At 34.0% G+C, this 71,862-nt stretch overlaps 5 protein-coding genes across 11 annotated transcripts; 1 reads left to right on the top strand and 4 right to left on the bottom strand.

Annotated features, from left to right (window-relative positions):
• The first annotated feature begins 1,267 nt into the window (after positions 1 to 1,267).
• Positions 1,268 to 16,083, top strand: LOC147407402 (protein CHROMATIN REMODELING 35-like). Of its 5 annotated transcripts, none has more exons than XM_086435953.1 (8): positions 1,268 to 1,466; positions 1,568 to 1,679; positions 4,007 to 4,863; positions 7,634 to 8,005; positions 11,210 to 11,371; positions 12,313 to 14,087; positions 14,178 to 14,892; positions 14,981 to 16,083. In XM_086435953.1, exons 2-7 carry the CDS (start codon positions 1,574 to 1,576, stop codon positions 14,179 to 14,181), a joined length of 3,276 nt encoding a protein of 1,091 aa, XP_086292079.1. In that variant the 5' UTR covers positions 1,268 to 1,466; positions 1,568 to 1,573; the 3' UTR covers positions 14,182 to 14,892; positions 14,981 to 16,083. The 5 variants fall into 5 exon arrangements, with proteins under 5 accessions (XP_086292079.1, XP_086292078.1, XP_086292080.1 ...); XM_086435952.1 differs by having other exon boundaries at positions 1,269 to 1,429; XM_086435954.1 differs by having other exon boundaries at positions 1,269 to 1,426; positions 1,566 to 1,679.
• Positions 16,084 to 16,490: 407 nt separating this feature from the next.
• Positions 16,491 to 23,116, bottom strand: LOC147407403 (BEL1-like homeodomain protein 7). Of its 2 annotated transcripts, XM_086435957.1 has the most exons (6): positions 22,792 to 23,116; positions 22,511 to 22,643; positions 20,617 to 21,789; positions 17,884 to 18,263; positions 17,735 to 17,795; positions 16,491 to 17,524 (listed from the first exon to the last, which is right to left on the bottom strand). In XM_086435957.1, the coding sequence occupies exons 3-6, from the start codon at positions 21,688 to 21,690 to the stop codon at positions 16,817 to 16,819; spliced, it is 2,223 nt and encodes a 740-aa protein (XP_086292083.1). In that variant the 5' UTR covers positions 21,691 to 21,789; positions 22,511 to 22,643; positions 22,792 to 23,116; the 3' UTR covers positions 16,491 to 16,816. The 2 variants fall into 2 exon arrangements, with proteins under 2 accessions (XP_086292083.1, XP_086292082.1); XM_086435956.1 differs by having other exon boundaries at positions 22,511 to 23,116.
• A 10,105-nt stretch (positions 23,117 to 33,221) lies between these two features.
• Positions 33,222 to 38,169, bottom strand: LOC147407404 (ubiquitin-conjugating enzyme 15-like). 2 transcript variants are annotated; one of them, XM_086435959.1, is made up of 6 exons: positions 38,008 to 38,168; positions 37,775 to 37,878; positions 37,576 to 37,678; positions 37,392 to 37,455; positions 33,734 to 33,822; positions 33,222 to 33,583 (listed from the first exon to the last, which is right to left on the bottom strand). In XM_086435959.1, the coding sequence occupies exons 1-6, from the start codon at positions 38,035 to 38,037 to the stop codon at positions 33,488 to 33,490; spliced, it is 486 nt and encodes a 161-aa protein (XP_086292085.1). In that variant the 5' UTR covers positions 38,038 to 38,168; the 3' UTR covers positions 33,222 to 33,487. The 2 variants fall into 2 exon arrangements, with proteins under 2 accessions (XP_086292085.1, XP_086292084.1); XM_086435958.1 differs by having other exon boundaries at positions 37,576 to 37,878; positions 38,008 to 38,169.
• Positions 38,170 to 44,522: 6,353 nt separating this feature from the next.
• Positions 44,523 to 45,908, bottom strand: DIM1B (Ribosomal RNA adenine dimethylase family protein). Its single transcript, XM_086432838.1, has 2 exons — positions 45,424 to 45,908; positions 44,523 to 45,346 (listed from the first exon to the last, which is right to left on the bottom strand). Exons 1-2 carry the CDS (start codon positions 45,832 to 45,834, stop codon positions 44,600 to 44,602), a joined length of 1,158 nt encoding a protein of 385 aa, XP_086288964.1. The 5' UTR covers positions 45,835 to 45,908; the 3' UTR covers positions 44,523 to 44,599.
• Positions 45,909 to 60,270: 14,362 nt separating this feature from the next.
• LOC147407406 (cytokinin dehydrogenase 5-like) lies at positions 60,271 to 66,613 on the bottom strand. Its single transcript, XM_086435961.1, has 5 exons — positions 65,735 to 66,613; positions 65,054 to 65,181; positions 64,165 to 64,440; positions 62,432 to 62,694; positions 60,271 to 60,820 (listed from the first exon to the last, which is right to left on the bottom strand). The coding sequence occupies exons 1-5, from the start codon at positions 66,330 to 66,332 to the stop codon at positions 60,496 to 60,498; spliced, it is 1,590 nt and encodes a 529-aa protein (XP_086292087.1). The 5' UTR covers positions 66,333 to 66,613; the 3' UTR covers positions 60,271 to 60,495.
• Positions 66,614 to 71,862: the final 5,249 nt, after the last annotated feature.

Consider the following 71,862-nt stretch of genomic DNA (forward strand, 5'->3'; position numbering starts at 1 on the left):
ATTGTGTATTGCACTCCACATTATTAAAATTATAGTACCATCGCATTATATCTCTGTCCATATCAATCTTTTAATTAAAATATACACCTTTGTAGGATCACATTCAGCGACCAATGTTGGGAGTCAAAATTTTTTTTTATATGGGTTAAAAGTTTTAGATTGGGATAATTTTTTGTGAGATCACAAAAATTCAATCCAATCTAAAACTTCTAACCCCATCAAAATTGATTTACAAATTAATAATAAAAATCGATGATCCACAATTCTTGTATCTAATTATTATTATTATTTTATAATTGTTTTTTTCATCATACAAATCATTGGGGAAGAGCAAACCATCAGGAACAACATTTTATAAAGCTTTGAGTTTGGCTAAATTTTAACATTTGTGTGAGCTTTTGAATTTCGATATTGTTGAATCTAATACATTTTATAGATATTAGAGTACATCGAAAAAAAAAAAACACTTTTTTGAACTTTTATTTCAAGATTAGATTAATTACATAAATTTTTTAATGAGTCGTGATAATTTGACTTACCTATGTGACATACTTAATCGACACCTCTGACTTGACATTTTTGGGAACTGTAGATTTGCACTCCTTGAGATACATAATTACACCTTTTTTTTATATGGGAAAATGCAATAATGTATCCTAAGGAATGCAGATCTACGGTTGTCGAACATATCACTCATGTCAGGGTGTCGATATAGTATTCCACGTGGGTAAGTCAGATTATCACAATTTTTTTTAATTGCTCATGATCAATACATCCTATATTTTGGGCCGTCATGGGTCCTAGTTGTTGATATTTTTTAATGAATTATGATAATTTGACTAATCGACGAGACAAACTCAATCGACTACCTTGACCTAACAAGTTTCAAAATTGTAAATTTGTGCTGCTCGGGATACATGACTGCATTTCCCCATTTAAAAAAGTGTATCTGGAGATAAATGTGTATCTCGAGGAGCACAGATCTATGATTCTCGACCTTCTCACGTCAAGTAGTCGTTTGAGTATGCCACGTGGGGTAGTCAGATTATTACGATCCAATCTGGCCCAGTCATGCAATTCAAATTCGGACCAAAGGGCTCCGCATTGACACGTAAAAACGAAGTGTTTCAGTCACTTGTATTTAATAGATAGGATGGACATATTTCTATTCTTCATTGGACAATGATGCCACATCATCAAGAAAGTAAATAAGAAGTCTGGATCGACACTCCAGAAAGTCCTATGAGAGCCCTGGACAAGGGACACTAGTCTCTCTCTCTCTGGCTCATGCTCTCTGCATGAAAAAAAAAAAAAAAAACGTTTGAGATGAAAGCAGAGAGAAGAAGAACAAAACTCGCCTCATCTCAACATACGTACATTAGGGTTTTCTCTGCTCCGATTCCTTCATTGATTCTAAACTTTTTCTAGGGTTTACTACTTAACCTCCTTTCGATTTATGTGCAAATGCAAGTGTTCATGAAGGCTCTCTAATTGATTGTTAAACAAGTTTCTAGTGTTAATGGTCCTTTTAAAATCTTAACCATTTAGGTTTTTCTTCCTGTTTCAGTGTTTGATGGAGAGTGATGGAGCTTGTTCTCACATGAGTGAGTTTCGGTCGATTGATCAAACTCCCAAGGCCAACCCATTTCTTGGGAAGTTCGAGCAACACAGTCACGATGGTACATTTAACTAATAAACTTCTTAATTTCTTACAAATTTCCTACATATTATTTTATATCCAATAATTTGTAACTAGGACAGCATTCTCATAGTGATTTGGTTGGAACTTGTTTAGAAATTTGAGCTCAGGTTCTTCTCTTGATGAATTAAATCATTTTCTACTATTCTTGAAGGTTCATCAAGTAGAGAATATAAGTTTAATTTAATTGGAGCATTAATGAGACATTATTGTTTGATTTGCAACAATACCCAAGTATGCTAATTGTGATTGGGCAATAGTGGAGGAATATAATATATGATTCTTAACAAGGGACATAATTTTTGTGGTGATCATGCCCAGGGCCGTGTCATTTTTGGGATGAGGATTTGATTGTGAAGATGCCCCAAGTCTGTGATCTTGCCTTTGGGATAGGGCTTTGATGCTGATGATATCCGTGGTTGATTTTTGGGTTAGAGGTTGAATCCTACCCTTATGAGGCCTAATGATTTCGTCTATGCTACCTAAGTTTTGTAGGTTGACTCGGCTTATGAAAAACAAGAAAAAATCCCATTTAGTTTGCTTTTGTAAAGCCTTTTAAGGGGCATTTTTTTCCGGATAGGTTGTTTATTTGTTTGTTCATGATTCATCCCTTTAATACAATTATACAATTACTTATACGAAAAATAGTCAGGTGTGAGTGTGACAAAGGTACTTATTGGTAGTTTCACTCTCAGGTCATTAATTTTTATTATGGTGATTGAACTAACCAGCACCAAATCAAAACTTAAGTCTTTGTTTTGATTTTCAACTAATCATCTTATCTTTGTGCCTATGTAGATTGGTTGGCATGCTTTGCTTCAAAAGTAAATACTACCTCTTCAATTCATGATGTTGGCCTTGATTTTATGACTTGTGGAAACATAAACTGAATAAATTTAGTAGAAGGGAGATGAGAAACAATTACAAATTTAAGGTTCCTTGGAAATTTTAATGTTCAATGGTTGCAAAAGTTAGGAAATTTAGCTAGTTCGATAGGCATATAAATTTAGTAGAAGGGAGATAAATATATTTTTTAAGAAGTGCCACATAGCTAAGTGGTAAGACTTGTGGAGGTTGTTCCCAAGTCCTATATTCAAACCCCTTGAACCCATACTACTTATGCTAACTATTAACAGTTGACAACATTCCTGTACTAACCAAGCATTTAACTATCAATATATATATAGCGTCCTATTCAGCAACAAACATTTTGACAAACATTTTGGCAAAACATTTTTCAAAACATGGGTTAGAGGTTTTGGAATGGCCTGATTTTTGGTGAGGATGATCTCTACGGTGAGGAGATCATCTTCACCAAAAATCAGCCCATTTCAAAACCTCTAACCCATGTTTTGAAAAATGTTTGTCAAAATGTTTGTTGCTGAACATTTCCCATATATATATATATTATAAACAACGAAAAGATTGAGTTCAGTAACTATAACATGTGCTTTCTTTGCAAAGCATGTGGAAAATCGTTGATCATTTACTTCCTTTATGTGATGACAAAGTATGGCTGAGCTCTTTCTTGTTTTCAATGATGCCTTTAAGGGTGATTGACCTTCAACCGCGTTTGAGGACTAATACTTTTGGTACCCATGGCCGGTTTTGTTAAGAAATCTTGTATTTGCCATTTGTTGGGTGATTAGAAGAGAAGGAAGGATTGGTTCTCTTGATATGGTCTAGGGGCCTTTTTTGTTACTTTGATGATCCATCCTAAAACAGTTTAGGAGGTTGCACTTTTAGGATTTTTGGTCCCCGGGCTTCCTTAATCTTGTTTTACTGGCCACAATCTTCTCTTTCTCCTTCATTTCTCTTTTGGGTCTAAATTATGATGAGTGTGCCACAATTGCTTTTTCTTTGCCTTTTGTCCTGTGTTCTTGGTTTGTTTCCTCCTAAATCAATTGTCACCTATCAAAAAGGGGAAAAAGGATAGGGAAAGTTCAGAAATGCACGAGAATGTCTAAACACAAATCTAAGTTGGAAAGAGATTCATATTGAATGCAAGGAATATATTCAAAAAAGATATATTTTTCTCTAAAATGAAACGTGGTACTTACATTATTTAGATGCACTGCAAACAAATAACTAGCAACTTAAAAATTAACTGCATAATTTTATTTTTTTAAATTGTTAATTGTGAATCGTGCTTTTGAAGGACTGGGCAATTTTTCAGCAATTTTGCGACTGCTTTGACTCCTTCAAATTTTAATGTTCTGTGATTTGTGTTTAGTTTACTAAGCACAAAATGTGGGTGCATCATGCATGTACTCATATGTGTATATGACCATTTCTGTTGGAAAACAGAGTTGTACTCTTGGAGGCACAAAAGGATGAAAATAAACAATGAAGGAAAAGACACTATTGGCACGTCATATGTTGCAAGTTTGTATGCTGGACCCAAATATAACGAAGACAAGACTACTCCAAAGGTTGTGGATAATTCTGATCCATTTTCTGTACCGAATCTCAAGGAAGAACTGGATCATGGTATATATGGTAGTGTGACGAAAGATATTGAAGCCCTTCGCATTAGAAAGATGCAAATGCTTACTTCCTTATCTGCCATGTACCCATCATTTTCTAGTCCCATTGTACCATCCACACCTCAGTCTTCTAGAGCTGGTTTTGATGCTTTTGATCTGCTTAATGGACAGAGTAAAGAGTCTCAAAATATTGTTGATTTGGATGATGACTGTTTTGTAATCGAGGATCCTTCGATAGAGGACTCAGGTTCACTTCACAAATCATGTATTAAAGAAATGCAACTACATGCTGGTCAACGTCATCTATGTGTACCTGGCAGAGATAGCCCCACAGGGAACAAGAAAACACAAGTTAGTGTGTCAGTCATAATTCTTGATTCAGATGAAGAAGATGGTAAAGATAGGACTGGGACCGGACAAACTTTGAGTTCTAATCTTGAGGCTTCTAATTCTGATGTGCCATTAGGACCTCAAATACAAAACTTTTATAACTTGAGGAAGCGAACAAACCTTACTAGTCATTCTAAAGCATTATTTCATGAAGTTCGTTATAGTCAGGAAGGAACTGAAGAGCATGGGTTTACTAAAGAGGTAAAAAGTACAGCTGTTGAAGAAAATCAGAATGCATCTGACCAGTATCAGGAGGACATATCGAAGAACCCAATCAAGGGCTTAGCTGTAAGTTTTCTGTGCCTTTATATTTCTGAAGTACTTGTACATTGAATGACTCAGACCACATCTAAATGGGTACAAGAGGGCACCAACTGAATTTTGGGGCCTTTTGTTGGTGAGAGTTCTTCAAAGGCATGAAATCCCAAATGCACATTGGCAACGACATACCTTCAAAAATAGCAGAATCTGTTTTTTAGGTAGTAACTTACTAGGTTTTAAAACTCAGTAAAGCTGGCTAGTGAATCGTCAGTTCAGTTCAACATAGTGCAGAAAACTGTTTACTTAGCTCACTGATCTATGCAACGATGCATGGGAAAAAAGAAAGACCCTTTAAGTATTCAGCTACTAATCGGTTGAACGTGGACCATCTTGCTTTATTTTTCTTAAAAGACTCTTGAAAATGATGCCAAGTTAAACAAGTTAGCTATCTGTGTGGGAGTAATCAATGCAAAGGAACCTCTCTTTTTCTTTGTTTCAGGACATCTATGCTTCTTACAAATTGCTGGGAGCATAGATCTTGGTTGTAGATGCCCTTCCTGAGCAGATAATGAAATCAAAGTTCTTATTTTTAAAGGGGGGGTTCAATTTAATTTAATTTTGAAAGGTGCAAATGACATTTTTACCTTTATTGGGATAAAAGCTAAGGAAATTGATGTCTTCAAACTCCGCTACCCATGATTTTTTTTGGGAAGGGCCTACAAATGAAAAGTTAGAAACAAGAATTGTGCAAGTAAAACAGTAGAAGTAGATTTAAAGTATAAATTTGCAGATTTTAGGAGAATATGTGATTGACTATTAGTTGTAAAACTAGTAACAAAAAAAGAAACAATTAATACAATTAGTTCTTAGGCATTCCAAGTTGGATTAGGAGAAAACATTGAGGAAAAATTCTAGGAAGGTAGGGGTAAACGTTTGCAAAGAATTCTCAATGGAAAGAAGAAAAATTATAGGAGTCTTAAATAGTCATGTAGGGATGAGGGTTTTGCATTTGGTTAATTTAAAGTGGGATTTATAAAAGCTAGATAGCATTTTTTTTCTATTTAGGAGAATGATCGATCGATATGCAAAGATTATAAGTTGAAAGGTTATTCCAAGGGAAGTCTAGCTACACAACAATAGGTTAATAATTTTAGATGTTTACATCAAAAGATGGAAGAAATCAGGTCAAAATAAATGATACCGAAGAATAAGGTATTGGCCTTTTTTAAAAAGGAGAAAAAACATTTGTATTTTAAAAATAATTTGTTAATTTGTTAATTGGAGAAATGTTGAACTTAGAGGCGAAAACTACATTTAGGTAGTGGCAAAATATGTTACAAGCGTGGTGGGAAAGATTCCAAGGGAATCTACCAAAAACAGTTAAACACAAGAAAACTTGATGGAGGAATGAGGATGTTTAGAAGATTATTAGAGCAAAAATGTTTTGTAACAATGCTTGACAAATGACTTGAAACAAAAGAAAACTTGAAAAAATATAAAATTATTAAAAGAAAATAGTAAAGAGTGCAGTAAAAAGTTGGGGGGAAAACTCCTTTTTAAAAACCCTTAGGGGCCTTTTTCGGAGAAGACAATACTACGAGATCTAAAATAGAGTAAAAAAGGTTCCTTTCCCGAATTTCCAATAAGTGAAACTAAATGTAAGAGATATGTATTACGAATTGACAACTAGAGAGGTTGAGAAAGATGTCGACAATCGAATCAATCAAAAAAAATAAAAAATAAAAGAAGAAGAAGAAGAAGTAAGATGTCTTCAAACTTGAATGAAATAGAGAAATGAAAACTATAGACTTAGATCATTAGATGCATTATGAGAAATTCTTGGTTGGAAGTGAAGGGTTTCAGCAAAGATGGTATGGTTATTTCTAAATATTTTGAATGAAAACAACATGGAAGACTTTGATTAGGAGGCACATCGAAGACCCAAGCACAACATGCTTCTGTAAAATTATAACATAAAAAAAAATGAAAACAATGCTAGAAAATATTAGAACATGTAGGACTTTGGAACCAAATGCTATTTCAATCGAAGGAAATACATGAGAATTATTTGATTGCTTGGCTAACCAACTTGTTCAATAATATTTTGAGGACTAAAAATATGTTGGATGAATGGAGAATAAGTAACCATAGTACTTGTATATAAGAACAAAGGGGATGGGAGGAAGAAGATGATGAGGAAGATGGGGGGAGAACATGGTGATGGTGATGGTGGTGGTGGCGAAGAAGGTGAGAGAGAGAAAGAAGGTGGCCGGAGATGACGATGACGGAGACGGAGACGACGACGGCGAGGTTAGTGTAATGGTGGTGGTGGTGGTGGTGGTAGGGAAGAAGAAGATATGAGTGGAGAAGAATTGGGGATAGAAATATGGGTGGATTTTTTGATTGGGGTGGAAAATGAATTTCCATTTCCATGTGCAATCAAACACTTGAAAAATGTCATTTTCCATGGAAATTAATTTTCCACCCTATTTTCCATGTGCAATCAAACATACCCTAAGATATTTTTATCCTTTTTTTGAAAAATGAATATAATGCATTGCTGATTTCCATTAAAACTTTTGGTGTTTCACCGGTTCTTATTTTAATTCATTTTTTTTATGATTTCTGTTTTTCTCCCTTTCTCATAAGTTGGTGGTTTTCCAGAAATTTCTGACTATTTCCTCATTAACGGAACAAAACTAATGCTTTCTTTTTTGTGTTAATTTATCCATCGAAAAAGAAAGGATTTATCAATTTGATTTATTGTGAAAATAATGTACACCATCATCATATTCAGGCTGGAAACTGTTGGAAGAGCAAATTAGCAAGCCAAGAAAAGATAAGTCTTGATGGTGAAACAACATCTAGAAAAGAAAAAAGTTTATACGTTGGTGTACAAGATGGTCTTGTGAGTAAGGAAAAAAACCTTCAAAGTGATGATGGTCTGGTACACTGTCATCATATTCAGGCCGGAAACTGTGGGAAGAGCAAATTCACTCATCAAGAAAAGATAAGTCTTGATGGTGAAACAACAACTAGAAAAGAAAAAGGGTTATATGTTGGTGTACAGGATCTTGTGAGTGAGGAAAAAAACCTTCAAAGTGGTAGCGGAGATGATGGTCTGGCAAACATTTGGGGGGAAATGGCACTAGCATTAGAATTATCCAAGGTATTTCATTTGATAGCGTTATCCATGGCTGAGTTTGGTGTTTCATTTATTCATTCCACATTTCTGACTGGAAACAATAAATATGATCTGAAACATGGACTTTCTTGGTATGGTGGTTTTTTGTTCATGATATAATATATTTTGTAGCCATATTCAGAGCATGGTAGAGATGCTCATGTACAATTGGATTTTCTTGCTAAAGAAGGCTCTTAAAGCCTCATAGGTAATTGGTATACATAGCCAAAACTTTCCCATGAATGGTTTTCTTGTCCTCTTAATAAGCTTTTTTTTATCAGTGCCATTCTTCTCTCTTCATATTTCTGACATCTTAATAAGCTTTTCTCTTATTACTTGCCAATAAATTGTTCACTTTAGTGAACTTATCAAAAAAAAAAAAAAAAGTTGTTCACTTTAGTGACACTGACATACAATTTTATGAACTTTTTGTTCTTGATAGGTAAAGGGTTAGCGGTTAGCAAGGTAAAGTTGGGTTCAAGGGGGTTTGAACCTAGTATGTGGGAATAACACTCCACACTTCTTACCAACTTAGCTAGGTTGGCAGTTCAATTTCACAATCTTTTTGTGGAAACTAAAGAATTGGAAGTGCTAAGTTTTATCAATAGAATAGAATTATATGATACTTGGAAACCTGAATACTGGCACCAAAGTGCCAGTTTCAGTAGGATATGGGCACGAATACGAGTAGGTATGGGTAGGATATTTCAAGAATTTATTTATATTAAGTCCCAGGAACAAAAAAATGTATTTAATATTACTTCAAATCAATATTCCAGTTTTTATTTCATAGTACTTATTTGATTTATTAAAAAATTCTTATTTTATGTTCGCACTATATGTGAAAGTATTCGTGTCATAATTTATAGGAAATGGGGAAGATTCCCTTTTTTTTGTATGTGTCCTGGATTTTGGAAAATGTCAGTCTCATCCCTCTTCCCATATTTGTATCATTTTTCGTATTTGTTTTGGGCATCATATATAGAATTGGGGGAAAAAAAACATTTAGCAGGCACTGAAAACGTACTTTTGAAATTGACGTGGAAACAATAAAAATCTTCTTTCGGACTATATGAACTCTAACAGAAGAAATTGGGCTCTATGTTCCAGGTTGAGCAGATACTTTCCAATTTTCAGGCATCGATGCTTCTTATCATTTTTGCCAACTATAGGAGACCCATCCTGACATACATGTTTTTTAACTGTAGGTTTTTTTCAATTCACTCTTAGGAATGTTAGAGATTAACAAGACCTTATGGTGCAAAGATTAAACTTCACCATTCGATCACTATTCTCACTAGGTTTGAAGAAATTACTCCAATGAGATATGAAGTGGAGCTCTAATCTTATTCCCCACAAGCCGAGGGGTAAAGATAATGTTGCTTCTCTTTTTTGTAAACGTCCCCCACGATTCAAACTCTAGCTCACAAAATGCACTGCTGATGGGGGCTACAACTTATTAGAGTTTTAGCAATCATTTGATTGGTTCCATTCTGTAATATTTCTGCATTAGTCATGATATTTTGATTTATATGTACTTCTGTTTTGTTTTTATTTTTATTTTTTTCTAAGCTATTTGTACTTCAGTTTCGAATGACAAGTTGCTATCATTATGATTTATTAAAGATCATTTCAAGCAAGTCTGATCTAATTAATAAGCTTAGCTAGATCTTTTTCTTCTTTTTTTTCTTGGAATCTCTGAGGAAGGAACTTCTAGATCTTCTATTTCTTGGTTTTCCAATCTCTCCTCTAGTACTCGATAATTCTAGGAAACACTTCAAGTGATTGCTACAACTAAAATAGTGTAGATTAAATACACCAAGTGTGGGGTTGTAGCGAAGTAATAAAATCTTGGGAATCCGAGGTCGATTCACGGGGATTGTGTAAAAATTGAAATAAAACACATGTGAAGTTAAAGAAGAGTTAACTTAAACTATGAAAAATATGATTTTCCACACTTTCGTATGAAGAAAAAATTAAAAACAAAATTTGAAAAGCGCTAAGGCATCGGAGATCTACTCAAAAATCACAATTTTATTCATTCAACTTTTTTCACAATTAGTTTCAAATGAAGATTCTCCCTAATAGGGTGATATATCAATTAAACCAAAATTTTATTTTCTAAAACATTTTGGAAAATCTAAGGTTGTCACGTGTAGCACATTCACATACCACAGAGATTCTTTAAGCAATCAATGTAACAATCATCCACAATGAATCAAGGAAAATTTCCAAGCACTCAATGTGATGGTCGTAATAAAAAACTCAAAAAGAATTTATTGATATAGAATTAAACAAAAATAATTAATTCACTTTAGATCAATCCAAGAAAATATAAACATTAATCCACCATTGTTGATCGAAATAAAATTACAATCTTCGAGTTTCACCCTTAACCCTAATTAATATTTTAGCCAACAATCTCCACAAATGAGTCCATCAAAATTATTGAATAAAAAACCTAGAAAAAGAAACTAAAAAAAATTAAAGGGGGAGAGAGATTAGAGAGGAAGATTGGAGAAGAAGAATAATAATGAGGAATCTAGATAAATAAATAATGGTAAGAGAATAAACAACACGGAAATAAATAAAAATAGAAGGTGAGAGATATGGAAGGAGAGAGAATTTAACATGTAAAGGAAAGAGAGAGAGAAATAGAAATAAAAAGATATGGGAGAGGTGTATGAGATCTTTTATAATAAGACTAGATAGATGAGAAACTTTGCTAAGTACGTAAGAGCATGTGTAGATATTTTCACTTTTTGAAAAAAATTTCTTTCTTTCTTTCTTTCTTTAGCCCGTCCTTTAACTTGTCTCATAATTGCTCCTCCACCCTTTTGCATGTTTGATTCACCAAAAATCCATCTTTAGCCTTTTTCTCTCATTTTCAACCTCCAACACCTATAAAAATGAAAATTCAATTAATTAGGTCATATTAACCAAATTAACATTAGTTAATCACCATAAACTGGGGGTAAATATCATCAATTTGTACAATTCTCAATTATTATCTGAAAGAGAAAAGCAAAAGTATGTTATCTATGTAAATACAGGAATTCTTACTTTGTATATGATTATTATCTTTTAGTGAAGCTGTTTAGGTGGAAACATTCAAGAACTTCTCAGTCTTGTTAGAGTTCATGAAATAATCTGTTCACACAATTTTTATGCTTCTCCTGCCACTGCCAGGATGCTGTTGCAGCGAGCAAAAATGTAGAATACAATGGAGGAGAGGAAGGAGGAGAATGCGGACATTCTTTTGTTCTGAAGGATGATTTGGGGTATGTTTGTCGGGTCTGTGGAGTTGTAGAAAAAAGCATCGAAATGATATTTGAGTACCAGTGGATAAAGGTATGGATCTATGCCTGTTCTTATTCTTCTTTATTTTTTTCATTCCGTAGTGTGTTTAGTTAGTGATTAGTACTGACCTTAGCTGCACAAAGCAATAGCTTAAGCATATGCCGACTGCTAAAGTGGAAAATAGGTCCTCAAAAAGTTGTGTTGCTAGAGCACAACTAAGAAGCATTATGATATAGATACACTGGTAAAAAGTTATGTATGTATTTTTATGTATGTCTAACACAAAAAATTAAAGTTTTGCAATAACTAGATCTAAAACTATAAATAAATGCACAATTCAGAGCTTTAAGTATGGAATGGAACAAATCAAGGTACTTATGTCTGGGGTTGAGAATTAATGAGGTCTTGGAGTGGAGAGGGTAAAAAGCCTCCAACAACAAAGGTCTTGACAATTGTCCACAGAATATGAGTTTCTTTGATCTAAAATGAAATCATTGTCATCATCAAAGCCTTGTGAATTAATGTTAGGTGGATAAAGTGAAGAAGTGCTTTTGTAGTATTACATGACCGATCAAGCTAGAGGGGAATTTTACAATGCAGTAATAAAATAAGCCCAGTTGTATTTAAGTGCTTCATTAGTCCTTTTCTCATGTACAAGGGAGTTCGTTTTTTTCCGTGCTTCCAGGAAATTATATAATATGATCTTAATGCTACTAATACTCTATGATTAGTTGATCAACTACTCAACGTTGTCGCTCTTAGCTACTATATTTACATGACTACCAGTCTTGGACTTGAGCTTTATATATATGGTTTCTTCTTGCAGTTTGAATGTTAACTCTTCTATTTGCTGACAGTGCTGTTGATTCTTGTTATGAAAGTCTTGTATTTTGAAAGAGCAATCAATTAAGTAGCATGGACCCAAGTAATCAATTAATGTCTGGAGAGTGGAGACAAGTTACTTCTAAGCTTAAAATTTTTCCTTTACCCAGGGCACAAGAACTACAAGGACTTACATGTCTGGATCTCAGAGTATTAAGGATAGAGATCAAACTGAGGTGTTTCCTGGACTTAATGTGTCAGAAGATGATCTAACTGTGGCCGGAATCTCTGTGCATCCAATGCACATGAAGCAAATGAAACCCCACCAACTCGAAGGCTTCAATTTCTTGATTAATAATTTAGTAACTGATAAACCAGGTGGTTGCATACTGGCCCATGCTCCAGGATCTGGAAAAACGTTTATGATAATAAGTTTTGTTCAGAGCTATCTTGCCAAGTATCCCAATGCCAGACCATTGGTTATACTACCAAAAAGCATCATGACTACGTGGAAGAAAGAATTCGAAAAATGGCAAGTTGAAGATATTCCATTGTACGACTTTTATTCGGTCAAGGCGGAAAACCGGGGTCAACAACTGGATGTGCTGAAAAACTGGGTAAAGCACAAGAGCGTCCTCTTTTTAGGGTATAAGCAGTTTGCAAACATCATATGTGGCAGTGCAAAATGCCCGATCACAGCTTCCTGTCATGACATACTCCTGAAGGTCCCTACCATTCTTATTATGGATGAAGGACACACTCCTAGGAATGAGGACACAAATGTACTGTACTCCCTTGCGAAGGTTGAAACACCTCTCAAAGTAGTGCTATCAGGAACATTATATCAAAATCATGTCAAAGAAGTGTTCAATATTTTGAACCTTGTACGTCCAAAGTTTCTGAAGTTGGATACTTCCCGAGAAGTTATCAGACGTGTGCTCAGTAAAGTGCAGATATCAGGCAGGAGAAGAAAGTTAAAAACTGGTGTGGATACACCTTTCTTTGACTTGGTTGAAGAGACACTACAGAATGATGAAGATTTCAAAAGGAAAGTAACAGTCATACAAGACCTCCGGGAGATGACAAAAAAGGTACTGCATTATTACAAAGGAGATTTCCTGGAGGAGCTGCCCGGGCTTGTTGACTACACCATACTCCTCAACCTCAGCACAAAGCAGAAGCAGGAAGCCGAAAAATTGAAGAAACTAGAAAAGTTCAAGAGAAGCTCTATGGGGAGTTCTATCTATATTCACCCACAATTGAAAGATTTCTCGGAGAATGGCATCATGGGAGACAAAGGAGGTAACTTTAATGAAGATAAGATGGATGAATTGTTGAACAAATTGGATGTCAATGACGGGGTGAAGACAAAGTTCTTCCTGAGTCTCTTGTGCCTTTGTGAATCCGCTGGGGAGAAGCTATTGGTTTTTAGTCACTATCTCCTTCCATTGAAATTTTTGGAGAGATTAGCAGTTAAAACTAAGGGTTGGGTCTCTGGCAAGGAAATCTTCATGATCTCTGGTGACTCAAGTACCGAGCATCGGGAGTGGTCTATGGAGAATTTCAACATTTCTCCTAATGCTAAGATCTTCTTTGGCTCAATCAAGGCGTGTGGTGAGGGAATCTCCCTTGTAGGGGCATCCCGGATCTTGATTTTGGATGTTCATCTGAATCCATCGGTCACTCGCCAAGCGATCGGTCGTGCTTTCCGACCTGGCCAAGTCAGGAAAGTTTACACTTACAGGTTGGTTGCTGCTGATTCTCCAGAGGAAGAAGACCACAACACCTGCTTCAGAAAGGAGTTAATTTCGAAAATGTGGTTCGAATGGAGCGAGTACTGTGGTCATCAATACTTCGAAATGCAGACAGTTTCAGTGAAGGACTGCAATGATTTATTTTTGGAAAGCCCTCTATTAGGGGAAGATGTGAAGATTTTGTACAAAAGGTTGGTAGTGATCATCCTTATCCAATACTATTTTCCATAATAAACTGCTCGTCTTCTTGGCCTAATCAGCAGGATCAAACTTTTGTGCAGGTGAATCCATGTGTCACTTGGCCGAGGCAGGTTAAGATGTATATACTAAATAGATGTCACCTTTGCAAAAGATTGTGTTGTTGCAGATTAGCTGCAGTAAGTTTTTCATACTTGTCCCAAACGTTCTCTTTTTACATTTAGAGAATGCCAAGGGTGGTGTTGGAAGGTCATCAAAGAGCATTGTATGTGATGGACTTGTTTGTATATCTGCTTTGTTACCGACTTCTTTCGTGGTTTGAACTTTTTATAGGGTGGCACTTTTTTCCTTGCACTCTTGTTTGCTTCTTGAGGAAGGCAAATCTGTAGAGTAGCACTGAAGACAAGAATGTGCTTTACTAGATCTGTGAATACTGGCTCGAGATCAGTGGCCAAATTACCTGTTACTTTTCAGTTCAAATGTTATGGCTCATACTCAACTTATGTTACTGTACAGTGAACATTGTAGCCGTTGAATCAAAATCATCGTAACTCCAAGTTTAATTGGATGGATGGATAGAACGTGTGTCAATCTTGAAATATTTTCAAATTGGCAAGATTACAATATCTCTTGGTTCATTTACATAATTGTCATAAGAGAGTTTGGAGGTTTGTTTTGCGATGCCAACAAATTAACCCCTTGAAGAAAGAGTTAAGAAACCGGTGGTGTTACTTTTAGTTGCAGGTAATTACAGGCAAGAGGGCATGCATTTGGGAGGGAAGTATGCCCATGATGAAGGTATAGTTTGCTCTCAAGTTTGGCTTAAAAATCTTCTTTTTTCTGTTTTTATCTAATGGCTGACTTAACTTCATTTCGGTGTTTTCAGATCCAACAACTTGTTACCTTGGCAATTGGAAGGCAGAATTTCAGCAATTATTGCATTTGTTGTTTAAACTGTTTACTTATCTTGCCTGGTTTGAATTTTTGAAATGACTGTCAACCCTTAGTAGCAGAGGTAGATTTCTGTTAATTTTTGTTTAATTTCATGGAGTCTTCCTTCTCTTTCTGATTTAATAAAGTTGCATCAAATAAAAATGTGATCTATGGATTGTGATAGATAAGTATAGTCATTAGGAATGACAAAAAAATATTGAGAGTAGAGGGGGAGTGGCCTTAATAAAGATTAAAACCCTACGGAGGAGACAAGGTGTATGTTCAAAAGAACAACTCTGAGTGGATTTTATGATGGAATGTGAATCATGTTAAAGTGTCCAAATAATTCTGATGATTTAACATATTTATTACTCGTGTTTTCAACAAATGCAGTGGAAACATCACTAGTCTGCCAATTGGTTCCAAAATGCCTGTCTTGAAGTACAGTTTCTTAACTGTAACATGTTAGATTTTGGTATTGCTCTCTTTTTTTTATCTTCTAGAAAGCATTGGAATGCTGGTGAGGTGCCTTTCTATGGCCTCTTACCTTCCATCAAACTTCGAGAGAAAAAAAATTTACATTCATAATCAAGCTTCAAGCGTTCTGGATGTGCATGGACCTGGTCCCGTCTGTCAAGTGGTATCTATCAGTACTTGACGTAGTCTCCACTCTCCAATCTAGACCAAGACAATCATTCCAAATGAATCTTAGGAATTTCTTCAATTCACGGAGATACTCATCCAATACAAGTTTTTTAAGAATAGAACTTTAATTATTCGGCGAGACTAAGTGGTTAAGGTGATCCCAAAGTTTCCCAGGCTTTAAATACAAGCGTGCAAAGTGTTGAAAGAATGTGAATGGCTTGGGAGACTTGTAGGGGAGGCCGACTTGAACTAGATCGCGGTGATTAGTTTTATTTCTGCATAGACACCATGCAATGAGGGACCTGGTCTGTGATGTTGGTCTCATGATCATATACCAAATATGAGTTACAATCGTACTTGAGCAACAAAATTGTGAGACAAGTGGCAATGATTCTTCTCAATGACACCCAATATGAGTTATAATCGTACTTGAGCAACAAAATTGTGAGAAAAGCGGCAATGATTATTCTCTCTGACACCCAAAAAAATAATCCAGGACCCCTTATATACATATACTACAAAAAAGGTATTTTGAACAAGTGTTCACTAATCAGAGGCTGCCACCTATACATGGTGGGTTGGGGCTTAGAAAGAAAAATTCCATTCCTTCAGAGTTCGGAAACATTAAGCCAAACTGACCCTTGGGTTGAGCTTTCTTACAGCAATGATCCAGACCCAACATTTCATTCAATTTTGGGGTGAACCCTTTAAAGTACAAGCTTGGAACCTTGAAACACCGTAAACAAACCCACCCACACTTCCATAACCAACAGAACCATAATCTCAGTATCAAAATCATGATCAAGTAATTCTTGGACTAAGATGGAACCTTTACTTCAAATACCACAATTAAAGTAAATTTACATGTTCCCTTGTTCGACAGATTACAAAAAAAAAATATATGGTGTACCATCTTTACAAATACGCTGCCTTCGCACTATATTACAACTGTATTTCATATCCATATCCATATCCATAATCATATTTATACTGACTAATTGTATTTCATTGTTTTAACAATTTTCAAATAGGATAGAAGATACCAAAAGGAATAGCTCAAGCCTCAAGGTGAACTAGTATTTATTTTCTTCTCTCAAGAAGAATTTGAATTTCCAAACCATATGGAAACTAAATGAGCATTATCTTATGCTACAAAATCATGCAACAGATGGGAAGAACTAAACCTGTGATGTCGGTTACCTGGATCCGTATAGTCGTAATCTGCCGAGTTGGGACCTAGAGAAGCCGCTGCATTGTACATCTCGTCACCCCTCATGGTGACGAAATTGTGATGGGTCTCACCAGACATGGGTATGCCACCACCATCACAATGCTGCAACCCCAGCGTAAGCGACACCCCACTACCACTACTTCCCAACCTCCCTAGCTCTGCCATCTGGTGGTATGCAGCATTGGCAACCAAAAACCTCCCGTTGCCACTCCCATCAGACTGAACAAGAGGGCTCTGGAGAAGACTGGAGTCATCCATATTGGGTCTTTGGTCCATCCTTAACTTCATATTTTTGTAGTAGCTGGTATCATCTTCTCCATGAGACTCATTATGGAAACTGTCTCCTGCTGTGGACCCAGCCATTTCTACATCAGGAACAAGACTAGATTTTGATTCATTGAATTGGCTGGTATTGTTTCTCTCCATGTTCATAGACTTGATGTTTTGCTGTGACTCCTCCCTCCTATCCATAGAGACCTTGGTATTGTCCTTTGTCGCTTTGGGTGTGTTATCAGATGAAGAATTTGAGTCCATCTCAGTGTCACCAAACTCTTCTTTGTACATCTCCTCGACCATGGGTTTCCAAAGACGTACTCGTGCATTTATAAACCAGTTGGAAACCTGATCCAAAAATGGACCAAAAATTAGCACACAGGAATTGAAGAAACCAAATATAGTTATGCTTAGTCTTCTTTGTTTCATATGAAAGTTGAGGCACCCCTCAACAAGATGGCACGTGTGGTGGGATAGGACGCAAAATTCAAATAGCCAAGCAAGGAAATCTTTAGCATAGGAGGTCTAGTTGGACCTATCCATCCTTTTTTTTTTTACCTGACCCCTGGTCAAGCCCGTCTGCCTTGCGAGCATGATTTTATCAGAATCCTTTGGATAACTGATGAACCAAAAAAGGAGAAATAAATTAGAGGAGCCTTAATATCGAATAAATAAGAAGGAGAGAGTCACAGAACTGAAGGCCTTACGGATGAAGGAAGTGCTCAAATAGCCAAGCCCGTAGAATTGAAACAGAGCTTTCTGGTAGACCCCGCTGTGGCCTCCAAGCATGTTGTTGCATCATACCAATCTGTTGAAGAGCCCTCTGTTGCCTGAGCTGCTGATCCACAAAGCGGAGACGAGATATTCCACTTGCCGTGTTGTTCCCTGCAATATCCTGCTCCCCTAGGCTTTTGCGGGTTGCTTTAATCTGGTCGCTGATTGCATCTCGTAAGCAGCGGAAGTGACGGGAAATCGTCTCGAGGGCAAGTGCAGTGTATGGTTTAGCAGCCCCACCCCCCGCTATTACATCAAATGACGATACTACTATCTGCATCTGATGCGAATACTGTCTGTATCTTCTATCAACCTGTAAATTATAAATATGGCCCAAAGATAAAGGTGGTCCCAAGTTCATTTTCACATGAGAATAGTATTTACAAATTTTAATAACATTCTTTTTCCTAATCTATCAAATTAGAATGGACTTTCTTGGAGAACTTTCATCATTCTTTTCATATTTGATGATGGAGCTGTTAAAGTATGCAAGTGATTATACTGCAGACGTGAGATCAAAACCCACCTTCAGCTGTTTACCTACCTAAAAGAAAATCTTAATTTATTGAAAAGGGGTTCAAATAGGCATTGTGCCTCTCTCTCACCAAAGATGTTTTGAGGCTTTCATGTTTAGATTATGGTAATAAAGGTCCTATAAATTAGAAAGGGGTATGAGATCTCAGCTAAATTTGCACAGGAAATTTAGCAAATCATCTAAAGAGAAAATAATTTAGGGGAGTTCCTGTGATAAGTGATCATTTTTTATAGGTAATAATTTACAAACTAAAAGACCCAACCAAAAGGTCTTTGTAAGTGGGAGACAATGTGGTATTTTACCAGTATAAGACTGATCAAAGTTTATCATTTTTTCCCGGCCAGTAGACATCAATAGTCCTACAGGTAGATTAGTAGGATGATGATGACTACTAGTGAAAGAGAAACTAGCATTGAGATGAGGCACTTCTCTGCTATGTAATCATGACAAGCTACCAATGTATTTTTGGTTGGCCATGGTCTTATATAAAACTCTGATTAGAAGGGATTGGTAATTGGAGCCTTCAAGAAATGAGAGAATATGAGCTAATTGATCTCTGAATTCCCATTAGTATGGCATTGGACAAAGCAAAATTACTAAAACAGTTTATGTAATATTCTGTTTCACACACACACACACACACACACACACACAAAAGACCAGCAAAGCAGCAAACAATTAACCATTCTTCCAAGGATTTTTTAAAATCATCATTATTGGAGTGTATCTGCTTTCAGAAGAATAATAAAACTTTAAAATCATCATTGAATAAATGTCCATGGAAATTGCGGATTTCCTGTCTATGACACACAGCCCAACCTTACACACAACGCTAGACAACTTATACTAATAATCAAATCAGTCTAGTGAAAATTAGGATCTTCAGATATCATTAATGAATCAGGAAGCACATCCATTACACAACACAAATAAAATCTTTATGTATTGCAAATTCACATCATCATCTCTCTATTTTCAACTTCAGAAAGGAAAAGAGAAGCCTTTAGTTCACCATTCTCACAAGATCTATTGGTAGTGAAAAAGTACCATCTAAGCAGTAATTAATTTAATTTCAGAATAGACCCATTTTAAGTGTTTCAAGCACAAGATGACAAGATGAAATCACATTTTCATGAAAGTGCGATTCCACTTCTTTGCTACTAATACAGTTCATAATTGTACTACACTGATGGGAAGACATCAGATATCTGTAAGCTGTTCTTTGAACTTAATTCCATGTAACTCAGCCCAAGAAGGATGTAATTTCAAATGCATACCCATACCACTAAAGCATCTAGGGAAAATAAATCATTCCACATCCTTCTCTTCTTACCTTCACAGAATCTCCAAACACAATTCTCCTTTGCTCCCTTTACTATTACTTTTATTGGTACAAGTTCTTTTTCTCCATATTCAATGCTCTTTAACCTCTTCAAAAGTAACAAATTGATTTTGACGAACAACCGTGACTTCAATATATTAAATTGGCCACTCTAGACTATTCCCATCTTTCCCCTTACCTAAAGATGGGGAGATTTGCTTTCATGGTGTGCACCTTTCTTAGAACAAACATGTAGCACTTTGCACATTTCTCTTATTACCTAAACCTAGTAAACATTTGTAGTTTCTTGAACATGTCCATTCACTTCAGAAGTACTTGATGAACAAAAGTATATTTCTTGAGAACATTTGATCAGAAAGCTGTAGGAGAAAGTGTGGCATTGTTTTAAACTTCAAGTGTGTAGAATTTGTTGCTATATAGGATGCTACAATTGAAGCCCCATAACCCATCTTTTTCTTACCAATATAGACTTCAATGTTTTAACAAAATGAAAAAAAAAGAAATCTTGCTATCTATTTGTAGCCTTAGTTCTCATGACAGTAGAAACTGTTTGCAAGTTGTGAAAACAAAAAAAGAAGAAATAAACTGGTTTTGAGTGGCCAAAGAATGAGATAAACTTCGCTAAATGAACAACCATTTAGATACATTTCACAAGGAACATAGTTGAGAGGAAATCTAATTCATTTAACCATAGTCCACAAGATTAACTACCTGATAAAACATGAACATGTAGTTATGCCTAGAGAGAATCATGAAATTAGCAGAGAAAAATGATTGTGGTGGGCTCACCTCATCCAACATGGACAGAAGCTTTGTCATCTTGTTCTGTAAATCCTGTCTTTCAGCAGGTGAGAGTTCACCCATTATGTTGGTAGTTGATTCTTGAGGGTCTGAAGACACCCCATTTGAGGGAGGTAATGCAGCACCATCCTTCGATGATCGCCTATCAGTATCTTTGGATCCCTTCAAACCAAACCCTTGGAAGCCTTGGTGTTTATCTGATTCGTGCTGCTTGAGAGCCTTCCGGACATTGACTACTTCATCAAGAAGTTGTTGTGCGACCCTGAGATACTTGGAATTGGGGATGGTTCTTGCGAGACCTGGCAATCCATATGGAGAAGAATCTGAATGCATCTGTTTAGGGCCCACCGAGCACTGAAGGTTGTTCAATGCCTCCCTTTTAATTGCATCCTGATTGCCTCCATGAAAACCAGGAGACAAGTATTCACAATTTCTAGATTGCTTGCTTTGAGAGCTCTCATCATCTCTGCAAGACCCGTTTCCACTGCCACCTTCTCCTGAAATGGTAGGATGAGAGCTTAAGAACGAAGAGAGGCCTGGGTTAGGATGCAAGAATTGATACGAAGGGGCAGGAACGGGAGATGGGAGCTGTGTGCTAAGGCTGAGGGACAATCCTTGTCCCTGCAAATTATGTCCACCGTGCATAATCCCTAACCGTGTCTGCATACTCATCTGTGGATCATCGGTTGCACCAATGGATTGCATGGTCATGGGGCCACCCGTTGGCTGCATAAACAACATCTCATTTCTGCCATCCCTCCACACATTATAACCTTGGTCCCCATTATGGGAACCAACGAGGCTAGATAGGATCCCTTCTTGTGAGGGGGTCAATTCGAGTGGCCCGACAGATGGGAGACTGACACAGTTTGGCTGCTGATGCTGAGAATTTGCAGCCAAGGTATCCGTGTAGGAGCCCGAAGAAGACGGGTAATTCAGATACATCATCATGTTACCCTGAAGTACCGGTGCTTCAGGATATGAAGCAGAATCAGAGTCCCTTAGATAAAGTGTCGGTGTAACCACCGTTTGGTTGCTTGAAGTGGGGTAATAAGTAGCCATGTTTTCTCTTCCTCAATCTTGAAACTTCCAGTTGAGGGATTGGAATTGGAAGACAAAGCATACCAGCGATATCAGCAAAGAAAATTTTCGCTCCCAGAACTGATGATGTCCAAGAAAAAAATAAAGGATGATTATCATAAATACTTCATTAAAGGAAATTACAATTTTTTTATAATAAAAAAAAAAAAATGGGTTTAGATTCTCAATTCTAATACTAATTGCTTATACCCATTTCTTGTTTCTTAATTTTCATGAACATTGCATCCGTATTGGCGACTTTTCAAAGCTCTGTGAAAATATTTGATTACAAGGTATACTAAAAATTTAAACAGAGAAGAATCAAACTTCAAAGAGGGGAGATCCTTTAAGCCTTTTTTTTGGCTTCTCTTAGTCTCTGAGAAAAGTGGGTGTTAAAAAGATATATCAACAGATACAAATCATCATATTATGTTCTATAACCCTTTACATAAATAATTAAACAAAAAGGGAAAAAAGACACTCAAAAATCTCATTTTTCTAACAAGTCAACAAAATTTAAAAGAACACAAACACAAACACAAATCACTCAGAAAAAGAAGATAACCAAAGAACCAAACGCCCAGATTCAAAAAAAAAAAAAACACAAGTCAAAAGAAAAATCAAACAAACCAAAACCCAAAACAAAATTATCCATAAAAATAAATAAAAAACACAACTTTTTTTTTTTCTTCTCTTTCCTGATCATTATCATCATCATGCATGAAAACCCACATAATCAAGATCATCGATTGAACAAATATGCACCCCAAAACCAAAAATAAAAAGCAGAGAAAAAAAATACCTGAAAGTCCGAGACTGTGTGGGTCGTGGGGAGCAAGAAAACTTGAGATCAGTCCCGATCGGCTGAAGTAGAGTTCCCAAAACGGAGACAAACTGATCCCGATACCCAAAATAACAATTCCTTTTCATCAAACCTATAAAACAGAATTCTAATAAAAAATTAAAAAGAAACAAACTTCAACTAAGTGCTCTGCTTTATAGTTTTTATTTTATTTTATACACTTAATACAAGCATCAATCATTCCTATCTTTGACACGTGAGATTTACACAACCCACTTCACCTCTCCATGAAAACTTCTCTCAGAAACTTAAACCAAGTAATCAAAATTTCTCCTTTTTGTTAGTTTATTAATCAATTTCTCTCTCTCTCTCTCTCTTCTTCTTCTTCTGTTGTTGTTGTTGCTGCTGCTGCTGCTGTTGTGGCGGCTACTGCCGCCCTTGCTGTTGTGGTTGTGGTTGAGATTGTAGAGTTGTGGTTAAGGTGTTCAATCCTTCAACCACCTGCAGGTAGACCTAAACACTTCTCTCTCTCTCTCTCTCAATCGCTTGTCCATTAGCTTATTAGAATAGAAGATACGAAACGCGACAATCTACACCATATAAAATAGGAAGTGATATGGTCATGCTTTTTCCTCATATACTCAGCTCCATATATAAATATGTATTGGGAAATGTTCAGCACCCTAAGTTTTACCACACACTTTAACAAACGTTTTTTGTCCTACATGAGTTAGAAGTTTTGGAATGGGCTGATTTTTGGTGAGGATGATCTCTATGATTAGAAGATCATCCTTCCCAAAAATCAGCCCATTCCAAAATGTTTAGCCCCATGTTTACACGTTGAAAAATCGTGGATCGTCCATTTTTTGTAAATCATTTTTGATGGGGTTAGAAGTTTTGGAATGAGCTGATTTTCACAGAGATCATCCTCACCAAAAATCAGCTCATTCCGAAACTTCTAACCCATGTAAGACAAAACGCGTTTGTTAAAGTGTGTGGTAAAGCTTAGGGTGCTGAACGGGACCCGTATGTATTACATACAATTAGGGAAGGGACCTCACCCTTAACTCTTAACTCTTAACTCTTAACTCACTACAACAGACCACTTGGGAAAAAAATATATTTATTATAAAAATTTTGATATGTAGTTTCATTGGGTAAAAAAATTGAAGAAATGACTTATAATGTTAGAGAAATATGCAACTTTGATGAGAAACAATTGTGTCATGTTTCTATGAAAATGTACCTGTTGTTATCCTTTCCTTGTGTATTCAGCTCTATGTTATAACAATAAATGATTAAATAATCAAATAAATATGATCCCCACTTGACTCAGCTCTCTTATCACATAATGACATACGTAGAATTAAAACCTTGCCCATGTTTTATTTTATTTACTTTATTTTTTTATATAAAAAATAAAATAATACCTTATATTAGGAAGGTTGGCAGTGCCATTTTTTTTAATCTATAATATAATATATATAAATTATTTAATATCTTAAATTAAAAATTGTACCATCTTGAAATATCAACTCATATCCAAACAAAACATTGAAATCCCAAAAAAAAAATATTAAATGTTAAATATCAAAATCTACCATGAAAAAGGGTATGAATGACCCTAATATAAAAGGGTATAAATGATCCTAATATGTTTATATCCCATGAAAAAGACCTTATGATTGTGATGGAATGGGACCAATTTCAATGAAACACATATTTCATGCCCCCCAATATTACTTTTTGTGCCCTAATTATCTGATTTTGTAGTAACAAAATTTACTTCTTTTATGACATTTTTTAATTTGAGTCAGTTTAGTATCATTCATTCTCTTAAGTTAGTTATGCATCTGTTTTAGCTTAAAAGCTAAAACAGAGGTCATGATTGCTACTTCATTTATTTATTTTTTTAATGAAGGGTATTTTCGTAAAAAAATAAAAAAATGAGGGTATCGAAGAAGACTGGACCTGCAGATTTAACACGCGTTGTCGCAGAAGTTAAAACTTAAAACCTTGGGACGCAGACCTGCGGTTAATGAACGGTGCCATCTGATTGGGTCTTTTTAACGACAAAACCCCAAGACCCCGCAAAGCGTACGAGCTTGCGACTTTGCCGTGTCTGAATCTTAAACGATTTTCTTAAGTTACCCCCCTCTAATTCTTCTTAAATTATAGATCCCTCCACGTTTTGACTTTATGACTAACCTTGAAATGAGTTTAAAAAATTATTATTATTATTATTTGTCTAAAAAAATAAAAATCATTTTTCCATCCAGGTTGCTCAACTCTTGGAAAAACTTTGTTTATTTTATCATTCTTTGGATGTTATTTTCTCACAATTATCCTCAATCCAAAATCTTAAAATCAAGACATCTTTTGACATTTTCCTTGGTGCAGTCAAACCTACAAAAAAAATTCATTTTTTAAAAGAAATTTATTTTTTCATTATCAAAATTTAATTTTCTTTTGAAAATATATTATCTACTATCATACAATCATGATTTTTAAACTCGTCCGAAATCGAGATGGATCACCCGAGTTAACTCGATATCGGAGTCCAACGAGATCAACTCACAAAGTGTTATGAGACGACCGCGTATCGTGAGATAAGCGAGTCGTCTCGGACGATATTTTCGATTATCTCGAGTGATACAAACGATACGAACGAGACAGTGCAGTAAAGTGTTTAACTCGTGAGTTAAACGAGATGTCTCGAACGAGATTTTCAAAATCTCGTTTGAGTTAATCGAGACAAACGAGTTATGCCTCAATCCTCTATTCTTTCACGCCCAAATCAATTTTTTTTAATTTTATATTTTTTTGTATTTATTTTTTAATATGAATCATTTCATAATTTTTCATATTTTTTAAATGGTTAAAAGCTATTGTCTCAATGTCAAACGAGACGAGATGTATCATCCGAGTCAACTCGGTATCAAAGTTGAACAAGACGAGACAAGATACCGAGTTTAAAAACCATGCAATACAACCGCTTGATTATTTACATACATGACTCGTCTTAACGGCTTTTTCAATCTAGTTTTTTTTTTTTTTTCTTTTCCTACTTAATAGATCATATCAACTCCAAGTGTGATTTGATTTGGAATCAAATATTTGATTTATTTCCCTTACAATCAAAACATAATTTCAACATAATCACTTAATCCAAATATCCTTAGTAGTTCTTATCACCAATTCTCATCTCCTACTCTCACTAAACTCCACATGTTTTTGTTAGTAAGTTGGAATTGAATTCAAGAATTTTAGGGTAGCATTGCAATATATAACATAATTGAGTTATGAGTACGACTCATTATCTACCATGAATCTTTCCCATGATTCTTCGGGATATTGCCACTTGGCACACTTTCGAGACATTGGATCCCAGGAAGATCGAGCATACTCCAGATCAAAAAATTAATTTGACAAATCCTAAAGATTGAACATTCTAAAGCATGGTTTTAGCTTAACAAAAAGCATAAAATCCTAGTGCAAGAATTTATCAGTCAAGTTAACTCATAGATTGAACACACTTGAAATAAGATGTATTTTAAGATGGATGAGTGGAAAGAATACAAATGATACAATCGACAATAAATACATATTAATGAAATTATAAAAAGTAGCTACTATAGATAATACCTTAAAATTAGGGAGGTAAAAAAAATTGTGTGAGATGCTTTGGTATGTGGAAGGAAGTTTGATTGTAGTTTCAATAAGAAGGAACAAATTTTTCGAACACTTAGAAAAATATAAATAACAAATTGTATTAACATGACAAGAGCAACTATGGATGCACTTGGATTAATGAGAGACGTGACTTTTGGTATAATTGAATGAGTGAATAAATACAAGTTATTAAACAAATCCCCAATTTTTTTGGAATAAGCTTTTGATGATGATTGTGCCAATTATTTCTTTTGATCTTCCTCGAACAACACAAATCACTTCGATGATGGTCTCTCTTCCTCCATGAATGTGTTGGGGTACCAGTGTGGTACCTGTCAAACAGTGTGGTACCTGTCAAACACACCCATTGACACTCAAATTAAAATTGAAGTTGCAAAAAATAATAGTTATATCCTTTTAACCATCTTTCAAAAATCCTTTTCTCTTTCGATCTTCTTCCTTATTTATAGGTCATTTGTTTTTCTTAATGGCCAACTTTGCCATGTTACTCCTTTTCCTTATTTAAGAGGATTCGGATTTATCCCTTTCATCAATTTTGGGAGTTGCTATCGGAAAGCTTTTACGTAATAGAAATTTAATCCTTTTAAGAAAGAACGAGATTGATGCGATCACTCACTCCAAGATTCTCAAGATATCCTTCCAATTTGAACTCAAAGCTAATAGGAAAATGCATGATCCTACTATCTTGCTCTGACATGTCCTCCCTTGCTTAGGAATGGGTAGACACTTCACTCAACTCAACTCAACTATGTTATGCTGAGTAGAGTGGTCGAACTCTTTTGGTCCCCACCTCTAGATAGTGTCGCATCCTATCTTGCTCAGCCACCAAATTATTCATATATTCAGACACATATAGGGTCCAAATTCAATCCGACTTTTATCTTATACAATGAGGTAATGGACGGTGATGACGATCCCAAGCTTATTTTTCTAAAAATTCTTTTTATTATTATTATTATTATTATTATTAGTTCAATGGGCCTTTTAAATATAATTAATATCTTTTTTTGTAAACTTGATAATGGTCTTTAATCTCTAGAATGAATTTCTAAGGATTGTTTGATCATTTAGAAGTTAGTTCAAATATCATTGATTGAATCAATTTAAATGATATGGACTTTTCTAACCTCTAACAACATTTGATGAACAAAAACAAATTATTAATTTGGAAAGAGTCGTGATGAATGCACGTGCTTTTGTTATGCTATTGACATGGGAAAGGCAAAGAAACATAGATCTTTTTCATCGGGATACACAGGAAAAAATGTGTGATTATGTGTCCTTACCATATCAACTGTACACCCAACCGCGTATCAAAACCGCGTGCATTCATCATTATTCATAAGGAAAAGGGAAAGAAAAAAATACCCACAAGTTTCTTAGGAAACACTAAAGATTTTTCATTTGAGAATTTCGAGGGGGACAAGGGTGGAGCTAGTAAGGAGTTGGTGGGGGGCAATTGCCCCCACAGAACTCTAAGACACCCCTATATTTTCAATTAATTACATGCCCTATTTGTCCACACCCTCATCTCCCTCCAAACCCAAACCCCCCTTTTTCAATTTTTTGTTGATGACATTACCTCTTGACCGGGCATTCTCATTTATTAATTGAAAATGACGCAAATATCATTTTTTTCAACTTCTAATCAAAAGAAACTTATGAATTTTTTTTTAAACCATTCATCTTCAAATTCTTTAACTATACAACTAACCATAGTTTGCCCCCACTAGAAAATCTTGGCTCTGCCCCTGAAAAGGGATATCCCCCTTCAACTACAATGTTTAAGTAAGCAATTATGTGTACCATCAACAACATTATAATTTCTTAAATTTCATAATTTAGTGAATTAATAATTTTTTCTAGTATGCATCTACTTAAAATTATTAAGTCCATTTTAGTAACGTATCTTCAAAATCCCAACAATATCTATCATGTAAAGTAGTTGGAATCTTTTATATAAAAAAACGTGGGCCATGTAATTAGCCGGCATATGTACCTGAAAACAAATAAATTATCATATAAACATTTATTTAAATCTAAATTTATTCGAATTTTTAATGACAAGTGCAGCAATTATTTTTATTTTTAACTTGTTTTAATTAAAACTAAATTAACTAATGTGAAACAAATCTCAGTATTTTTTTATAAATCAGTTAATATTCGGTAGAATTAACACGCCGAGATTAATGATTAACTAGTGATTACGCGTTTTTCTAACAACTCTTCATATATATATATATAATATATTTTTTTTTCTGGGCTCCAGCTCCAATCAATTATTAAAGATTGTGGGACCCACGTTTGAGTGGAGGAATCGAAGTAAAGAAGATCGTCGATTTGTTAGAATAGGGATCGGTTCCATCCCTTCTTGACGTATACCGTGACACGCAATGGTATGGGTCCCATTTTGGGCTAAGAAGTCTAAAGAAGACCTTGTCTTCTTATTCTATCTTTTTGTTTCTTTTGGTTTTAAGTGAACGATATTTTTGGCAGACCGTCGTGGTCTTTTCCAATACTTGGACGACGGTCCGCCCAGGCTGATGATAAGACCACATAGTTAGAGACAGCTGTAAGACTCATCATCATGTTCTTTAATAGTCCTGACCTAAGTTACTAGATTCGTTCATCGTACACGAAACTGTGAATTTGATTTTGGATTGTAAATTGTAATTGGTTGGTTATGCAATCTAAGTTGTGGTATGAACACCCACACAATTATATATATATATATTATTAATCAAGATTTGGAAAAATATAATTTATTATCGGGACCCGGGATCAACATAAATTCTTAGAATATACCTACCACATCAAATATATTTATATCATCCGAATGACTCAATTAATAATGAGGCAAAATGATTCCATAGAACATTGCTCAAATCAAATCCCATCATCCACAATTATCAAATTTTGTTGGGAGGCGAATTACGAGTTTGAGGAGACGAAAATTGATTCACATAAAGATTGATGATGTCACCCACATCATAAATGATAACGAAATCATCAACATGTGCTCATTAAATCATTATTGATCATGGGAAACAATTATAGATGATGGATCATCATCTGATGACAAAAGGGATCTTTGTGGCACCATGTGCACAATCATCACATATGTATTAACCAAGGTTTTTATGTAAACATATATTGATATGGGTTGTTCTTGAAATATATTTCTTGGAATTGATAGGTAAGCTTGACTTGAACCCACGATCCCAGAATTGTTTTGCAATGACTTGAGCTGATTGGGGTTTTCCTTTCTTACTATTTCTTTACTACTCAACAAACAATTATATAAAGCTTGTGTTGGTCTTTTAAATCATAATTGTCTTGTAATATTTTTTATTTTAATTTGATCACTTAATACTCCAAGAATGCTTCAATTTAGTCACCAAACCTTAAATTTACTATTTAAAAACAATCATCATGATCTCCTTTTAAGAATATTTAAAATGGATAATGTCTTTTAGATTTTTTTAGGGGACAATCTTAACTAGCATATAATCCTTAATTAGGAGTGCCCTCTTCAAAAAGAATTGTGATAATTTGATGCCCCTTTGACCTATGCCCCTGTCACAGAATCGTAAATCATTTGTCTTAAGATACATAAGAAAAAGATTTTGATTATACATATCTCGAGGCAAATGATATACGGTCTATGATAGGATGTGTGTGTCAAAGGAGGGGGAGGGGGAGGGGGGGGGGCATTAGAAAATCATTATTCCTCCAAAAATGCAAAGCATATAATTTATCTCAAATATATTTATTTCCTACTAATTAAAGTATACTTCAAAATTATAATATAGACTTAGGTGTTGTTTGTTAAACTGAAAAAAATAAGTGCTGATTAGCATTAAGCGCTGAAACTTATAAGCGCTGAATTTAAGTGTTGAAAAAGTTGTTTGTTTAGATGTTGAATCATGTTTGTTAAACATTGCTAAAGCTGGTAAATTGTCTTTGTTACCCTTACAATCATATTATACATTGTTTTCATGTTTCAAATACCTATTTCTTATCAATCACAATAAAATATATTATTTCTTATAAAATTAAAATATAATTTATTTTTAAATAATAAATAATACTCAAATCTTCAATTTATAAATAATAATTTCTATTTATAAAAGCCCATAAATTTCAAATTAAAAATAATAATATCATACAAGTCACAAAAATTTGAAATCAACATTAAAAGAACTTAATTTTGGATGAATAATTTCCGATGAAAATAAAATATGTATAATTATAAAAACACCCTATGAATTAATAAGGGTAACTCACACCATAGCCAAATTTTTTTTGTTTTATATGGGTTAAAGTTTTTGGAATGAGCAAATTTTTAATAAGGATGGTCTATATGGTCTTAGAGATCATCCTCACAAAAAATCAATTCATTTTGAAACTTCTAACTTGTCAAAAATAATTTTCAAAAAAAAAAGTGATGATTTACGGTTCTTGAACTTATTTTGATAGGGTTAGAAGTTTCAGGATGTGCTAATTTTTTGTGAAGATAATCTCCTCATTGTAGAGATCATCATCATCAAAAATCAACTTATTCCAAAACTTTTAACCCATATAAGACAAAATAATTTAGCCATGGTATGGGTTATATTAATTTGTGAGGTGCTTATACACTAATGAGGAGAACATCCTCACAAAAAATCAACTCATTCCAAAAATTTTAACCCATATAAGACAAAATAATTTAGTCATGCTGTGGTTTATTAATTTGTAGGGTGCTTATATACTTATCGATGAAATATAAGAGGTAATATCCTTTTAAGAATAAGGGCATACTTGTCCGTGTTAAAAAAAGCGAAGTGCTTATCGCTTTAGCACTTTTTTTTAGCATTAAAATAGTGCTGAATTTTTTTCACTTATTTTCAGCAATAAGCGCTGAAAATATAAAGTAAACAAACGCGCTATTTTGACAAAAAGTGCTGAATTTAATTTTTTTCAGCAATAAACGCTGAAAAATAGTGCAAACAAACACTGCCTTACTACTCAAATTTCTTAACCAAAACTATGTCATCCGAAGAAAAGAAAAAGAAAATGAGAAAAGTCAATCCAAAAGTGTCCTCTTTGATGAGGCATATAGATAATAGTGATGGTGGGCTTAAACCCATAGTTCAGTTGGTTTTGACAAATTGTAAAGCAATTTTGAGGATGTGGGTTCAAATCCAACTTACCTATAAAAAAAAATGATGGTGATAAAATGAGCTCTCATCATACATGTTCAATTAGGCCTAAATCTCATTTAATTTACAATAAAAACAAAATGAACTCCATTTTCTTTTTGCCAACTATTCGATTACAATGTTAATGTATTCTTTGTTATTTTACATTGGATCCACCATTCTCCAACTAAATAATTCATCTCTTCCACGCACAAGCACAACAAATTAGTTGAATTTACATAATTTTTTTCAGGGGAAATAAAAAAGGGATTAATTTTGAAACCTAAACCATAGACTTTAGTCATCACTTATTTTATTTTTTGGGAAATTAGACACCACTTATTAGATCCATGCAACTATCACCTAATAAATAAAATTGGCACTTCATTCTATATAGAAATGGAGAAAAATTAGGGGTGAAATTTAGCCTTGTGGGATGTTTGCTTCTTTTATTGAAAGTTCATCAAAGCCTTGTCCAAAAAAAATTGGGATCCACATGGGAATTGTGTCCTTAAAGACTGCATGCCATATTTATGGTTAACGATCTGATGGTTAGACCACCTGACTGTGTTGAAGGAGGCCTCATCCATAGGACACGATCAATCAGTGAGACTAAGCTCCCTCCTCCCTTGCTTTGCTTTCCTTTCCCTTTAGGCTGTGTTTGGATTAAGAGAAGTTGAGAGAAGAGAAACCCATTAAGAGAAGAGAAGTGAAGTGAAAGGAAGAGAAGAGAACAGAAGAAAAACACAATTTCTCTCCACCATGTTTGGATTGACAGGAGAGAACTTGGGACAACTTTGAAATTTTAAAATATCTTAAAAAAGATCTAGGGAAAAGTCGAAATTGTAAAATATTTTATAAGGATTTCTCTTAATTTCTCTCTTCTCTCCACTTTTGGAGAGAAAGAAAACTTACATTTTTTTTTCTCTCCCCTTCTCTCTAATTATTTTCTCTTTTTCCCCCACTTAACTACTCAAACGGAGCATTTATTTTATCTTCTCCATTTCTCTCAATCCAAACGTAACATTATAGAAATCATTAAAAAGCAGTATATAAAGTAAAGCCTATTGCTTAAAAGGGACTATTTTTTTTTTATTATTATAATAAATAATAAAATTTATTGATAAAGTGGCTGAGAAGACCAACTCAAAGATACAAAGAGAAAAACAGCCCATTCCAAAACTTCTAACCCCATAAAAAACAGTTTACAAAAAATGGACGGTGCACGATTTTTCAGCTTGTAAACATGGGTTAGAAGTTTTGGAATGGGCTGATTTTTGGTGATGATGATCTCCTCACCGTAGAGATCATCCTCACCAAAAATCAGCCCATTCCAAAACCTCTAACCCATGTTTTGAAAAATGTTTTGCCAAAAAGTTGGCCATTGAACGCCCCCCATATATATATGATATAAAATAAACACTTCTCTTGAAGAAATTTGAAATTTTAAAATCAGGTTTGAAGTTCGGATTACAATTCAATACATTATACTGCAGATATGATAACCATTTGGGAAAAAAAAAATAGTACCCTAAAATTATCAAAATGCAGTTCTATAAATGCTGTTATGACAACCAATGAGATAAAATGTCGAATCAAAGTATGCAATATCAGTATATATTGCCACTCACCAACAATGAATATATTACCACTAGCAGACTTTACAAATTTACCAAAGTTGACTTCTTCAGGTATGCAGAATTCTCGTTCTAATTACCTATCAGAAGAATTATACAACGCCGCTAAGTGAGAAATGATTGGTTATGAGGCTCTCATCATGGAGGGGAGGGTGACAAAGCAGTGATAATAAAGAATTAGAACAAAAGCAGCCACAATTTTAAAGTGCAGAAAGTTTTTTAATAGACTACAGATAGCAAGTCTGTTCGGTCATTACATATCTGCTAATTTACCACCAGGCATGCTAATTTACAGCAGCTCATAACCACTTTTGCTCAGATCCCCAATTTTGTTTCAGGATGGCACTGGAATGCAATTTTTATATATATATATCTTTTACAAGAAACAACAATTTACTTTAACTTACCTTGTTGACAGACACAGACTCACAGGAAGGTGTTTTGGTTATTTTTTCATTTTGTTATTAAACTTTGTCGTCATGGAACCACCATCTCGTCTCCTTAGGAGATCTACCATTCCTACAGTTCTTCACATAGCGATCGTTATCTGCAGGGCGTTGCTGCACACAACGTGGAAACCAATCAGAAGAAAAATAATTATGGACAACTATTTTTGTTTAATCTGTTGAAAGGAAAAGAAAAAAAAAAAAAAGGAAAGAAAACAAACCAAAAATTAAGAAATTGAGAATTTAATGGTGTTGGGTGTGTACCTTTGAAGTCGAGCTTGACAGCATGGAGAGAATACTGATACAGATAGAACTAACAGTCATGGCTGGGGACCACGAGTCATACAAAATATCTGGTAGACCATAAGAACCAAGCACAATTTATTCAGTTTGTGGAGGAACCCAGTGTACATGTCTACACAAATGATGACCTTTTACTTGCTTAATGTTATGACAGAACAATACTATGTAGTTGATAAGTTGGAATTTGAAACTATCAAGCAAATTAATTACCCAAGATCAGTCCTCAAGGGGGGACGCAGGATAAAAGTGGTGGAAATGAAGTACTTATTTCTATTTTATGTTTGTGCAAAACTACATAGTTCTCAGATCTCAAAATTTCTGAAAATCAAATATTTAGAAAACACTATTAAACATAAAACAAATAGTGCACATCTGCATAAGCTAGCTAGTGTATGAGTATCCACATATACCATCACTGCAAATGGAGGAACAAATGGTCCAGCTTTTCTGTTTATTATATAGTATGTTTTATTTAGGAATGTTAACCATGGTTGCTGCTGCAGTTAAAAATGAATTCCCCAAAACAATGGATAGACTAATCTTCCAAACCAACTTGCCAGTGCACCACCGACCAAGGTCCAGCTGCAACCATGCCTGTTTGTTGATCGAATATCCCATTGCATATAACCTAAAGTCGAACTAATTGGTGGGTCATTGATCATATATTCCTAGCAGTGATTTTATTTTATGGTTGAATTCAAAAACTCGCTTGTACATCCTCAAAAACCTTTGAATGTGTATGCAACTCTAGAAAAGAGTAGCAATCTCATAGACAAACCATTGGTGAACTTAAAAAAAAAACAAAAAACAACATCTGCGCTGGATAGGGCTTCAAGAAAGCAACACTTTTGCTTGCTAATTTCGTTGTCCCAAATGCTCAAATTTGAACTGTATCTAATACATTCCATATCTTCATACTTTCATAGTGGTATATGTGAATCTTGCAGGAAGTATTCGGGATCTGGCTGTATTTTCCCAGTTCCAGGTTGCCCATTCCTCACCTTTTTACCTTCAGTTTGTATCAACTCAACTTCCTACATTATTTGATCTATTAATCTTAGCATTCTCTCCAGTAGAACTAGGAATTGGGTAGTGGTATTTGCATCGAAGAACAAAACAGACTTTACACACCCTATTATGGTGCTCCTTCAGTGCTTGCCATGTTAGTCGCTTGTGCATCCCAATGTCCACAACCCACCAAAAAACTATATGCTTTTGCTTTTTCTCATCCATGCCACACCATATGCATGTTCCATCTGTAACCTTTATCGTCTAGCCTAGACTTCAGAAGTTAGATTATCTGTTGTGAGGTTGAATTGCATAGATGTATATCTAACATGAGCTCGACAAAATCCTACTTCAAAAGCTCAATATGCATGATGTAACGTAAAATATTATTGGTTTTCTATAAATGCATATCAAAATATTCCATCAACTAAAATTTACTCTAGATAAGTAGTACAAGTGAGAACCTGTACTGGAATCTTAGATTGTGGTTAATTGCTTTGATTGAAAATTCTTTTGTGAGGGGATAGCTCAAACAAGCTATTTTCAACTCCAGAATTAATGGTTGCTTTCTTCCACTATGGTTTGGACTTGGAAATTATCAAGGATGGATTTCATAGATACCTTTGCAGAGATCGTAACATGGCTCATGAACAGATCACAATTCCAACTCATGATGAATATTCCACAAAAGGAAAGAGACTACAATCTTTGCAAATTTAGATCCATAGTAGGAGACACTTGCAAGATCATGGATAAGGTCTTGAAGAGCCTAAAAGAAAGACTATTATGTGATACTATCTCTTTCCAAGGTCCCTCGTACACGAGGAAGACAAACATGAATTTTATCTTGATTGCAAAAAAATATGTGGACTCTAAATTAAAGAGGAAACCCCTGAAAGAGCTTAAAGATCAAGATAGAGAAATCATATATCATGTAATATAAGTTCCAAAATTATAGGTCAGAGATGTCGCGATAACAATAGCATTAGTGGATTTAGCATGCATTTGCTTAGACCTGACCTGTGTCATGATTCTAGCCCATCAATTTTAAGATTTAGGAGATTTCCCCACCGAAAGGCATTTCAATCACACATGAAAGTGAATAGGATTTTTATTATCTGAAGTCGTGCTCAACTGAAACCTCCTAATAGCACTTGAATAGAATAAAGTGAGCGTGTCCCCAAACCTGTGTCATTCACTTTCATCCTCATCAAAGCCATATCCCAAAAATTTTGAGTTGGCTTAACGAATCTCATTCCCCCATTCAATTCTATCTAAAGCCATATTTTTTGTTATTTCTAGTGTGTTCATATCAGCTCTCACAACCTTATTCCATGTTCTTTTTTGTCTTCCTCTCTTTTAGAGCCTCCATGTTGCAACTCCTAATTGCTGCTCTAATTGGTCTAGTGCTTTACACATGACCAAACCATCTTAATTAACTTTCCTCTAATTAATCACCTAGTAGGACTACTACTACATTTTCCCATGTACATTCGTTAATGGTCTTATCTTTCCTAGTTTTTTTCACTCAGCCTACTCGTCTCTGCTAGGCATAATTCATACACATTTTGTTCATATTAGTTCTCACCACATCTTTCCACATTCATTTCAGTCTTTCTCTCACTCTTTTAGAACCTTGCATATTCCTTCTAAGTGAGGCTTTAATCAGTCTTTGTTGCACTTGCACATGATCAAACCATCTCAATCAACTTTCCCTTAGTTTATCATCCATTGGGGTTACTACATTCATTTTTAGTTTTATCTCTACTAATTCTTCAACTCATCCATCTCAACATCATCTTTTCCACATGCTGTTTCTTGATTTCCCAACGATGAGCTCAATAAAGCATAGACGTTAGTAGCACCGATAATTACGGCCAACTCTATGAATTGCACAAATAAAACTGATTTTGTGGTTTTGGACTTTGGTACATTCATATATTTACCCCAATTACATAAGACACGAGCTATCTTTACTGGACATACAGGCTTGTGATGACACATAATCCAATTAAATCAGTACCAATTTGGTTTAAGATTCAAGGAAACTTTAAGAACTATGTTATTCCACCTTCCCAGTGTCTATCAGCTAGAACATGATTGTACTTTGTTGTGAGTGAATTTATAATTGCTGCATTAGAGGTCAGGTAAAATTTTCACAAGAGAAAAATATAATTTAAATAAGTAAGTGAGAGAAATTTTTTTCTCTATTATTGGTACTGGTTCACTATTCCCATGGTCTAAAAACATTCCACAAAAATGCCTTCTACCTCGAAACAGGAGCTAACCCAATGTCAAGTACCTTCATGCTTATAAATCTTCCACCATTTCTACCAATAAAAGTAAAATGAAATTAACTTTTTCTTTGCTATTAAATATTTTATGCATATTTGACAAGAAAAATTATATAATTTCCAAATGGAATCCTTCAATCAAAAGGGAACTACATTGACCTGCTAAGCAATGGCATATATTCCTTACTTTGCATAATAAGAATCAGAACAAAACATAATAGAAAAAAAAAAAAAAATTCAACCATCAATCAGAACAGGATAATTTAAGCCTCTAAAAAACAAATTCACAGAAAATATGAGAAACTCATTAAAATTACCTAAACATATGTGGCCATTGCTGTAAATATGAGGATGCAGAGGAGCAGGAGCGATAAAAATAACCTATCCAACGAACAGAAAATAAAAAAAATTTAAAATCCGAAAATAAAAAGAAAATAACCCAAAAATAGAATCTGATGCGCAATTCGCAAAAAAAAAAAAAAAAAACGATCTTTTTTGCACCTGTGGTGCTTCCATGGGGTACTGCTCTGGAAAATCTACTTGAAGTTGGTAAGTTTCGTTGACATAAAGAGTTCCCGAAGCTCCATTAACTTCGATAATCCACCTTCGAATCACCCAAAAAAAAAAAAAATAGGAGAAATCAACAAAAGAACAAAAAAATAGAGAAAAAATGAAATATAATCCTAACCCTAACCCTAACCTTTGGAGATTATCAGTAACTTTGTGTTTGAATCCAACTGGAGGGTTGATCTGCCATTCAACGAGCTCTTTCTGGAGACGATTGCAAGCGATCTTGCTCAGAGCCTAAACAAGAAATTTACAAGAAATCAACAAAATGAAGAACTATGGATCAGTGTTTACAGATTAAGAAGTAAAAAAATAAAATTAGGGCACAAACAGAGGTAGATTTTGTCAGAGAGAAAAAAATCCAACCTTGCGAGAAGGGGCAGAAGAGCTTGTCATGGCTTGGGATTGGAGACAGAGACAGAAAAAGACAGAGAGAGAAAGAGAGAGAGACTGGGCGATAGAAGAAACAATGAATGAGGGTATATTGGCGAAGGACCGTCGTATTTTTCTGTTTCCCAAATTGCCCCTTAATGGGGGAATCATTTGTTGACGAGTGATGGGATGGATCCTTCACTTCGTTGGTTAAATTGGGGAATTTAATTGGGTCCATTATTGGGGAATTTAATTGGGTCCATTATTTTGTGGAAGCGACCGTATGGAAACGGTAACGGATCAATGGATATATCCAAACTTAATAAATTCTTCAAGGAGTCGACTTTATGATCCGACCCGGGTCATAAATTTTAGACCTAAGGGACCAAAGAGTTAGTCATTTTTATCTAAATTAAATTAAACATACTTAGATTAGTAATCAACATGATTAAAGGGTATGATTGATTCAATAACTTGAGAAAAAAACCAAAATTTTGATCATTAAAATATGAAATCCAACGGTCAGGTATAAAAAATACATATCTCAAGTCTGTCACATATATTTTAATGACCAGGATTTTAGGTCTATGGATTTCTACCCAAAAATAAATATGGTATTCTCATGGCCATTAACCCGACCTGACCTTAAAGAGAATGCTCAAACTTCTCAAATGCGTTAGTATATTTTATATGTATATATGTTATGTATGAATCAATGTATGATTTTTACCAAATAATTACTAAACATATTATCAATAAAAACTTACTTTCATCTCTAATCATTTTTTCAATTTAGATAGAGATCCAACCTTATTTTGCTAAATAATGATATTAAACCGCTCCAAAATGATATATATAAAAAAAAAAAAAAAACTCAAATTTAATTTTTATAGAAGTCAAGATTAGTCTGAGCCTAATAGAAACAGGTTTGGGCATAGCCAATTTAAACTTTGATAGGAGTATAAGGCTGGTCTAAGTATAACCGACCTCTTCAAGCCGGGTTAGAGTTCAACCAACCCGGTCTAAACCAGCCCATTGACAATCTTGCTCACATGGTCCTAATGTTCTTTATCTTTCTCTACAATTACTCTCTTCATCATCTTCTTTTTTTAAATCCCTTACTTTCTTAGCCCCTCCCCCTCACCCTAATTGTTTGTGTATCTACGATTAAAAACATTACTACTAAAAAGACAAAAATAATCTTAATTTTATTGTGTTACGTCTAATAAAATTGAAGCCAAGATTTTTCTCACATGGGGGCAACCAAGAGCAAAAAAAAAAAAAATTGTGGGGGCCATTACAATGAATTTTCTTATCGTTGTTGTTATCTGCGCAATAACTCTTGTATTCTCATAGATTTCGAATTTTTGTAAATTGGCCCGTAAATGGGGCCATTGACATTAAAGAAAAGAAAAAAAGAGATAGTTTTGTACTATTAACTTTTATTTAAATATAAAATTATTATTGATAATAAATTATTAATATGATATTATAGAAACTAACTTTTATTGCCAATAATTTGACATATAGTTATTTTGACCACCATTTATCTTTTCAGAAGTTTTCTTTAATTGTTACAGAAAAAATAAAAGAAACTATTAATATTTTAAAAAATTATAGCGATCATTAAAAAATTAAAGTCGTTTATAAACAACAAATGCATTTTGCATTTCTCTATTATAATTATAATATATAAAGTGTGACAATTTGCAAGGGGGAATAAGGGGTGATGTTGGTGCTCCCTTGCTTTATTGCGATTGTTTGCCATGTTCACATCCTTTCTTGACTTAGGTACAAAAGGACCTATTTTTAATATTTTTCTTGAAGGCCATGTTCCTACCAAATTTGGGGTAGTCTCTCAATCATAGTGGATGAATTTATTTTCCTTCCTTCTTTCTTTCTTTCTTTCTTTTCCCTGTTTTTTTCTCGAAAAGATTGTTTGATGTACACATACATTGTACCATTGAAAATTTGAATATATATTGAAAATCCATATATATAATTGAGTTTACCTCTAATCAATTACATGTGCAAGGTGGCATAGTCATCATCGTTAAACATTGACGTGTCATGTTCATCCACTTGATTATGTCTAAAGACACGCATTCTTTTTATTGCAAGTGCTTTATATCTACTGACTATCTCAATCCAAGTTTTTTAGGATTTTTTTCTCGTTCTTTTTAGAATCTTGAACTTACACATTTCTTGTATTTTGAACTACAATCGGCATTTGTTGAGGATTACCATGTCATCCTTGTACATTTCCATATAATTTTATCGTTTATTGGGAGTTTTTCATTTATTCATCTCAATATTTTCATTTTTGTCGTGCTCAATCTATTAATATATTGCTTCGTGATCAAATAACCTCTAACTATTGGAATTTTAGTGGGTTGAATTTTGAAAACCCTTTAATATTCATTAAGTATTAATCTTAGGGTAAAAAATCAAATCCTACTATCTCTATGTTTGTGAATTTTTGTCTTGTATAATTTTAATCTCACATCGATTAAGGGTAGAGTTGATTTGCAATTCTTATAAAATTATACTTTTATTAGTTTTAAACTTGATAGAGGCAGGAGACGGACTCATTGAAATTCAAGATTCCAATTGAGATTTAGATCTACTAATTCGAAAATCTTAATACGTGTGCCCACCTACCGGGGGGGGATGCAACTCTACATATCATCTAAAAAGATGTTACATGTTTAATAAAAGTTTTGAAGGTAAGATATTATTAACACGCCTTGGAATTCAAAAAGAATAATAAAGAGATCCTTTTGAATGAAATCCCTATCTTTTAATATTCACTTTGAGAGTACAGATACCATGTTAGCGATTCCTATCTTTCCCCAAGTAAAAGTGTATTCGAATGACTTTATAAACCTAACCCTCTAAGCTTTGTTAGAGAGGGACAAAGCATCCATGTTTCTATTGTTCTTTTACAATTACGGGTCTCTTTCTTGTAAAAAAAGGCTCTTGAAGTGCACATTTCATCTAAAAGAAGGGACTTATTCCTTTTGGATTACACTTGGATATGTCTTAATTCTGATGCTTCAACACAAATCTTATATTATATGGACGAGACTCAACGCATAAGGGATGTCCAGAACTTGGCCCACAGTGCATGGCCTTTAACCGTGTAGCTTAGCCCAAGATTACTATTGGCTACGATGGGATGGGGTAGATTTGTTTATTTAAAGAAGGCTGCAACCTGGGCAGGCTGGCCCAATCCACACCTGGGCTCAACCTGATTGATGGGTGAGTCCGGGCCGAATTACATAGAAGATGAGTTGAGCCTAGGTTGAATATCTCAACCTGATTCCAATTCAGATTGAGGGTAGAACAACCCGACTCAACCCAAATCTGATGTTATATATATGGGGAGCGATCGGAGGCCCTAAAGAGAGCCAAACATTGTGCCAAACATTTTTCAAAACATGGGTTAGAAGCTTCGGAATGGGCTGATTTTTTGTGAGGATGATCTCTACGGTGAAGAGACCATTTTCACCAAAAATCAGCTCATTCCAAAACTTCTAACCCTAGTTAACATGTTGAAGAATTGTGGACCATCCAATTTTTGTAAATCACTTTTGATGGGGTTAGAAGTTTGGGAATGGGCTTATTTTTGGCGAGGATGATCTCCTCATCATAAAGATCATCCTTAGAAAAAATCAGCCCATTCCAATGTTTGGCACAATGTTTGATTCACTTTAGGGCCTCCAAACATACATGGGGGCGGTTCAAGGGCCATATGTAAAAATATATGAAAAAACAATGGTTTTTTAAAATATGGGTTAGAGGTTTTGGATTGAGCTGATTTTTTGTAAGGATGGCCACTATGATGAGAAGATCATCCTCACACAAAATCAGCTCAATCAGAAACTTCTAAATCCATCAAAAGTGATTTACAAATTATTGACAAAAATTGATAAAAAATCGACAGTCCACATTCTAAATCACTTTTAATGGGGTTAGAAATTTCAGATTAGATTGATTTTTTTTTTTCCAGATGATCTTCCCATCATAGAGATCATCCTCACAAAAAATCAGCTCAATCCAAAATTTCTAACCCATATTTTAAAATTTTATTAATGTTACATTGTTTTTACATATGTTTTCTCATATGTCCCTTGAACCTGACCCTATATATATATATAGGGTCAGGTTCAAGGGCCATATGAGAAAACATATGTAAAAACTTTCGTTTTTAATAAAATTTTAAAAAATGGGTTAGAAATTTTGGATTGAGCTGATTTTTTGTGAGGATGATCTCTATGATGGGAAGATCTTCCAAAAAAAAAAAAAAATCAGTCCAATCTGAAATTCTAACCCCATTAAAAGTGATTTAGAATGTGGACCGTCGATTTTTTACCAATTTTTATCACTAATTTGTAAATCACTTTTGATGGATTTAGAAGTTTCTGATTGAGCTGATTTTTTGTGAGGATGATCTTTTCATCATAGTGACCATCCTTGCAAAAAATCAGCTCAATCCAAAACCTCTAACTCTTATTTTGAAAAACGAAAGTTTTTTCATATGTCTTCTCATATGGCCCTTGAACCGCCCCCATATATATATATATGGTTATTTATTTATTTATATTAATTATAGATTTTTTATTCCATCTTATTATGACTCTTATTTAGTTGATATTAATGTGAACTTTGGTTTACTATGTATAAATATTATGTCAATGATGTATTTGAAGGTTGTATGCAAATTTATTTACTAGTGATTTTGTTTTTTTATGTTGTATATCTTTTTTCAAAATATAAAATATGAAATTATTTGTAAATCAAAAAGAAATTAAGGTTATTCAATGAGCCCAACCTGACCAAAATTACCTAACTCGGGCTAACCCGAACTTAACCCAATTTTAAAAGATCAAGCTCAGGTTGAACTTGAGTTAGTAAACTTAGGCCTGATGGTCAGTTGAGTTGAACTCGGTTTGTGGGTTTTGCTACTGGGGTTGAGATTGTGTTTATCCTCCAACCCGTCCAGGTTGCAACACTACTTTAAAGGGACACGTTTGGGCTTGGGTTTAGGGATTCTCTTTCTCTATCTCTCTCTCTCAAAAGATAACAGTCAGCCCAGCAAAGCATGCCAAAGAAGCCCTAATGCAGTCGGGCCAGACCAGAGGAGGATAAAGCTTCGACATGCTTATTATTGTTCTCTTTTTTCAAACACCCAGCAGGACTTGTTTGGTAATTAACTAAACCGAATTTGGATTAGACTTTAAGCCGATCCGGTCCATAAATGATGGTTATGACCAATCGGTTTACTTGATTTTTGATGATAATGTTATTAAGGGAACCATATATGCCCACAGTTCTAATTACTCAACCAAATGCCTTTGTTTTTGCCACATGCACAGTCTTGTGGGCCCATAGACACACTTCGATGGACCTACATACCGAAGATCAGCTTGATTGGTCACTTTAAGTCATTGAATTCAATAATGAAAATTTCAAGGGCCATATAAGAAGATTAATATGTGATCCAAGCCCACAATGAAAAGACATTCTGTTTCTCAAGTAATACTCATATATTTTCTCTAGCTCACAATTGAAAATGAGTCGTGATGAATGCACGCGGTCTTGGTATGCGACTGACTTGGCAAGGAAATGGAACCATAGATCATTCTCATCGGGATACACAGGAAAAATATGTGTTGTTATGTGTCCTTGCCACGTCAGTCATGCACGTAACCAACCGCGTGCATTCATCATTATTCTTGAAAAATTCTTCATGTCAAAACTATCTTATTATATGGTTTTCAATGTTAAATCTTTTCAGTAAGTTTCTTTATTTTATTTTTTAGTCCTCCTTTTTATTACATTTACAAAGGGTAATATTTCCCATGATCTCTTTCTTTTTTCCTTTAAGCGAAATTATTCATTTGTTTTTTAGATATGAACCCAATTTTTCAATAATAGAAGATATAGCTCTGAATAAAATGGAATGAAGGAATGAAATTCATTTAGCCAACTCCAGACATGGGATTGAGTATTATAAGCTCGTCATATCTTTGTAAAAGAAGAGAATCGGTTGAAGGAATGAAACTTCAAAACTGCATGTGAACTTTCTTGTTTAAACCCCAAAGTTTTATTCTCACTTCTCAGACAAGTGATCTCTATAATTGCAATGCTCTACTAGTCTGTAATGTGTGAAATTTTACACGGTAGATGGCCATGTTTAATCCATCTGTTCATATTCTGCTCTAGGAAGACACATTTACATCCTACTCAGACACATTTGGATGAAGTGCCATTGCCTGTGATGGGAAACTTAGTTATGTCGGGCTGGTCAAGTTTATTTTAGAATGAATTCCACCCACCCTAGATCTCTATTTGATTGAAAGAGGATCATAACCAAACCCTTCTTAATAAATTTAGGCCCTGCTTGTTTGCACCATAAACATAAACCTTTTCAAAGTTTTGTGGAATATGTTTGCTTGGTTGTAATTTAATATGTGGGATCCATGTAAATTATCATAAAACGTAGTCAAAATCCCAACTAAAGAATTGTTCTCTTTCATTAGAACTAATAGAACAATGTTTGAATTAAGTTTAGCCAGTGATGTTAAGAACTGCAAGATGCAGCAAATTGTACATCGTGTTCTCGTTTTCCCGTTACTTGATCATGGAAATGAATTCCAGCTTGGTTGAAGAGGGTGAGCAAACGCAACAACTCCTCGTTAGATAGCTTTGAAGGCCTCTTCTCTTCAAACCCACCCTCTCTTAGAACCCCAATGATCTTATCTCTAAATTGACCCATTTCCATTTCTGGATTGGAACAATCTTCTTCTTCTTCTTCGTCCTCCGTTCCTTTGTCATTATCGTAATTATATTCGGTGATGACATTGTCATCACATTCATTAATCATCCGGAACCTTCTTGAGAGTTCCGTTACCTTCTTCTTCTGCTTAAACGTCGCACCCAACGTCTTGTTTTTCTTACTAAAACACGTCCGTGTAAAAGCCCACCATTCATCCATATCCACATCCGGAACATGAGCCTTCGGATGGATTTTAACAACCGAAGAGTCAACTTTCGGAATCGGAACAAAATCCCTCTTACTAACATTCATGATGAACTCCACATCAGCCACCAACTTCACATTCACAGCAAGACGATTAAAAGAAGAGTCGCCAGGGTTAGCCAATAAACGCCAAGCAAATTCCTTTTGAAGTAAAAGTGTGGCGCTCCTAAATAAGTCAGCCCCGAATACAAGCTTTGCTATAAGAGGCGAAGATATACCATATGGGATGTTGGCAACAACAAGGTCAAACCGAGGAAACTCGGTCTTCAGAGCATCTTTACATATAATCTGCAAAACCCAATCACTAATTTAAACTTACAAGTTTCGGTGAGGCATTTCGTCGAACAAGTTGTAAATTATCTTACAGTGAGTTGGTTTTCAAGTCCCCGCTCCGAGACGCGATTACTGAGAATTTCGACCATTCGTTTGTCGATTTCAACGGCGACAACTTTCTCAGCTGCCTGGAGGAGCCTTAGTGTGAGATTTCCAGTTCCAGGTCCAATCTCGAGGACTGTATCAGTGGGCCTTACGTCAGCTTTACGAACAATGGCGTCAAGAACTCGAGGATTGGTTAGAATGTGTTGGCCACGGCTCTTGAGTAGGTGAATTCGGCCTTCGTCTCCATCCCTGGACTTTCGATTCTTCTCATGGTAGTCGTCATTGTCGTCCTTGGGAATGTAGCGGCGACTCGATCTTGTGCCAAAGAGGCGGAGAGATTGCTGCTGTTGGAGGAATTGTGTGAGTTTGTGAGAGAGAGAATTGGGTTGGCGGATCATCTAGGTGTCCTTTTTGTAAAATTGATTTTGAATTTCTGTTAAAGAGTGTGGGTGGTGGGAAGGTTAAAATTGAAAATAAATAAATAACACACTAGCGGGTTATATATATGGGAAATGTTCAGCACCCTAAGTTTTACCACACACTTTAACAAACGTTTTTTGTCCTACATGGGTTAGAAGTTTTGAAATGAGTTGATTTTTGATGAGGATAATCTCTATGATTAGAAGATCATCCTCCCCAAAAATCAGCCCATTCCGAAATGTTTAGCCCCTGTTTACACGTTGAAAAATCGTGGACCGTCCATTTTTTGTAAATCAATTTTGATGGGGTTAGAAGTTTTGGAATGAGCTGATTTTTGGTGAGGATGATCTCCTCACCATAGAGATCATCCTCACCAAAAATCAGCTCATTCCGAAACTTCTAACCCATGTAAGACAAAACGCGTTTGTTAAGTGTGTGGTAAAACTTAGGGTGCTGAACGGGACCCTATATATATATATATATGGGAAATGTTCAGCACCCTAAGTTTTACCACACACTTTAACAAACGTTTTTTGTCCTACATGGGTTAGAAGTTTTGGAATGAGCTGATTTTTGGTGAGGATGATCTCTATGATTAGAAGATCATCCTCCCCAAAAATCAGCTCATTCCGAAATGTTTAGCCCCATGTTTACACGTTGAAAAATCGTGGACCGTCTATTTTTTGTAAATCAATTTTGATGGGGTTAGAAGTTTTGGAATGAGCTGATTTTTGGTGAGGATGATCTCTAGGAGATCATCCTCACCAAAAATCAGCTCATTCCAAAACTAGAGATCATCCTCACCAAAAATCAGCTCATTCCAAAACTTCTAACCCATGTAAGACAAAACGCGTTTGTTAAAGTGTGTGGTAAAACTAAGGGTGGCGAACGGGCCCTATATATATATATATATATAATATATATATATAGGGAACGGTTTAGCAGCCCTAAAGTTTGCCAAGTTTGGTGCCAAACATTTTTCAACATGTGGGTTAGAAGCTTTGGAATGAGCTGATTTTTTGTGAAGATGATCTCTATGATGAGGAGATCATCCTCACCAAAAATCAGCCAATTCCAAAACTTCTAACCCTATCAAAAGTGATTTACAAAAATTGGACGGTTCACTATTCTTCAACTTGTAAACTAGGGTTAGAAGTTTCAAAATGAGCTGATTTTTTTTTGAGGATGATCTCTTCATCGTAGAGATCATTCTCACAAAAAATCAGCCTATTCCAAAACTTCTAACCCCATCAAAAGTGATTTACAAAAAATGTTTGGCACCAAACTTGGCAAACTTTAGGGCTGCCGAACCGCTCCCATATATATATATATATAGGTTACCCAAGTCATCTGACCCGAGTTATCCGGGTACGAGCACATTCTATATCCAATTACGCATTCGGTTAAAATTGACCCATATTATCCGAAATATGTTTAGGGTTGGATGCGGACACATGTCGTATAAGACCATAATATCGATTTATCCAAATTTAAAATGATAAATTGATAACAAGGTATATGTATATAATCCAAAATTAAAGTTCCACCATGTATCCAGAAAATGATGTATACCTAATTTGGATATCTACTCAAAATTTGGGTATGATTCAGAAAAGGATATTGTAGATTCAAAAACTTACACGGCATCAAGATTATTAGTGATGGATTGATTTCTTCCTTCTATGCTTATGAGTGTACTTACAACAACATCTCTCCGATGTCCAAATCAGGATCTTAGTACAAAAAATAATGTAAAATTTAAGGGAGAAAGAATTGCATACTTTTTAGTTTTGGTACCCATTGCCCTTGTATTTATAAAGCTCGAACCTTAGCATCTTTTGCCATCCTCTCTTTAAAGTCATCCTTATCTGTTTTATTCGTTTCTTCTTATTAGGAATTTATTTACCCCTATTTCTATATTCATTCATTCCTTCTATTTAGAGATCTCCATTTTTCTCCATGAACTCTTGTCCCTATCACAATTGAATCTATGATTTCTCAATAATTCATTTGAATGAATTTCTTTATCAGTGTTACGACTTAATTCTATTCTAGCTCTAGAGTTACTTCTTCCATAAATCCGAGTCTCCCCACCATCTAAATTTTCATCATCCAACCTTCTCTTATATGGTCGGATCTCGAAGGTCGAAATTCGATGTTTCCCCTCCTTTGTGATCCCAATGTGCCATGTGTCACAATCTGATTCCTTATGAAAACTATCCTCCACAGATATCCTGTAAAAAATTGGATAAATAATCAAATGCAAATATTTTTAACAAAAATTAGATACAAATATTTGAATATATAATCGAATATGGATATATGCACCATCCGACCCATTGCCAGCCCTAGTTACATATCACTGACCGAACACCTTTTAAAGTGATAGGATGCAATAAGCTCTATGCGGTGTTTTGAGTAGTCGTGCAAAAGCTCGAATCAAACTTAGGCATACTCCTTGACCATTGTCTTCCATGAGAGATTGAAAATGATGGGATTATTCCCATCCTCGACATCTTGTTGAGAATCCGTGGTTCATTTTTCAAAAAATCCTTACAATGTAACTATGGATTTTGAAAACAAGGTCATTCATTTTCCGCACTATTTAATTAATTACTCATATTTTCTTTATTGTTTTCATTATAAATCAATGAAAAAAATAAATAAAATTTTATCCTAACGTAAACTAAGAGTTCAAGACTGTTGATTTTTGGAGAAAAATAAAGAGTTCTCATTTGAGTCGTGATAACCTAGCACTCTTAATTTTTTCAGACTCCCCCAGAAAAGAACCATAAATCCTTGGCTTTTGGATACAAAAGAAAAAGATTTATGATTCTATTGCTGCCATGTCTGGGGCGTTTGAAAAAAGAGTGCTAGATTATCAGTAGTCTTTTCACTTTGGTTGAGGGAAGGGGTAACTTAAAATTTTGACTTGAAGTCAAAGATGAGTGTAGATCAATCATTTTCTGTTAGCCTTGCATGGTAATTATCAGCCAGCATTTGTCGGCCCTACTAAGTCAACAATCGATCCGTCTAATCTAATCTAATGCAATCTACTCGACTATCAGCCCCATCTGAAATGAGCCAAAATGGGCTTTTATAATGTTGTCCTGAAAGACTCATTATTAGCTTCAATCAGCAAAGCTAATAAGCTCTATGGGCTGAGAGGTGGTCGAACCTGGTGCAAAGTTTAGCATGGAAGCCCATCAGTTTGGCCCCAACTCACACACATTCACAAATTTGCAACGTAATTAATCATTCTAGGTATCTCTTTCTTCAATAGGCTCACTAATCGATTGTTTCCTTTCTACTTATAACAAACATTTGTTTATTGCAAAATAATGATGATTTATTAGCTAATCATCCATATAGCCAAACATATAGATGGTAGAAACATTTCTACTACTTGTAACACTAATGCACCATTCATGATCCCTCTCCCGTGTCTATATTTATTCATTAGAAGTTCTAAAACTTGGGTTGGGTTCGAAAAATCAGCCCATGCAAGTGAGAATGAAGTGCATTCACTAGTGTAGGTCTATGAACAAGTCGTCCTTGCTTGGTCTGCACTTGCTAAAATCATGTATTGTCCAAATGCCTCTGCTAAAATGATGCTGTATGTATAATATTTGCTTTGCAGCCAAACACACCCTCTTCAAATTGATCACAAAGAACCAAATAACTTTTTAAGATTGTGTTTCATGGAGTTTACAGGTGTGAATTTTAGATTGCGACCATCAATAGCTTTTTGGGAGCGGATCCTCTGTAGTACTTTTTTTCTTGTAATTCCGCCTAGTGAACTTTAAGTGGTAGAGATTGACAAGTTGAAAAGACAATCTACCACCTCAAACGTGTAAGGATCATAGTATTTATTAGATTTTAAAATGAAAAATTGAAAAACAAGTAATTTTTTAGTCAAATCAAAAGCTTTAAATGATCGGTCCCTGAACTTTTAATTTCAAACAAATAAATTTTCTTATATTTATCTTTATGATGTGACGCTTTTTTTAACAGTTAAAAGCTATCACACGGAACTATAAGGAAAAAGTACTACAGAGGATCCACTCCCTAGCTTTTTTGGGAGTCAAATTTCTATTTGTCGATTCACTTTTGAAAGAATCCAGGTACAATAATCTGAATGATCTTTTGCTCATAGTGCATGACATAAGCAATAGAGAGATTTTTTCTCTGTGCCCACATGTCCTCTCCTCTCCTCTACTCACAAATTTTAATTTTAAGATTTTAAATCTTAAAATGGATCATTGGGCCTACATAGGTTGTCACATTTGCAATCTAAAACCACAACCTTTTAGATTTTATGAAAAAACTCATTAAAAAAAAAAATTCGAGTTTTATCCAAGGTGTTAAAATGGATGGCTAACAAGCACTCAAATTTAAAATTAAAATTCAACGGTGAAAAGTAATTTTTTTTTTATTAAAAAAAAAAACTTATATCAAATTATAAAAACTATTTTTCTGAAACTAGAATCTCATTTGGCTAAACTATTTTTGAAAACTTATTTTACAATGAACTTTTTTTGACTAACATTGTTTATGAAAATTGATTTTATGTAAATTTTAGCAACTCATATTTTTTCCAAAATAACATGATAAATTATAAAGAAATTTTTTTTTTTTGAAAATATGTTCTAGTGCATGTACCTCTTTGAAATCCAACTGTTACCCTACACGTTGCAACTTTTATGTAAAAATTAAAAAAGACATGATCTAACACAAATGTGTCAACTCTTGATAGTCTCTAATAGAATGTATAATTGGTAGTAGCATTTCAAATAAGAACTCATATTTATCGCATGTTTAATTGAAGATATCCTTTAATTTTTTAGGCCATATTCGTTTGAGTTTCATGAACCAGTTTTTTTTGTTTTTAAATAAAAAAAAGTCAGATAATGATGTTCGTTTTGACTTTTTTGACTCCTAAAGATTTCAATTGAAATCCAAAAGTAACTCCTAAAAAAAGTTGTCCAAGGGGAGCTTCTTTAAATGACTTTTGCGGGAAGCCAAAAACATAAAACGACTTAAGTGTAGTTATCAAAATATCCTTCATTTTTAATCAAATTTTCAACCAAACTTAATCTTAAAAAATGAAATGAGATTACTAAAATACCTTTTATCTTTACCAAAATACCCTTCATCTTCCAAAATATCTTTTATCTTTAATCAAATTTTCAATCAAACTTAACCTTAAAAAATAAAAGGAGATTACCAAAATACCTTTCATCTTTAACAAAATATCATTCATCTTTGTCAATTATTAAAATACCCTTCGTCTTTATCAAAATACTCTTCATTTTTAATCAAATTTTCAATCAAACTTAACCTTATAAAATAAAAAGAAATTACAAAAATACCCTTCATCTTTAATAAAAATTTCAATCAAATTTAATCTTAAAAAATAAAAGAGAATTATCAAAATACCTTTTATCTTCTAAAATACCCTTCCCAAAATACTTTTCATCTTTAATCAAATTTTCAACTAAATTTAACCTTAAAATATAAAAGGGAATTGTCAAATACCTTTTATCTTTAATAAAATTTTCAACCAAACCAAACCTTGAAAAATAAAAAAGGATTACCAAAATACCCTTCATCTTTTAAAAGGGGATTACTACAAAAATACATTTTATCTTTACTAGCAAGATCAAGAGTAATTCATCATCACTACTTTATTATCAAAACAACATTCATCTTTATGTGGATGTTGGATTGTGTATTATGTACGTATTTTTATTATTAATAAAATTTCTTATGTTCATTTTTAAAAGGAAATACTGTCGAAATATCGATAGAATTATAAAATTTATAAATTTATTTAAATTAAAAATAATTATTTTTATAAATTTTTAATATAAATTTATTTTATATATATATAGTGTAATTATATATTTATTAAGGTATTCTGTATATTTTTGGTGCATTATTAACATTATGGGTATTCTGATCATTTTATCAAAATCCAATAATAAAAAATTGTCAAACGGACATCAATTTCTGTCTTATGTGCTTTTGTAATGAATAAGTTTCTGCTGGATGTAATTTTTTAGGATTTAAACTTTTATTTCTTCTAAAAATTAATTTCTAGAATTGGAGCTGCTTTTATAAAGAACAGACCCTTAGTATTTCTCAATCAATTTTACTTACAAAATTGACAAGCTCGACTGATCCCTTTTACATTTATCCAACTTACACCAAAGCACTCATCCTCAATATTTTCATTATTCATCATAGCCATTAAGATGGTGTACATCTCGACACTACAAAAAATCAAAGTATCTTGCAATAGAAAAGTCGTTATTGAGCAAAAAATTAAATTCATGTTACAACTAGATCAAGTAGAATTTTAGTTTTTAATTAAATAAAAATGATCTTATATTCAATAAAGAAATTCAATGCAAATAGATTCAAGAAAAGATATTGCATCACAATGAAGTGGTTTCATATCTCCTAATGATTAGAACAATATTAATTTGTGTTGGACATCCTACTAGTTTAAGAAGATGATGATGATGATGAGGGTGATTGTAGTGGTGATGGTGAAGGTATTGATGTCATTTTTCTTTAATTCATAAGAAAAGAGGAAGGTCAAGAATGGTATATAACCAGTTTAGAAACATGGAGGTATCTCAAATAATCACAAAACTGTCTGTAAAGGGTGTGTAATTTATTGGAAAACAATAGTGGGGGCGTCATGTAAAAGAGAAAAGGTCTTCTTCTCTTTTACGCCTATTTTAATATAAGATTATTTAGATTGTCCTTTGTAAGACTTGAAACCACGACTGATGCCTTGTTACAAACTTACATGGTCTTTCCATCCTTTAGCGCAAAATGCTACAAATGGTTCATATGTGAGAAACATATTATTTTGAAGGTTTTTTGTTTGATTGTTAAAAAATTACTTCAATAACCCAACAATGTTGCGGATTCTAAAATCTGATTATGAACACGAATCAGGTTCTATAATCAGAATTAAACACCCCCTCATCTTTGTTTGTTCAAATTGATTTTCTTTTGCTAAAACCCATCAAACGTCAACCTACAAAGGCACAATGAAAGATGTAAAGTTGCGTGCGTGCGTGCGTGTGTTGTGCGCGCGCGAGCGGGAGAGAGAGAGAAGAATCCTTTTTAGTATTTGAGAGGGGGAAAAAAAAGCCATCAAATCTTTGAGAAAAAAAGTCCAAAAAAATATGTACCCCACATGGGATACAATAACATGTTACAATATCTCTAGAAAGATTGATTGAAATCTAGATGTCAATCGAATCCCTTTCCTCAGGTCAAGTCCATATATGTTAGGACATCATGATTGCACCTAGGATTTTATATGCTGTCCTTGTTGTCTATCAACAACGGATGGGCCCCACAATCCCATTTTGAAACTCTTCTTTTGGGCCACTGCAACTTGGCTTGATAAGGATATATATTGCATATATATACATATTTATATGACTCACATTTATTCCATTCTATCATCTGTATACATGTTTCTCACTTCAAAACACAGGCAGACCCTTTTTATCACATTGGTAGGAGTGGGGCCCAAGTTGAAAAAAAGTTACACTATCTATGATGCATGTTGGCCTTGTTGATATGTTCAGATCAGATTTAGAGGCCCATAAGGTGATGCCAAAATCATAGTAATCGTTAATGTATCTGATGCAAAGGGATGAGATCGAACGGTTGGAAGGAATCATAGAATATTACTGTTTTAGTATAGATATTCTAGACAAAAGTGCTAGATATATACATATTGCTTGGCCATTTATGGCTCTCTAAGTGTTTGCTAGTGATAGGAAGATAAGAATCTTTTTATGCCATGGGGTCCACCCAAAGAATGGTCCAACCTACCAACGAGTGGTTGGTATCGATCTAGGGTCCTGAAAAATTTATGTCTTAGGCCTATCAAAACTTTTTGGTATTGGCTCACTCCTCACATGAGTCAAGTAGGTAGGGTTGTGGTTGATTTGGTAGTTTTCCCTTATGGATCGAGTTTTAACCCAATGAGATTTTGCAGCATTTTATCCCTCTTGCATCAATAGCATTTTTCAACGGTCAAAAAACACCACATAGAAAAAAAAAAAAAAAAAGAGTAAAATATTTATTTATTTAAAAAAAAAATTATTCTAGATATCATCAATTATTACACATTACTTTTTTATATTATATATTTATTTATTTGATTTCGTGCATGGGTATGCAAAAATTGAAACCATTCAATGTTATAAATTCTAAAATATTAATCCATTTACCTTTTCTTTTAAATTATTTTTTATGACGGGCGGTGTCTGAACTTATGTCCGTTGACTTTTCTTCTTCTATGGTTGTTCCTCCTACCGTATGCCTCGGTTCTTGTTGACAAGGCTGAGTCTCTGTCTCTAAAGACTTAAAAGAAGAAGGTTCAATCCCGGTGTGGCACTTGTCAAAGATCCTCTGAAGATTAAGTTGGAAGTTATAATTAGATTGAATTACAAATAAAAGTACGATGTAATGGAGAAGATGATGAATAGTGCATTTCAGAGAGATGCATGAGATTGTATTTGTTTTTTAGAGAAAATCTAAACCCCTTTTCTTAGTTTGAGTGGGGTTTTTATAACCCTAGTTTAGATAGGTGTCATCACATGGCTCATCCAAGTGTTTAAGCCAAGTAGGTCATGAGCTGGCTAGACTCTTGGATTCTGCACCCACACCTTATTAATGCTAGCACTCAAGTTCAACGTAAAAATGTCCCAATGTATTAATTATTGAGTTAATCTGATTTTATTGTTTAGGGATTGGTTAGTCAAGGAATGTCGTTGTTAACACTGTCTGATAAGTATCAGGGGATATAGCATTAAATATGAATATTTAACTATGGGATATAATTTAGACTGTCTTGAATTCTTTGTCATATTACATCCAAAGTCTCTTGATCGGGAGGAAGGCTGAAAACGAGATCTTTCTATAAGTCAGAGTTCGGATGTTTTGATGTTATTTTATTTCTTATGTTTTTGTGCAAATTCTCATAGATGTTTAGGTCAGGTCATAATAGATTGTTGAGGACACATGTCATTTTCCTGGGTTGTGATAGAAATAGACTCCACAATATCCATTGGGTTTATATTTTTATTTTTTCTCCTTTTTTAAAAACCTTTTGTTTAAATGAGAGTCAATGTGTTGAAAGAATCTTAGTTTCTATGCAACTTAAACTTTATAAAAATTCTTGGATGATGATTATATTAATTTATCAAGTATATATAATTTTAAAATGAGTCATAATAATCTAACTTTCCTTTTCTGTATGTTCCATTCACAGAATCGTATAAAATCATAAAGATATATCCTTGTTTATTCCGAAGCAAAGGATTTATGATTTTGTGGAGGAAGCATACAAAAAAGGGAGTCAGATTTTTGTGACTCTTTCAAAATATCCACTAATATGGAATGACAAATAACTACTCCAAACTAGTGTAGCTATTAATCCTAGTCGATACAAATCTAATCTCTATGATATATGACAAGATGCAACATAATAATGATATTGTGCATTTCATACCCATTATTATAATGCATATAACTTATTTCTATCACCCCTCTACAATTACATATAATATTAATCCTAAATCTCATGAAGCAATTATTAATGGGTAATCATGTTTATCAAAAAATAAAATAAAATTGATGGGTAATCATAAACATCCAATTGTATCTATATGTGAAATCCATCACCATTGCATCAAACTTTTTTTTAATCTTTCAAAACTAACGGTTCATTAGATAGATTCGTTATGATTACTCCTAGAAGCATACCAAGTAAGAAACGTGTGGCTTGAATAAACACAAGAACTCTTGTTTGAAATATTTTAGATAAAAATGAAAAATAACGATTATAATGAGGGATGAATATGCACATTAAGAAGGTTTACAGGGATACATATAGGAAGGTGGAATTTCTATTGAATGAAAATCAAAATAGTAATGAAGTAAAAAAGAAAAATTAAGGTTCAATGATTTGATGGGATGTCGTCCCAGGGTAGTAATGTACCATTGACAGTTCTATTAGTAGACCGAGGTAGGATCTATTACCATGTAGAAGTTAAACTTTATTAAATTTCTTGGATGATAATATCATCCATAGATTCAAAATATATTCAAATTTGGAAATATATATAATTAATCAAATAACCAAGTAATTCTATTGACAATGCAAATTTAAGTCTTTAAGATATGTGATGAGATGTTGAGTTTAGTCCCACATCGAATACAAATTGTCTTGTATCTCTCCTTGTAAGATCTTGGACTTCTCTACTCATAGTCAATTGATTTTGAATTTGATCTCGAATTTACCATACATCATATAATAATAATACAATTTATGCCACATAAATTATTATAATACTCATAACTTATCTATATCATTCCTAACTTATTTCTACTAGTTTTGTCTTGTTCGTTTGGCTTATTTAGGGGGTCTTCTCCATCCCCTTCCCCTACATTGATTTTTATTTATATATTATTAATATTGCTACAGTAAATTTTGGTTATAGCGACGATCGTGACCGTCACTATAGTGTAAAGAACCATCGCAAAATCATATAGCGACAACCATCATGGCCGTCGTTGTTTGTCACAAAAAGCCTCCTCGTTGTATGTATCACCGACAACCAACTGCTCTAAAAATCATCACTGAATGCCAAAAGGAATTGGACCTATAGCGATAGACGCTAGTGGCCATCATTATAGTATAATTGTTTTTTTTTAAATGAGAACTTTAGCTGTGGTAGTTAACGTCGCTATAAGAACAACTTTTGAAAAAAAAAAGTAATTTTACACATGCTCCCTCACTTCTTGTTGAATATTGGAGATACCCCTGTGTTTTGAAATTGATGTCATGCCCCCTTGACCCCATCCACCAACACGAAAAGATACAAATGCCCCTTTTATATATTCTCTTAATTTTTAAAAGAAATATAAAAATTTCTTATATTATTCTTGAAAACCCTTTTTTATTTTTACTATTGTTGATTTATACAATAGTATAGTTATCTTACCAATCAATGAATTTTCTATTACTTGACTCCCCAACTTTTACTTATTACATCCTAATTAAAAATAAAGAAAATAAGTAAATGGTAGAGAAGAAGTAAAAGTTGGGGTTGCAATAGAAGCTCTCTCCTTTTTTCTATTTTTTTTGGCTATAATTTTATTTTGGTGGTTTAGGATTTTATTTGAGCCTAATCATACTTGTAAAAAACTACTACTATAGCTTGAATCGAGTGTTAAAATATTTTGTATTATAACTTGAGCCAATTTGTAATGTTTGAAGAGTGTATTTTAATCTTTAATTGGGGTGTCATAAATAATTTAAGAAATTGGAGTGTAATAAGTAAATGTTGGGTTGTCAATAATAGCTCTCTAAACTAATTCCATTACTGAGGAACAATAAATTCACACGTGTATGTATAACGTATGTGTGTGCTATACATCTCTATAATAATAAAATTAATGCTGGAGTGCCCTCATTGGGAGACACTCGGGAGATATTTTGATGCATGTGATGGTGCCCGCATGCCTGTAGATGCATTTTATTCGAGATATGAATAAAATGCATCTACGGACATTCGCGCACCATCACATCAAGGTGTCCCTCGCTGAGGTCACTCTAGCACTACTCTAATAATAATAATAATAATAAAATGTTGAAGTAACATTGAAATTAACATTACTTGGGACATTGCTGATGTGGATGTATTTATAGAACCATAGATGCTTTTCGTCGAGATAGGAGTGGGAAGCATCAATGGTTCTGTGCACACCAATGTCTCAAATGATGTCAATTTCAATGTTACTTTAGCACGACTCATAATATTAATAATAAGAGTCCTTTGCTAATTTTTTTTAGGTAATAATATTTTTGTAAATCTAGCTCTACCAAAAATTAGTCCATTTTGAAACTTCTAACCCCATTAAAAGTGATTTACAAAAAACAGACGGTCCACAATTCTTTAACTTGTAAACTAGGGTTAGAAGTTTCAAAATTAGTTAATTTTTTGTGAGGACGATCTCTTCACTATAGAGATCATCCTACAAAAAAAATCAGTCAATTCTGGAACTTGTAACTCCTATTTTAAAAAATGTTTGGCATAATATTTGACTCTCTTTAGAGTCTTTGGACGCTTTCCTTTTATAATTTATTGAGAATAATTATAATCATCCTTTAAGTTTCATAAATTTATCATAGTCATGATAATATGACTCACTTTTATGCATTCTCTTTGGACTCTTCTTCACATAATCATAAATTCTTTACTTTGGGATAAATAATACCATATATTTATGATTTTGTACAATTATGTGAAGGGAAATCCAAAGTGAGTACAAAAAAAGTGAGTCACATTATCAAGGCTCGATCTCTCCTAAAGTAGAGTGGTTTAATCTCAACCTTCATCTAATAAATGACAAACATGATATGTAGTTAATTAGTATTTTGCAATATATATATGGGAAAATGTTCGACATCCCACTATTTGCCCCATATATATATATATATGTAAGTCTGGTTCCCAGTCCTCTCCAAAGTCAAACAAACCATAACGACCATGACCCTACTCATAACTTATAAGTTTGACTAATTCGAAAATTAATTCCAACCATTTCAATCATGAAATTATAACCTCACCAATGGTCCTTATCAATCCGTTGCCTATTGTTTTATGCCAATGAAAATAAATAAAATATTTAACAATTTAAAAGGTCAAAGACATTAAATTGATTGCAATAATTAAAATAGCCTACACATATTTGATTGGTCATCAATGTCTTATCCCAAACATTTTGAAGTGGACATTACGAAATTTATTTCAGCATGCCAGCAAGTTATAATTATAATACAAATAATTGACATAGTCCATCTTTTACTTTTTATGAAGAGTTATGATCATCGTAAATTTATGGGTGGTCAATGAAAACAAATATAGGATATATTTTCGGATCTCTGATATTGTGTGATGTGTATATTGAATTTTTTTCGAGAACATAATCAATCGGAACCATCTATTGATCTATTGATCAATGGGTATTATGGGCATAAGAGAAAATCAAATAGGTTTGAGACAATAGTAGACGAGATTTTTCAAGGTGAAGTATGTTTTCATAAACTGTAAGGTAATGAATCCGTTTGTTCTAATAGACATATACAAATTAGACGACCACATCCCCGAGGATTGGAGAAGGATGACACCGAGTGCAAAGTTAGCAAACATATTTTCCTAAAAAATAAAATCTCACTTATATATATATATTGATAGATGAGTCCATGAAATCTAACATTATGTAGGTTGATTTAAAAAAAGTCTACTTAAAAATGTTACACAAACTTTGACATTTCGTCACTCTGATAAGTATCATCATCTTTATGATAGATACATTCACCTTAGCGTGTGCTACAAATAAAGACTCGAAGATTATAAGTGAAAAGCCATCAAAGACGAAAGTGCGCAACTCACACTATATGAAATGTGAACTCTGTCGAATTTACAGCTACCTTGATCGTTGAAATATAATCATACAATTAGGAAGGAGTTCGAACATCACCACTAGAAAGTAAGATCATGGACTAGGGAATCCACTAAACATTTTAAGACTTACCACATGTATTGTAGAGATCTTTTTCGAATCATCTTCACCTAGAACTTTTGGTTGCAATGGTGTATCCTTTAAAATTGCTTTGATTTAGGGCATTAGTGTGATATTTGCCAAATAACTTTCGACTCCCAAATTTTTATAGTTTAAATATAGGTCTTAGATCGACGAAAAGTCAAACGTCATATGTCATAAGCTTTCCTTCCTCATTTATGATCTTTATCTTTTCATAATTAACTATCCTATCCTTGATGATCAATTCTTCGTGATTTATAGTATATAATAATATCCATTCCTTGAATTCTTGTGAACAAGTAAGGAAGGAGTTGATCCTAGAAAGATTATTGTTAAATGGATTGTCCACATTTAAAAATTATATTCACGTTGAATGCTTCCTCTTTAAATGGACTTTCCCATTTAGAGAACTAGTCACTATTCACTAGTTGAACATCTACAAATTGAGTGAGACGATAGCCGACTAGGTAATCATGACCATGATCTGATCATCAATATTACATCTAATATTGACATGTGTAGGATTAAATAAATCCCATTTTATCTTATGTATGTATGATTGTGGGTTTTTTTTGGAGAATAGCCTTCTAATTAAAACAAGTAAGTAGAGATGTGATTCAACGAAGAAAAAAAAAAAAACTTTCTTTTGACATTATGAAATTAATTACAAGTTTAAAATAGAGTTGATTACATGCGGCATTTGTTTATAACTTATTAAAATAAAATAAAAAAAAAAAAGGAGAAGAAGGGTAAAAGAGTAAAATTGGCTTTCGGAAGTGGAGCCAGCTGTGTACGCTCAGCTAAAAGACAAAGATTCAAACACTAATGGTCGGGCGGTCGGAATCACGGGCGCTTACTCCTCCGCCACAACATGACATGACGACAGTGGGCCCCACCGCCAATTTAAATGCAACTCTACTTGATAATTAACACCCTAATAATAAATTATTATTATTATTATAAAGAAATTCTGAGCTGTACAAATATTGTTACAAAGACGTAGAAAAAGAAGATTGGAAGATACGTTGGCCAGTAGCTAAAATACGCTTGGGGTCGAACTCCAACTTCCTCTTAATGAACAAATCCCATTTATCACCAAAATGTTCCTTCCATTCCTCTTGTGTGTTGTAATTTGGTAGGTATTGCTTCATCTCGATCCCAGCTTCATCACAGAATTTAAGGATCTGACGGTTCTGATTGGTCAAGTAATCTAACTTTTGTGCCTTTTCTCCAGATTCTAAAGCTGATCGAAGGAACGCAACTAGGTAAAATATGTCTTCATCTGGTGTAACCACTGAATTATGATGGTCCCATCTGTATACGACAACAAAAACAACAATTTTTTGGATTTTATTCCCACCGTATATACTTGCAAACATTTGGACCCACCCATAATAGAATAGAATTTGATGGGCCAATTAATATAAATTAAAATAGTAACGGCTGTTTTGGAACTATACTATGATTTATCATATATATATATGTGGTCCAATTTTATTATTAAAAAGATATATATATGGACCACACAGTAGATTAGTTCAATTAGTTGATCTTATTCTCAACCATTGGATCGTGATAGTAATGGTTATGTCGTCAGCTTATGCGATTATATTTTTTGACTTAAAGATAGGATAATTATAGGGCCCACTGTAGTTGGATACACTTAAGCCATTAGACCGAATTGGTTCTTATGCTCTATTATCAATCTCATCCAAAAAGAAAACTTATACTTATAATTGACTAGACAAATAAGCATGTGTCCACGTCTCATAAGAAGTTGGACACAAAATTGTCCAACAAAGTTGGATCGTAACAGTATTTATACTAAAAGTTATCTCCTAGGAAAGATTAGCCACCTTCACCTGTCCCATCACATATATATGATTAAGATCCGTAGACACATAAAAGTTATTCATAAAATTATCATGTATTTTGTCTTATATGGGCAAAAAGATTCGAAATGAACTCATCTTTTTGTGAGGATGGTCTCTACGATGAGGAATCATCCTTGTAAAAAAAAAAAAAAAAATCAACACATTTCAAAATTTCTAATCTCATCAAAAGTATTTTATAAAAAATGAACGGTTCAAATATTTTCAACTTGCAAATATGGGATTAAAAATTTTAGAATGGACTGATTTTTGGTGAGGATGATAATCTCTTCACCATAAAAATCATCCTCTCAAAAAATTTGTCTATTCCGAACATATTTGCCATATAAGACAAAACACATTATAACTTTATGAGTAACTTTATATGTCCATGGATCCTGACCTATATATATATATATATATAGAGGGGGCGTTCAATGGCCAACTTTTTGGCAAAACATTTTTCAAAACATGAGTTAGGGGTTTTGGAATGAGCTGATTTTTGGTAAAGATGATCTCTACGGTGAGGAGATCATCCTCACCAAAAATCAGCCCATTCCAAAACTTCTAACCCCATAAAAAACAGTTTACAAAAAATGGACGGTCCACAATTTTTCAACTTGTAAACATGGGTTAGAAGTTTTGGAATGGGCTGATTTTTGGTGAGGATGATCTCCTCACTGTAGAGATCATCCTCACCAAAAATCAGCCCATTCCAAAACCTCTAACTCATGTTTTGAAAAATGTTTTGCCAAAAAGTTTGTCAAAAAGTATGCCATTGAGCACTGCCCATATATATATATATATATATATATTTAAATTATTGATAGCATACTAAGTAGATGGTTGGTGATGAATCTTGGTACTTAGGATGCGTTTAAGGGAATTATTGGATTTTGACCAATTCAATTTGTGGTCCACGTTTTAAACGGTCTTGATGTATCCAAAGGTGCTGACATCAGCGGATCTGATGATAAATTATGTGCATGCATAGCAGATGGCAGGTATGAATGATAATACAAAAAAGAAATTATTTAGTGGAGTAAATAATTACTTGTTTTTGTTCATCGGATAGATGAGTATGGGCCCACTTGTTTTATTTCCCAAAATGCCCTTGAAGATGCCTTTGTCGAAATCAGCAATCTTGGACTTGGGGACAAAGAGGTTCAGCCATGGGTGTGGTACGTCCCACAATCCTTTGGATCGGAGCTTTAACTCGGCCTTGTGAACCCGGTCCAGAAAATCCACGTAGGGAATATCAGTTGTGAAAACCGTTGATGGAATGAAATCTAACTTTTCCAGTAAGGATTCAACCTCCTGCAACATATTAACATTGCCCGTCATGCATAGACAACAAAGAAAGCGAGTTTTAAAAACTTGATTCCATGTGAAAGTCGGTTCGGTTCGGTTTAACCATTGAACGACCCATTTTAGAAAAGAAAAAAAAAATATTCTTTTCAAGAAAAGTTTTTTATTGGAAAGAGAACACCTAAAAAATATAAAATCTTATTAATAGTAAAATTTAATATTTTCTCTTAGGAAAATAAATGAAGATAATTTGGAGTTTTTTTTTTCTTTCTTTCAAGTGGGTTAGTGGTTAGAAATTAGTAGGTGAAGCCGACCAACTTAGGAAGCTAGCACATGCTTGGAGAAGGATCTTAATTAATCTCTCAACATGACATGTAATCTATTAAGAATAGAATAATTGATATTCTTTTAATCTTATTTATTCATTTTCAAACTGACCATCACTGTCGAAAAAGTGCTACTTGGTTCTACAAGAAAAACACACTATAAACAATCAATCCCACATTAGAGATATTAAAAATAATAATAATAATAAATAAATAAATAAACAAAAATATTATATGGTAAAAAATTTGATTGTTTCACATGTAAACTAGTTGCAACGATGTCCAAACAAATTGTTTAGATTGCAACGGGAGGACTTGGAGTTAACTCTAGCTTCGTCCAGTATCATTTCGATTGAAATTGACTCAATGATTTTTATGCTCAACTTTAAAAGATGTTGTTTCTCTTTCATGGTGACCGAAACTCGAGAACTCTAGGTAGCTATTGAGCCATAGTCCCACTTCGCTTGGGTATCATAATCTTGGGCTATATATAAAATTGGGGCTTACAAGCCGGTTTTGTGAGGATGAGTTAGGCCCACGAGTTTCTACATGGTATCAGAGCGAGGTTTCTCCTTTTGAGTCTGTAAGGTAAGGGATGTGACCCTTAAACTGTTGTATTGTTACCCTTTTTCTTTTTAATATACCACTTGCTTAATTAATGGCTAAAAAAAATTAATTAAAAAAATATTACATTTGGAAATCATGCAATTTTTTCAAGAAGAATTATCACCATTTTAAAAAAAGATAAAATAAGAAAGCCTGTCCCTTTAGAATCCCTTTAAATTGATTTAGAATCTTACAATATGGGCCCAAAAGTTGAACTATTATAGACTTCAAGACACCCAAATCCACGTGTAACATTAATTAGGTTGATAATTATAGGTTGGTGGGTGCGTTAGATTTTTTAGTTTTATCAAAGAAGATATAAAATTAAACTGGTTCCATCTTAGAATCAAAATGGATAGATCACACAAGATCTTCAATGTTCTCATATGGATATCTTATTAATTCTATACTAGAGTATATACTTATAGAGTAATCTAGACACCCTGGAGAATAATCCTAACCTTATAACACCACTTTCATGAAGGACAAAAGAATAAACTATTATTGGCAACCAAACCAAGTTAAATTCTTTGATTATCAAGTATACCTGATCTATGATATCAGCCGTTGATTCATCGTAGTTCTTCGTGATCTCCAAGCAGTATAGGACACCTCCATTAGCACCAAGAGAGCTGATCTTTACTGGGTTACGAGGAGAGAAAAAAGAGGACCTCCAATTATTTATGAGTCCTTCATCTACAATAACAAAACCCTCTACATAGTCGAACCTCTCACTGGCTGGTTTACCATGCAAAGAGATGAGATACTCCTGATCCTTAGTGAAAGCCGAGAAATTAGAGTACAGTACTCGAATCCACCTTACCTATACAGTATACATCCGACCCAATTAGAAAACAAAGCCAAAAGAGAGAAAAAGACCACGTTAGAAGGAACACAAATCAACAACATTGCCAGCCTTTGCACAGCCGTTTTGAATGGGTTAAAAACTTTACTGGGCCCAACCCTCACTATTAGGTCTTGCATGGTTGCTTTTTTTTTAGGTTTGGTCATTCATTAATTAATACAAAATAAATGTCCCACCAATACGTTTTTTTTTTTTTTTTGTTTAAAACTAATTAATAAGGGGCTTTTAAAAAAATTAATAATTAAAAATATGTCTCACCAAGAAGTTTAAAGAAAAGAAAAAAAAAAAAAAAAGTGGCTTTTTTCTCCTTATTTTTTTGTATGGTAAGAATTAATGTATTTTTTTCTGATAAAAAACAAAAAAGAAGGGGAATCTGAAGTTTGATTAAAATAAAATAAAGTGTTGCAAACCAACTAATACCCAAGCAATATGATTTCTGTGCAAGTCAAATGCTGATGCAATGTGATTTCTGTATAGTAGTCTAAAAGGAAAGGAAAAAAAAAAAGCTAACAACAATAAATAAATAATCAAACAGAAGATGACGGGTAAGGGCAAAGAAAGTGTGACATACCCTTTGTGGAGCTGGTTCTAGTGCAATTCTAGCCCTAGTTATTATTCCAAATTGGCCCAAACCACCAAGAACGCCATGGAATAATTCTGGGTTTTGCTCTTTTGAACATGTTAGGAGCTCTCCCTTGCCTGCAACCCAAATATATCACATAAGTATATCCCATTATAGAGGAGAATCAAGAATCTCAAATACTCAAAGTTAGAGATATAAACTAAGAACCCATATAAAACAAAGTTAAGTACATAAAAGATGAAAGTTAGACAAATAATACTGAGAGTCCATTGAAGAAAATACACAAAATTTGAAAGTTTGATACATTAGACCAAAAACCCATGCGAAAATATACTTTGCAAAAATGGTAGAAAGATCAAATGATGAAGTTGTAGAAAAACAATTCTAAGAAGATCATAAAATTAGATCCCATCAAGGAGGAGAATCAAGAGTCTTTAAAAGTACTTAAAGATATATATATTAAGAACCCATTTAGAAAAGAAAAAAAAAAAAAAAAAAACAGTGAAGAATCAATAAGAATATGAACCCATGTAAAATAAAGTTTAAAGTTCCCATTTAAATAAAATATACAAAATTTGAAACTATGATAGATCATAACAAGAGCCCATGTGAATATATATTAGAAAAACTTTTCTTAGAAGAAAAAAACATGAAAGTGTATTGGTTAACCTGTAACGACGTCTAGTTCATAGACATTGTTAATCTGAGGGCCATGATTGAAAGCCTGGCCACTAATCCCAGCATTAGAAAGGGTTCCACCCACTGAGAGATACAAATAATCGGTCCATGATTTTGGTGCGAGCCCATGCTCTAAGGTCAACCTCAACACATCTATCCATAGTTCTCCACCCCAAACATCAACAAAGCTACAATTGTCTCCTATTAAATCAGAACCCAAAACTGGCTTGCTTGCTCTAAGCTGGCTCCCCTTCATGCCACTCATATCTATCACAATCCCATTAGCCGTTTGAGCCTGACCATTGATCGAGTGCCCATGTCCTCTAGCTGAGACAGTGAAACCCTGAGCCGAGCCATAAGCCGCTTTAACTAAGCCGACTATGTCTTTGGCTGAAGCCGGGTGTAAAACGGCTAATGGCTTGGCTTGACTCATCCCACCAAAATCAAATGAAGCAGTTTCAAGGTCAGCCCCATCAAGGCTGAGCTGCCCAACTAAACCTAGCCGAAGAAGATCGATTGGATCCACTGTTAAACCAACAGTGGAGATTAAACGGCAGACAACGAATGTCAACAGAAGCTGACTGACCATTTTGTTATAAGAGGAGAGAACCAAGACTGCGTGTTTTGCCGTGGGTGTTGGGTTGATTGGGTATTTATAGTAGGAGAATGGGTTAAGGATAGTAATCCTACGCACCCGGCGTAGGGAACAGAAGGTGAAACTTCTAAGAGAGAACAAAATCTTGTGGAAGCGGCGTTGGGAGTCGTGGCACTACGTAAGCCGGTATTGCACTTTAAAGATTTCCTACCCAACATGCACAGATTCTCTCTCTCTTTTCCACACTCGCAGACGACACGAGGAAGCTCTCTCTCTCTCTCTATGATTTTTTTGGATAAAGATACAGATTTGATTTATAGGAGGAAACAAGAAAGAAAGGGAGGGGAAGAGAGATGCCACGTGGCTAGTTAAGTTAACATACGATGTGTGGGGTACCACGTGTGGGAAGAATGAACCTCTAATGGGAAACACGTGTGAGAGAGGGTCCATGAGTTGATTTGGAGGATCTTTGTGGGGGACGTGAGCTAGGGAAAACTTCAATTCATGTGGGTGGTGGAAAAGGGACGTTTTAATGAGGAGGAAGGTTGAGGTGGAGGTGGGTCCCGCATATAAATATCCGACGCTCATGACTTATTAATAATTAACCATCCTCTAATAAATATATTGATTATGGTTAATTATTTGAGTCGTGCTAATATGACTTGCTAAGTGGCATACTCATACCACTTCATGATGTGGACAACTTGGGAAACGTAGATCTGAATGCCTTTAGATACATGATGTAATTCCCCATAAAACAAAGTGTATCCCGAAACACACATATCTACAATTGCCAAACTTGTCCACGTCACGAGTCATTTGAGTACGCCACCTAACGAGTCATGTTATCAAGACTCTAATTATTTAAATTACACTTAATGTCTTAATTAAGGAAAATAATTGATTAATATGATATAATTTTTTTTTGACAAGTGGCATAATTCAAATGGTTCACATCATGATTATAACAAGTTGAAAGTAATTTAACGCCCCCCTATTTTGACTGGTTTTTTCCCGAAACCTAACCAGCGAGTCTCGTTAATTAAGTTTTATTTCTTGACTGATTTGATTTCATGCACTTGAATAAATAATTAAATTATAATAAAATATTAGAAGTTTCAATAAATCTTACAATACAATTTTGTGAAATTACAATAATACTGATGATGATGAATAATGGTAATATTGATAATTAAATGATTTTAATAAATTTACAATATTGAAAGAAATGAAAGAGGGAATAAAGGATTAACATGAGAGAAATGAAATCGAATTAGATATATTTTTGAAAAGATCTTAACTTCTTTTCAGTGGGATTGAAGGAGAATGATAAGAGCGGAAAGGAAGTTTATTTGGTCTCGAAAAGACACCTCCTAATGGGTCGTTCTCCAAAAAGGTGCTTCTAATGGATTTGGCGATTTAATTTATTCTCCAAATCACTTTTCAAAAACATATATCCATTTATTAAAAGGGAATCAATTCGTTCAAAAATTTACTAGAAATTAGAACAATTATCTTTTTCTCTTATTTTATTCTAATCAATCCTTTGCGATTTGAATTTAAGAACTAGCGTATTGGAGAACTTTTATAAGTTCTTACAATTTGAGAGAACATGCAATTTGAGGCAAATTGGGCATCTTTGTATCCCAAAGTTAGTTTTGCTAAAAACCCAATAGTACCTTTGTCATTTCAAGTGGCTTATAGGATATCTATTGTCTATAAGACAATGTAAATCACAACATGCCCTAGAAAGTAAAAGTTTCGATTCTATCTTCTACATCAAAACTTACTTATCTCATTTGAATTCAATAGTTTCAATATTGATTTAGTTTTATATTTTCAATATTTTTTTTGGATAACAAAGTATCCTATAGACAGTGAATCGGGGCCCATATCTAAGCTTTGACTAATCTATAGATCAGGATCTTATTCAAGGATTAATCCTGGGGCACGTACAACATTTGCACATCACACACACTAGGTAAATGAGGGTGTGCCCTCACGGGTGCCCCTACCCCCTGGGAATTAATGCTTTTATTGGGTATTGAGTGTTTTCAATATATTTTTCAACCCAAGATAGTGGTTTTTTTTTTTTTTTTGTTTTTTTCCTTCAAAACGTTTCTATTTTAAAAATATTTTCGGTCAACAATCCTATGAGTGATAAGTCTGCACGTAGAAAATCATGGGGGCCCAAAGAGACGAAAAAGGTTTAAAATGTTTCAACCTAAACCGACATTGGCCCCAGTTTTCTGATTCCCATTCAGAGTTAGAATTTTCACTTTAGGAGAAAATTTGTTCCTAAGCACATACGAGCTGAGTTTCCTTCTTCCTTCGTGTGAAATGACCCAAATTTCCACGAAACATTCGTTAAAAGAGTACAATTGAGGTAGATTTGGAAGATTTATGTTGAGATTTTGCCAGAAAATTTTGTCACAAGAGACAATAAATTAAGACCACTAGTTGACCCAGTCAGAGAGAGAGAGGTTCTATGACGTTAAAAAATTTAGTTGTTTTGTCCGAAAAATGCTGTTTGGGAAGTCTACCAAACTTGACCCATGCTGTATTTATTTATTATTATCTTTTCTCATCATCAAATTCTTAAGCCTCTCTCTCTCTCTCTCTCTCTCTCTCTCTCTCTCTCTCTCTCTATATATATATATATATATATATTTGTTTTTTATTTTCTTTTGAAAACTTGGTAAAATGCTAATGATTCTTAAATTCAATCTATATTTTGTTGAACCACCAGATTAGTTTAATCATTTATATCCCATACCATCTATGTAAATCATTTGTTTATAACACTAATTTTATTTTAATTATTTTGGAAGGCAAACGGATTAGTAGTTATTAGTAATTAGTGGCTGAAAAGGTTTCAGAAGAATAGCAAGTTGGTACATTCCAGACTTCAACTACAATTCATATTATCATAGTTTAACTATTAAGTAGGGTTATCAATGGTTGGTTTGGAACTGATCCAATAAGATTGGGATCTCCTCGATATGCCTCACTTCCCAATTACATAGATTCAATAATATTTTATTTATTTAAATCCCGTAGGGTTGGCTCAATGGCAATTTCGGACTAATAACTGAGGTTGTGAGTTTGATACTCATTATGAACATTAATTCTTCAAGGGTGCACCCTCACTTATCTGGTGCATGTGATGTGTGGACGTTGCACATGCCCCAGGACTAATCCTTAGACAAGACCATGGTCTATGAACTGTGCAAATCCTAGTCCAACAATATCCATGGCCTTGTAACACCTTAACCGCCAACATCGAGTTAGATTCAATTATTACATTTGAGTTAAACTCATAAGGAAGCTTGACACCTTCAAATAAAGTTTGAAATTTTGATTTAGCGTTTGTGGAACCACTCAAATAGGCATAAAATGAGACTATCCAAGCACCATAATAATTCCTCATCAAGACGCTCACATCACCAAGACCCGAATAATCCAAAGAAACTCCATCACTATTCAATTTAATCCAACCCTCCCTTGGACAATTCCAGAAACCTTCATATTAGGTTTACTTCTAATTTTCACAATTAGAATAAAAAGACTATTTAACATATCGATTTAATAGTATTTCAATCTCTCGTTATGGATTGAAACTATCTCCTCTAACTGTTGTTGGATTAACTTCCTTATCAACTCTCAAATGCCTTATGATTTCTTATTAAACCGTATTGTGTTCCTGAGGAGCCAAGCCTTTATAAACGAATCAAATTCCACGTTTGATCCTACCTATTGGCAAACCACCATTTACCACGATCTTGCAATCCCCCCCATATGGTGTTTGTACCTTTAATTAAAAAAAAAAAAAAATTCCTAAGTAATTGGGAACCTTAAATCAACCCTAAAATGATGGCATTTTGGTCACCTCCTGTTTTATGGGCCCTTTCTTAACTCAATCTGATTTTATTTTGTTAAAAGATGATCTTGGGAGGCTATCCAACTGTTCCCCAAATATCCCTTTTAGTATTGTACAACTTTGAAATTTTTGAAAGTTACCACATTAAAATGACCTAAACACCTTTGTAATCCTCCAATAAGATCCATTTTTCATAAAAATCCAGGGGATGGGTTAAAAATACCCTCCTTTCAATCTCCATTCACATTTCTCTTTCCTAAAAGAAGAATTTGAATCAATCTAGGCTTATCTATGTTGATAAAGATTATATCATCTCTCAAAAGAAGATATATAATTAAATTATTTGACATGTTTTCAATAACTTAAAACTATATATTTTAAATAATTTATGACCAAAGTCAGATGGTTTGAGTAAGACAGTTGTATCTGTTTAGACGTCATCCCTAGTTTCTTTTTAGGGGTGTAGTTTAGTAATTTTAACTTTTTAAAGTAGATTTTTATTATTTTAAGAGTATAATTATATTTCACTTTATATTAAAATAAATAGTTAACTTTAGGATGGTAACATGAATTCCATCCCAAGATAATCAATTTTTTTTACTTCTTCTTAGTCTTGCTTTATGGGTTTTTATTGGGTATCTGGGATTTAACAAAAAAAAAAAAAAAAAAAAACTCTAATTGTTCTTAAATTTAGCAACAAAGTTGTCAAGGAGGGCACTTTTTTCCTTTTTCTTCAAAATTCTAAAACTAATTATTAATAAATAAATAAATGGAAAACCTAATTCAATTATTATAACAACTCAATAATTGGACCTTATTGACACCGAAGAAAAATGATGAAAGAGAACAAAAATCTAGTAATTGTCTATTTATCATATGGTTGAGATCATTGAATTAGTTTAATTTGTTAAATTATAAGAAGCATTCTTGAGTCACCAATTACTTTTGCATTCAAATGTCGGTGTAGTCTTTATCTTAAATAAATAAACAAAAATGGAAAAAATTGATAAGATTCCCCTAATCTATCAATCTCAAAATTCTAAAATAAAACTTTAATAATAATGATGATGACTCGTGCAATATAGAGAAGATCCTATATATAAACCAAAAGTCTTCAATTAGTGAACTAATAAAAATGATTTTTTTTTTTTTTTTTTTTAAATGTATCCATCCAAATTTTACATTAAATTCGAGACATCGACTCCCATTGTTGTGAGATGTCTCGTATTCTTATTGGACTTGGACTTCAAGAGGCAAGGCACTATCAAAAGAGATCTTTCCGGATAGTGGATTTTTCTCTCTCCCCTCTATGGACTCAGGCAATTTGCAGAATCACATCAATCTTGTGTGTTCATTTTGTTATTTTCTTTAATCTTGTTACGCATCCACACAACACCTCCAAAAATATGATTAAAAATAAAAATCACATACCCTCATGTTTTATACTCTCACATAGTAATGAGATATGGGGGTACATCATTAGACTGATTTATGTGGGTATCTCAGATTTAATCTAAAACCTGGGGGGGATTTCTCAAAAAAGTCCCCAAAATATGGTAAGGGAGACATGTGAGACCATATGTCTCCCATAAATCATTTTCTTTCACTTTTTTATTATCTTTGGGGTTAAATCTAAAAGTATAG

This window comes from Akebia trifoliata, chromosome 3, assembly GCF_017979445.1.
Source record: "Akebia trifoliata isolate Shusen 1 chromosome 3, ASM1797944v1, whole genome shotgun sequence".
Lineage (NCBI taxonomy): Eukaryota > Viridiplantae > Streptophyta > Magnoliopsida > Ranunculales > Lardizabalaceae > Akebia > Akebia trifoliata.

What these genes read in the sequence shown, in the direction of transcription:
- LOC147407402 (XM_086435951.1), top strand. Translation starts at nt 1,327, where the DNA reads ATGAAAGCAGAGAGAAGAAGAACAAAACTCGCCTCATCTCAACATACG. An exon ending in CTCAACATACGTACATTAGG is followed by an intron (nt 1,384 to 1,567) that starts GTTTTCTCTGCT and finishes TTCCTGTTTCAG; the next exon opens with TGTTTGATGGAGAGTGATGG. An exon ending in ACCCAATCAAGGGCTTAGCT is followed by an intron (nt 4,864 to 7,633) that starts GTAAGTTTTCTG and finishes CATCATATTCAG; the next exon opens with GCTGGAAACTGTTGGAAGAG.
- LOC147407403 (XM_086435957.1), bottom strand. Translation starts at nt 21,690, where the DNA reads ATGGCTACTTATTACCCCACTTCAAGCAACCAAACGGTGGTTACACCG. An exon ending in TTTGAGCACTTCCTTCATCC is followed by an intron (nt 17,796 to 17,883) that starts GTAAGGCCTTCA and finishes TTGGTTCATCAG; the next exon opens with TTATCCAAAGGATTCTGATA. An exon ending in CGGGCTTGACCAGGGGTCAG is followed by an intron (nt 17,525 to 17,734) that starts GTAAAAAAAAAA and finishes TTTTTGGATCAG; the next exon opens with GTTTCCAACTGGTTTATAAA.
- LOC147407404 (XM_086435958.1), bottom strand. Translation starts at nt 38,037, where the DNA reads ATGACAAGCTCTTCTGCCCCTTCTCGCAAG. An exon ending in CTTCTGCCCCTTCTCGCAAG is followed by an intron (nt 37,879 to 38,007) that starts GTTGGATTTTTT and finishes TTTCTTGTTTAG; the next exon opens with GCTCTGAGCAAGATCGCTTG. An exon ending in CAATGGCCACATATGTTTAG is followed by an intron (nt 33,823 to 37,391) that starts GTAATTTTAATG and finishes ATGGTCTACCAG; the next exon opens with ATATTTTGTATGACTCGTGG.
- DIM1B (XM_086432838.1), bottom strand. Translation starts at nt 45,834, where the DNA reads ATGATCCGCCAACCCAATTCTCTCTCTCACAAACTCACACAATTCCTC. An exon ending in GACTTGAAAACCAACTCACT is followed by an intron (nt 45,347 to 45,423) that starts GTAAGATAATTT and finishes TGGGTTTTGCAG; the next exon opens with ATTATATGTAAAGATGCTCT.
- LOC147407406 (XM_086435961.1), bottom strand. Translation starts at nt 66,332, where the DNA reads ATGGTCAGTCAGCTTCTGTTGACATTCGTTGTCTGCCGTTTAATCTCC. An exon ending in TAGAACCAGCTCCACAAAGG is followed by an intron (nt 64,441 to 65,053) that starts GTATGTCACACT and finishes TATACTGTATAG; the next exon opens with GTAAGGTGGATTCGAGTACT. An exon ending in TATCCGATGAACAAAAACAA is followed by an intron (nt 60,821 to 62,431) that starts GTAATTATTTAC and finishes TGTCGTATACAG; the next exon opens with ATGGGACCATCATAATTCAG.